At 31.9% G+C, this 52,472-nt stretch overlaps 1 protein-coding gene across 1 annotated transcript; it reads right to left on the reverse strand.

Annotated features, from left to right (window-relative positions):
- Nucleotides 1-5,901: 5,901 nt before the first annotated feature.
- LOC143071022 (von Willebrand factor D and EGF domain-containing protein-like) lies at nt 5,902-32,074 on the reverse strand. Its single transcript, XM_076245111.1, has 12 exons — nt 31,969-32,074; nt 29,671-29,945; nt 28,129-28,215; nt 22,191-22,562; nt 21,435-21,584; nt 20,393-20,611; nt 15,803-16,011; nt 12,926-13,274; nt 11,969-12,115; nt 9,566-9,734; nt 9,110-9,294; nt 5,902-6,168 (listed from the first exon to the last, which is right to left on the reverse strand). The coding sequence occupies exons 1-12, from the start codon at nt 32,051-32,053 to the stop codon at nt 5,902-5,904; spliced, it is 2,514 nt and encodes an 837-aa protein (XP_076101226.1). The 5' UTR covers nt 32,054-32,074.
- Between the last annotated feature and the right edge of the window lie 20,398 nt (nt 32,075-52,472).

Here is a 52,472-nt window from a genome sequence, read left to right on the forward strand (position 1 = left end):
GTTTAAAACCGGAAGTCTTATCTATGACTAAAAGTCAGTCTGATAACGGAAACAATATCCGGACACCTAATTTGTCGTTTTTCTCCCAAAATAACTCAATCTGAATAATTATAAGAATGGATGACAAATGAGACTATGCATGTTACCTAAAGAACACAGAGGCATGATGATTAATTTATTGTGGAAGGAAGAGAAGCGACACACAAAATGAGGTCCTCTCGTTTAATAGTATAGATACTAAGAATTGAAGGACAACTTAATTTGCAATAACTAATTTCATTATAACTCTTTAACATGAATTTGGATACCCTGTTAAGCCTGTACAGATCATAAGAATTTCAAATTCTCCCTTGATGATCCTTGCTGGCTGGACACAGAATCTATAATCTACAAAAATATGTTTTTAAAATATATTTTAAATAATTTAGGAGTTTGACTCATCTGCTTTAAGTACAAGTAGGGACTTCCCTTTAAGCACCGACTCTTGGTTCTTGGTTGTTTTTTTTGTTTGTATTTTTTATATTGAGATTTATCCGCACAAACTACTAATGCCTCTTGTTTGTCTTTTCAAAGTGAAAAAAAAACACTTACCGGGTGCCCTTGAGTCAATGTCAACATAGTATGCATTGGATAATAATACATTGCTACTATTTTGTTGAGTGTATTTTCTGTAGTATATTGTTTTGTTTTATTATTTTTATAACACTTGTTACAGATCTGTTATTGTGTGCGTATTGCATGTGTTGTTGTTTATAATAATATTGTCTGTATGCTATATGCCCTTCTAGGGCCCTAATTTGGTAAATATAAATATTCTATTCTAGTCTATTCTATATATTTGTTCAATATTTTGTCATAGAAATAATCATATTATTCGAGGATATATTATATATTGAAGCTTGCAAAACATTGACATTTTCTTGATCTTTATTAGTGTCTAAAGATTCTTTACATATTATTCCTATGTTGCATTAAACTCAACATAGATAATACTCGTTTTTATCTTCACTTGACTGGGCGGGGTCTAACCCGTTCGCTCTTCATAGACAAGTCCATCTTCAGACAGGTGTTTTGGGATAAACTTTTCAATGAAGTGTCAAGTTATGGTCATTGGTCCGCTTTAGACATGTGAACACTATGCGTATTCGCAAAATATATAATGAGACACATCAGTTGATTTTCTATGAGAACGCACGGAGATAAAAGAGGGACGAAAGATACAAAAGGGACAGTCAAACTCATAAATCTAAAACAAACTGACAACGCCATGGCTAAAAATGAAAAAGACAAACAGAAAAACAATAGTACACATGACACAACATAGAAAACTAAAGAATAAACAACACGAACCCCACCAAAAACTAGGGGTGATCTCAGGTGCTCCGGAAGGGTAAGCAGATCCTGCTCCACATGTGGCACCCGTCGTGTTGCTTATGTGATTACAAATCCGGTAAATAGACTAATTCGGTAGGTCACATTCATGAAAGGGAAGGGGATTGTAGTTACGACGTAAGGAACATATCCGATATCATTTGTGAAACGGTTATTCCATAACGGTCAACCAAATCGTGATGGCGTCCGTAAAATTTACGAAGGGATGATTTCAACTTCACCATTTGGAACTCTTGGTTTAATAGCTTCCTTGTGAGCAGTAACCCTCTATCAAGAAAATCATGATAGGAAATGCAAGCACGGGAATATCGTATCAATTGGGAGATATATAACCCGTATGCAGGTGCTGCTGGAATGTTGCTACTTAGAAATGGAAAGTTCACAATTGGAAAGCTGAAATCATCTCTTTTGTCGTAAAGTTTTGTTTTCAACCGACCCTCATTGTCAATTTCTAGATGTAAGTCAAGATATGAAGCCGACTTAACTGTATCTGTAGTATCCTTTATCTCCAATTCGATGGGAAAGATGCGTTCCACATAGTCACCAAATTCTGAATTGTTTAGTGAAAGAACGTCATCTATATAGCGGAAAGTAGAGTTAAAGGATATTGCTAACTTCTTATCTTTCTTCCTAAGAAGTTCCTGCATGAAGTCAGCCTCATAATAATAAAGAAACAAGTTGGCAAGTAGAGTGGCACAGTTAGTTCCCATTGGGATGCCGACAGTCTGTTGAAAAACACGTCCTCCGAACGTTACAAATATGTTGTCAATCAAGAAATCAAGCATCTTGATAATATCGGTTTCAGAGAACTTTTTGTTTGAATCAGACTGATTCTTTACAAAGTATGATTTATCCCTCCCTAAGACAAGATACTTGATTCTACGTTGGCCATTCTTTTTTATGAAGCAAAGTAATACCAACTCTTTCAATTTGTCTTTTAATTTGGAATGTGAAATACTTGTGTAAAGAGTAGAAAAGTCAAATGTTTTAATACTGTTACAAGATGAAAGAGAGTTAGATTGTATGTACTCTAAAAGATCTTTGGAATATTTAAGTATCCACATCTGATTCACGCCACCTCTAGAATAGGCAGTTTCACAATAACTTTGAAGCTCGTCTTTGATTGCTGATAAAATAGATGTTAATAATTTAGAAAGAGGTTTCGTGGAGCACTTGGAAGACCCAGCAATATACCGTTGTTTGTAAGGACACTTATGTAGTTTAGGTATCCAATACAGTGATGAACGATCCAGTTCTTCATCTTTGGTTGAAATACCAAAAAGAACAAAGAACAGACCTATGATTATCCAGGATTTCCTCTTTGGTAAGTGTCATGAAGGTATATGTTGAGTTTCCAAGTGAATTGTCTATACCTAATTCGTTTATCAAGCAATTAATGTAGTGACTTTTACAGACAAAAACGATGTTATTTGGGGCTTTGTCTGCGGGGACAACAACATATTTATCATGGAGGTCGGATAAGTGTTTCGCAACATTTGGGTCTTTAAAGATTGACGTAGCATGGGCATTGATGGACCCATTCAGTTTCTTGATAAGTTGCAAATATAATTGATCAAAATTACAGAAGAAAAATGGGGTCCTATTATTTATTAAAAAAAAGTTTAAAATAAAGCTCAAATTCAAAAAAGTTTCAAACAGAATAATATGATAGCCGATACTTCAAAATACTCTGTTTAGCACACATAAGAATGCTATAATTGTAAAACATTTTATTCATCCACATTTTACACCTCGTTCTATTGTATATCTGTTTAGTGAAACTGATAAGTGATTAAAGATCAGTAGTGATAATTATTACAGCAATCATCCTTATCACACACATCTTCGAATAGACTGTCCTTATGCAAATTGAAACATAACCTCCGCCTGATCAGTTGAAATAACATTGGTAATACCAGGGTTGACATTTTGTAATTGCGCCAGTGACGTTGTGAGTATGTGTTTTTTTTCCTTCCCCCTTAAGAAAATGCCTATAAGAAGAAAATGCGTATACTAACTCATCAATATGACAGTTGTTATCCATTCGTTTGTTGCGATTGGTGTTTTGATTTTGCCATTTAATAAGGGACGTTCAGTTTTGATTTTTACTCGGATTATTTTTTTGTTGTTGTTCTCATTTTTCTTTTTGCTATACTATAATCATGTCCATAGTGTCCCCTATTTTGTGTTTTTCCAAAATAAGTTTCTGTATCATTATATACAAAGATATGTTTTTTTTGGTTTTTTTTTATCTAATCACTTTTCTTTAAACCTCATGCATGTTGCAAAACGAGAAAAAATCAAATGGTTTAACTCTGACAAAAAGTTAGCGTAAGGAAAACAAATCAAATATTTATTTAACCGGGTTTTTTTTCCATCTATTTCAATTCGGCTAAATCATAATCCACAAAGAATGAAACTATGTAATCCATTAACGAGGTCTATATCAGTGAACATTATTTTACGGATGAAATTAAATGGAACGAAATTAGGGGTAAGTAGTGAATAATAATCGAAATTGTTGTTTATATGAAAGAAATATGAAACTTCAGGATTGGTTTCGAAGTAACCACGTTATTTCGTATGTTATAAAACATTGGTGGAGGCGTCGGAAAACGTCAAAATGCTTTATTTTGAAACGAAGCAAGTATTCGTTTACAACATACATCTTCATATCACATTCTTGAAAACTCGATGATGGATTTTAATATATTTTTGGGTTAGCTTTATGTGAAGACATAAAACATTTAATCACTTCGTAATTACAGTAAATCAAGGACACACATCCTATCATTTTAAATAGAAGAAAGAAACAATAAAGAAAGGTCACAATTTAATATGGTCATAATTATAAATTAGCTGTTTACAAAACATTGAATTTTTTAATTACTAATGCTTTACTACCTCAGGAATAGAAGTCCTTAGACGTATTTGGCAAAAACTTTTAGGACTTTTTTTATCATCAATGCTCCTCAACTTCGTACTTTTTTTTTGCCTATAACATTTTTTGAATCTAGTGTCGTTGATTGTTCTTTTGTAAAGGAAACGTGCATCTGACGCAAATATAAAATTACAATCCTGGTATCTATAATGAGTTTATTTTTCGTTAAAGGAGGACTTTCAACGATCTGACAGCATCACAAAAAAGATCAGTGACATGGTGAGAAAAAAAAATATTTCGATATATAGATGTCTCAAAGATTGCTGTCATTGTTATTTCACATTGCGATAAGACGTGTCACGGTACTTGTCTATCCCAAATTCATGTATTTGGTTTTGATGTTATATTTGTTATTCTCTTGGGATTTTGTCTGATGTTTGGTCTATTTCTGCGTGTGTTACATTTTAGTGTTGTGTCGTTGTTCTCTTCTTATGTTTAATGCGTTTCCCTCGGTTTTAGTTTGTTACCCGATTTTGTATTTTGTTCATAGATTTATGAGTTTTGAACAGCGGTATACTACTGTTGCCTTTATTGGGTTGTTTGTTTTGTAACATAAACAAATGTATCAACAGTAATATATTAATTCTCATCGTTTTGATCGTTTTTTAAAAGACATTTATTATAAACAGAAGATCATTAATTTAAATTTATAAACTGATTATTAGTGTAATCAATTATTCAAAATACATGCATTATGTTTATATACAGTATATGTACAGTCGAAGAAGCAATATTCTTAATAAATAATGTGCAATATTTGATACATTGTGTTGCAATGACATCTGTTGGACGGCTCAGTTTCATAACTTCATACTTATCAGCTATAGAGCAAAAGTTATTCACATAGGATATTACTTCATTACCCATTGTTATTTACCACATTTTCTCTGAAAGAAAAAAGTTAGAATAAGTTTGAAATCATATTTCCAAACATTCCTTTAATGCATTTACCGCCAGATTAAATGATATGTCTTTGAATGAGTAGTAATACAATAATAATTTAGTAAACAAGAACTTTAACAAGAGCCAGTGTAAAATAGGGATTGCACAAAACGACATCTACCGTTTTTCGGGTACATGTATTATGATAATACTTTGCAAAAAAGGCAACAGTAGTATACTGGTGTTCAATGGTCAAAACTTGATTGAGAGAAAAAATCCAAGTTACAAAATAAAACCAAGAGAAACACATAAATTAATAGATCGGATATCAAATTTTCAAACAGTATTAAATTATCTTTCTGACAAACAAAATTAAATAAGCGAGTAGTCATATATCGGAGATTGTAGTGTTTAGTTGTGCGCTTCGCGTACAGATATATTTTAAGTTTAGCTGTTTTCAACTGATTTTTACAGTGTTTGTTTAATTTTGTGCTATTACACCACTTTCAAATATGAAGAAATGTTGGTGCGCTCACAAACACGTTGAACCCCGCTTCATTGTCTTGAATTCTTAAACTCAAAGTCTTTTATAGTTAGCTTTACGGTATATTTTGTTTTGTTTTTGTTCGATATAAAACAGTTTGTCATTTTCTTAATATGTACTTCTTTACATCTGTTTTATCAAACTATCTATATATTACCTTCTTTTGACAGTACATTGGTCTTGAACTGCAACTCATACACTCTGAATCAAATATAACTAAAATAAGAGTTCTGCTGAAATGAATTCCATCATATGATAAGGATATATCGAAACCTTTCCCATGTGTGGCATTTTCACTTAAAACTTCATTTGTAGGCACTACCAAATCACAACTGACCATAAAGAAATTTCTGTATAGGGCTTTGGATGTCGAGTTTGACGCTTTATATTCTTTTCGGCCACTATTAATCTGAAATAAAACAAAAAAGTATCAGTGATATTTAGTAAATGTTTGTTATTATGGAATTTCAGTAAAACCTTTTTTCAACTCATAATTGCATGTAAAACACATAAGCTAATTTGTCGCATTTCTTATTAGGAAAATTCATACTAGCCCAACCTTGAGCTCTACCTAAGGAATAGATCAACTTAGCTGTATTTTCCAAATCTATAAGAAAATGTGGTCCTCAATGCTCTTCAACTACGTTCGTTATTTATCCTTTTTTTACTTATTTTTTGGGGCGTCACTATTAAGTTTGTCTGGTGCAAATACAAAATTCACATCCTGGTATCTTTGATGAGTTCGTTTGATGTGTTTGAGCTTTTAATTTTTGCATTCGATTAGGGACTTTTGGTTTTAAATTTTCCTTGGAGCTCAGTTTGTTTGCTTTTACATATTTTTCTTTTAATATTCTTGTCATGGTTAGGAAGTACATACAATTTCAGCATTACAAACTCAATTTCAATTTCATATTCGTGTACGTGTCTACAAGAAAACTAATCTATTTCATTTATAGCAATTTACAGGTGATAAAATAAACGTCACAGATATACTTTACTGTTTATGCTGGTGTTAAAAATGCGAGATGCACAATGTATAATTCGTTTGTAGTGTCCTGGTATGCTGTCGTAAATTAATATGAGTTGCCCGTTGGTATATTATGGTAAACATGTTGTATTTATTTGTTTATTTATTTGATGTCCTGAGTGATTTTTTGTTGTTGTATTACTGTCACGTAATGTTGTCATTTAGCGGTATGTTTGGTAAGCCATAAAACCAGGAACACCCATTTTTTGTCTCTCAAAATGTCTTTTACCAAGTCAGGAATATAGCAGTTGTTATCAAACTGTACATGTCTATGTAGGTAGGGATTTGTTTTTCTTGCAGTTTGATCAGTGTTTCTGTTGCGCAGTTGTTGTTCTCTTGAATGTGGTGTGTTTCCCTCAGTTTTGTGTTGCGACACGGATTTGTTTAAAAGTTTGCTTTTTCTATTGGCGACTAATGAATAGCGGTAAACTACTGATGCCTTTATTTATACAATGTGTCTGTGATTTTTACACCACGATCTTCAGAGTGTTAGCTATTATTCGTGTGTTTCTCTGGCCCATATGTTCTCCCATTTATTTATATTGTAGTTCTATTATGTAATGTTGTCATTGTAATGTTATATTTAATATTGCCATAAAAGCGGAAGGTTTGGCATGCCACAAAACGAGGTTCAACCCACCATTTGTTTTAATTAAAATGTCCTGTACCAAGTCAGGAAAATGGCCATTATTATATTATAGTTCGTTTCTGTATGTGTTACATTTTAATGTTGTGTTTCGGTTGATTCGTAGTTCTCCTCTTATATTTCATGTGTTTCCCTCAGTTTTAGTTTATAACCCGGATTTGTTTTTTTTTCTCAATCGATTTATGAATTTCGAACAGCGGTATACTACCTTTTTGTGTCATATTCAGATCATGTCATTGGCATCATTAATCGGTTCTACTCGGTATGATATAGTTCTGTTATAGATAATGCATATTTTAAGGTTTTTCTTGTCGTAGAACACACCGAGGGGTGTCAGGATTGATCAAATGAAAGACCGACCGGAGGGAGGTCTTTCTTTGAACAATCCTGACACCCCGAGGTGTGTTCTACGACAAGAAAAACCTTAAAATATGCATTATCTGACTTATATACCGTCAAAAAATATTAATTTTATAAAGATTTGTAAATAGTATCCTGTTTTACGGACAACACTAAAGTGGGGTATTCCTTTCTAATGCGTTCAGGTTTTAATACGCCCTGCGGCTCATTTAGAATGTGAAATACAACTCACTAAATAATTAAGATATAAACCTTTCAAAAATTATTATCCATACACAATAAAAATATTACTTTAACTGCATGAAGTAAGACACAAATGTATTGTTACCATCCGATAACGGTGTATGACAAATACAAGACACATTGTAAGTACTTTATTGTACCACTTAGCTTATGGAAAAGGGGGAGGGTGTATGTTTTTGTTTCTATTTGTTATGTTATTTCTTTCGCGGAAAAGTGGTTATTTTTTTTTTAACAATTTTACTTGAATCGAATGAAAAATTCAGAAAGATTGTCTTTTGAATAGCAATACATTTTATTAAAAGATAATCAGGACATTATTATATACCCTCCGACCCTTTCGTGAGATACGTTAATCATATTCAATAGAATATAAGATTATCTTAATATTAGTTTATCATTTGATAGAGTAAAAGGTATACATAAATTTCAAAAAGTTAAGAACTGACACGAGGACGAATAAAAAAAAATGTAGTTCACAGTATGATTTCCTATTCAGTGTGTATCGTTCTGAACATGCATGAAATATTTGCCACTGGACGTTAAGCAAGCAACCAAAAATCAATAAAACTATTCAGTTTGACTCAATAAGATTTTCAAAATCTTACACACAAATATGTTAAATCTGGATTTATTTTATGAAAGTCTACATTAAAATTCATCTGACATATATGATAATGTTTCTTTATTGTAGCGATAAATTATCAAAACTTCACGTTGTCTCTAAAATTAAAATGCGGGACTACAATGACGGTTTCTTTTACACCTATCATCGATTGAACTTTAAAAAATAAATTTCCAAATCGGCAACAAAAAACTATTAGACGAATAAAGTTTTGAAGTAAATCATAGATTGCATGTTTTTCAAGGAAAATAATGACCTCACACAGGTCATTATTGTATGCCTTTGAGCATATATCATTGAAATATGGTCTCGTCCGGGTTTATTCTGAAAAAGAATGACCTGTCGTTCTGAAAGAAAATAACTCCATATAGGTATATAAGCCTAAATAAAAAGTTTTAAAGGAGATTCACTTAAAATTAGATGTAATCATTTAATATAGGTAACCTACTCACAATAAAATATTCACTTTTACAGATGACTTCTTTTGAATAAAATTCTCCATGAATATTTGTTTTTTTGCAAGGTCTATTTACACTGTCGCATAAACCATCTTCGGGAAGAGAGAGAACATGAGGTGGTATGGATATGTGGGAAGAACAACTTATTCCAATATAACCATCATTACATAAACATTTGCCTGAAATAAAAAGTCACAATTTTCACATCGGTATAATATTAGTGATAAATTGGAGAAGACAGTTAAGGCAGCTGTTCTAAATTTTGGAATCTTGCTACGTCAAATAAAGTTCATGTTACCAAATTAAAATTTGGAATTATGAGAGAATCAAACTATATTTATTATGTTTACAAATTGATAAATATTGTCAAATACACAAAAGAGTTGTGAATATATAACTTGAAATTATAGAACAACCATACAAGATTATTTAAAGTTAAACATAACATACCTGAGATGCATTTCCCTTTACCATTACAATTGTCAACACACAGCACCGTGTGGACACGCTGAAACAACATACTTAAATCGTTCATTGAGTTATATCGATAAGCTTCTTTTTTGCTGAATAACTGAATGGCTGTTACTGTATCCTTCATGAAACGTGTATCGCCTGCTGACTGCAATAAATATCCTACATCTTTTTAAAGGAGAAACAAACGTATTTACTATAGATATATTATTATAGATATATTCTTATGAAACACTTTGCCAAAATGAGCAAGTTTCATAATTCAGGCAAACAAGGCAAATGAAAATTGGGATATAGTATAGTCAACTTCTGATGATGAGACACCAAAATTGAAAAAAATGTAAATTTAACGAATTTTTTTTTACTTTATATATACATAAAAATAGACTGATATATCACATGTAAGTGCGTCAAATTACTTCAAAACTAACATAAAACTTTTAATATGTTTATGTCAAGTTAGCTTCAATTAGATAATTCATATCTTGACTTACATTTAGAAATTGACAATGAGGGTCGATTGAAAACAAAACTTTACGACAAACGAGATGATTTTAGCTTTCCAATTGTGAACTTTCCATTTCGAAGTAGCAACATTCCAGCAGCACCTGCATATGGTGTATATATCTCCCAATTGATACGATATTCCCGTGCTTGCATTTCCTTTTGATTTTCTTGATAGAGGGTTGTTGCTCACAAGGAAGCTATTAAATCAAGAGTTCCAAATGGTGAAGTTGAAATCATCTCTTCGTAAAGTTTACGGACGCCATGACGAGTTGGTTGACCGTTCTGGAATAACCGTTTCACCAATGATATCGGATATGTTCCTTACGTCGTTACTACAGTCTCCTTCCCTTTCATAAATGTGACCTACCGAATTAGACTATTTACCGGATTTGTTATCTCATAAGCAACACGACGGGTGCCACATGTGGAGCAGGATCTGCTTACCCTGCCGGAGCACCTGAGATTATCCCTAGTTTGTGATGGGATTGGTGTTGTTTATTCTTTAGTTTTCTATGTTGTGTTATGTGTACTATTGTGTGTCTGCCTGTCCTTTTCATTTTTAGCCATGGCGTTGTCAGCTTATTGTCGATTTATGAGTTTGACTGTCCCTCTGGTATCCTTCGTCCCTATTTTATTAGACTATGTCTTAGTTTAAAGTGTGCAATTTGGTAATATTGATACGATTCTAATCGCTGGATGGTTTTTTTTCTCTCCTCATTTTGTTTGTCACACTTACATCTGGAAAACAGTTTTATCTTAACGATGTCCATGGCAACACTTTGCACTCGCGGTATAATAATAAGTCTTTGTGGAATAAGTCATCTTAAGTAGAATTTTGAACTGTTGCAAGTTTTGGCCCAATATGTTTACAGACTACACATTGTGTCATGTCAGAAGTATGACAATTGTTATCCATTCATTTGATGTGTTTGATCTTTTGATTTTGCCATTTGCATATGGATTTTCCGTTTAGAATGTTTTGGCGGAGTTCGGTATTTGCGTTTTTTTTACTTTATGCTGGCTGTTAATTTAGATTGTACACTTATTCATTAGTGAAACATTTTTATTATATTATTATTTTTATCAGCAGAATTATATTTTAACCACTCTAGTATGTTTATACATTTTTGGAAATGAAATATGTGGAAGTGGAACAGACAAAATGTGAAGTTATACTTTCATCATATGATGTAATAAGTGGCTTGACCTAACCAATGTCATTATTTAGCCTTGTATATTTGAAATAATATACTCGATCATTTTAGTACAAGTTCGTTTAATCCTATCATTTAGGAGTTTTTTTCATAATTTATTGATAGTTAGATTTAAAATATTGTCACAATTGAATATTGAGAAGATTGATATTTAATTTTCACAGTTCAATGTTTACAAATGTCAATACTACTATGGAGTGTCAAACGACCTTGACTACCTATTAAGATCTCGTAAGGTAGGAACACATTTAAACATCAATGGATTTATTTATTGTAACATATTTAAACATATTTTCTTTGCTATTGAGTTTTAGACACAAGTAATTCCGAATCAAAACATCCTCTTCTAAATATAGAATTTATAAAGTTCTTGTCCATTCGTTTTTGATACGTTTTGTTATTTGATTTTGCCATGTGATTATGGACTTTCCGAATTGATTTTCCTCTAAGTTCAGTATTTTTGTGATTTTACTTTTTACATATAAATACATTCAACAACAACATTGAACAGTAATAAATATAAAAATAAACACAATTTCCAACAAAAATAAACAAAACATCATATTCTACATAGTATTGTGTAAATTTATTTCCATATCATTTTCTAAATGCTTTATCTTTATTTGTTTTTAATTCTTTATGAAACGTATCACAAGTATACCTTAATATCTGTTATGCAGGACTCTATGTAATCTTTTATAGTTAACATCGGGACGAACGTAAATATATCAGGGGATATTCTAATTTTTAGTTGTTGTTCACATTCAGTTCGTGCTTTTTTCCAATTCCAACCATTTTTCCACATGGACTATACATGTAAAGATAAGAAAATTATGCGTAAAGAATACTGTTGTTAAAAAACTACAATGGAACATATTATATTTTTTGAATATTTTTACAATTAAAACTGAAATTACAATTTTAGTCATGTGATAAGACAATTACTGTTTCCAATGGTCAAGATAAAGAAGTTCATTTTGTAGGAAACAAAAGCGATCGAAAACTGGTTGTAATTGTTTTTGATGTTGAAGCATCGACACAGATTTGTTATCTTAGGAAAGCGAATAAAACGTTGACAGAAAGGGATTGAAATGAAATAGAAGCCGTCATTTAGATCCAGATCCAGTAAGTGCAAATGATGTAACAATTTTATATAATTATAAATCTAGTTCATACTATTTACAAATGACAAGAGTAATACAGTGTGGTCATTTATGAAGTCACTCTTACGAGTCTTTATTTTAGAAAAGTTATTTATGAAGTCACTCTTACGACAAAGGACTGTCATTATTGACTATTGAAATGTTTGGCCAAAATTGGCATTTTTGAACAAAATGTATATATGTATGCAACAACATTAAGCGAACAAAACATTTACTCATACCACTTCTTTGTAAAAAAAATATGTTAGCAAAATTTGGACATAGCTGCCTGTGTATGGTTGTAAATACATTTATTGAAACGTCTTGGAGACTAAACTACATTTTTATTATCTCAACTTTGAAGTAGACATGCTTGAAATTTTAACATGTCAGAACTAAAAGTGCAAAAATACAACAAAAAGCCTCTTTTGCTATCAGAGTTATAATCTGTGTTATTATTTTTTGAAGCACTATACCTGTGGTACAATCTGTAGATCAAAAGCATCGGTTATATTACTGGTCCAGTATATGTCCATGACATCATCAGGGTCACTTACTGGAAACTTAACGTATTGGTTGCCAGACGATCTTTTCTTTCTTATAGTATTGCTTGGTTCACATGTGTTTTCAAAAGATTTAAAATGTGAATGTTGAATTTCGAGGCATGGAACCATAGATTCAGATAAAAAACATTGCAATGAATTAAAATCGTCTAAATTGTCCACTGCACTGGCCTTTGCAGTACAGGAACAATACTGTTTCAAAAAAGGATATATAATTGGTAGATTCGGTTCAATTACAAAAAGTTCTTCTTCTGATGATGCCCTGAAATATAGTATTTAGGTTACTCTAAGTGGTATTTTTATGTCAACCCCTTTACACAAATGCAATTGTGAAAACTGTGGCAGTGTACTCAAGCTGTGACATTCCTGCATCATAGTCCTATTAATACTATTTTAGGGGTATATCCCATGCATAAAAGGTCACCGTCAGATTTGAGATTACTTTGTGCACTATTTTAGTTCAAGCTGCACTTAGTCTTATGAAAAACTAATCCTAATTGTGGTGTACTTAAAGGGGTACGGCATAGAGCATATCACTTGATTTTGCCTTAAAATTTTAATGTTATATTAAAATATGCAAAGAAGAATATGCACTTATGAAGAACATTTAAATATATTTTGATTTAATTTTTTCCTGTTATTAGGTTGAAACACACATTCTCAATTTCAATACTGTGTAAAACAATATTAAAAATTTAAAACAAAAGATATTTTTAACGGTAAAAGTGTTCCTTAATCAGTCGGATGAAGGCAGTTTCCAAATTGAAGACAAAATCACTGATGTGAAATCATGCGATTATCGGGGATCTAATGTTTAATATCACTTGTCAATACAAAAGAATGCAAATAAAAATCTACCGTTAATTATTTTCTTGAAATTATGACAAACGTTCTCGAAGCTGTACATAACTATTTTGGCGCAAAATAGCGTAACTGTATTGTAAATGTCATATCGTCGAGTGAGCATTCCGACCGCATACCAGAACGTTATTCGAATCTTTGCCTGTTATGAACTTGTTGGGTGACAAGAAAGTAACCAGTTGTATATTTAAATTGAACGCTATGTCCCACAAAAGATTTTTATGTGTTTCCATTAACACCCTCAGACTGCTTTCAAATTCACGCTATTAACTTAATGACGCGATTGCATTTTCACGAAAATTCGATTACGTACTATTAGCAACATCTCGAAACTAGCGCGTTACACTTGTATGTGCTATTATCAGCCGCTTTTCATGTATTGCATGCCCTCAATGTCAAGGCATAGAAAATTAGCTATTTCACAGATTTCGGTAAATTGCGCATACAACTCTGACTCGTTAAACTACAACTGAATTCAAATGAATAACGCATTGATCTCTCTCTTATTTTCTGAATTACCACTAATAGTAAATATATTCTTTCGATCTATGTGAGCGTTTGTATAGAAAAAGGTTGGTTCCCTCCGTAAAATATTCAGTATTGTGAAGAATTTCAATTACGACCGGGTACCAGTGAAGCATAAAAAACACATTAATATGTTGTATTGACATGATCAATCTGAAATAACTAATGCATAGACATTTCCTTTGAATTGATGTATTGTTGTCATGTTTTACAAAATTTCGACAAAATTACCAAAATTCCAATTTCAAATCGCATTTTCTTGAAAATAAGCGTAGTAACTTATTTACTATTATCTTAATCTACAAGCTATCTCAAATATGACAATACAACAGGTAAATGTATTGAATTCCTTTAACTGTAAGCCTGGCATATTGGATGAGTTTGTTTTCTATGTAACATTAGAAGATTAGATATGAGTGCCATTGAGACAACTCTCAATCTAAGTCACATTTTTAAAATGTAAACCTTTAAAGGTCAAAGTAATGAATTTAACACTGATCTTTGGATCAAACCGAACAGAAAGCTATAAGGACCGAAAAATGACAACTTAAAAATCATTCAAACAGAAAAAAACCACCGGTGTAATCTATATAAACACCAGACAAATATATGAACAACATAAACAAGCGAAAACCTCTGAACATCATGTTCCCGACTAAGATCACTCGAAAACAAATGCTGCGGGTTTAAACCTCCGATGTGCATGACAACTGTTTATAATTCCGTTATATTGACAAAATTTGCCGAAACAACATAATCAGACATAGGTTAATTTGACAATAATTACTATCTAACCGCCAAAAACTGTGTTAACATAGATCATAGACACCTAACACTTAAGAATTGAATGCTTCTTTTTGTAACTTTATTGGGGTGTAACAGCGTTGACCGAAGTACATTTGGTATGAAGCGCGAAAGCGCTTCATTCTAAAAATGTGCGCACGGTCAACGCTTTTACAACCCTATGAAGTTACAAAAAGAAGCATTCAATACCTATAATTACATTTTTAGCTAGGATCATGAAAACACGAATTTTATATTTTTTTTTATTTAATTCACCTGTGCACTTTATTGTGGGAACACGTGTTATCATGAATGATAAGTTTTATTGAGTGATGCAGTTGCTTTAGGAATAACACGTGATGTGCAGTTAGCCAATCAGAATAAAGTATTTTAATGAAACATACATCTAACGTAATTATAACTGTATATGACTGTAATGATAAAATTACTCTGTTGTAAAATATTATCTATTTTGTATCAAAATAGGTCTGTGCAATATATCATCATCTATATTTAGCGTCAGATTAGACAATTTGGTGAAATCTTACATTTTAAAACCTTAACATGATTCATTTTGGGATATTCCACACCTGTTTATTGTATAACTTGTATATATTTTACCTCCAAGAATTCACAAAAACTTGAACATCTGTTGTAATTAACCGGCTATCTCTCTGAATAAGATCATCATAAGTGTTTCCGTCAGAGCTAATGAAACCGCACAATCCGTCTGTATTTTCGACATCAAGTACTGATGGTTTAATGTTTATGACTGGAATGAAACCGTCCGAAATATAAAACTCAATTTCTGTACCAGTCGGAAGAGTTACCTAAAACAGACATTCTAAATGTGTCTTTAAGTTATATCTTTCAAACAAAAGAATGATAACGGAATATTTTTCATTATGTATACTAGTATATATAATCTAGTGTTTTGTTTCCTTATACACGTACATTTTTAATCAGAATGACCATTGCTATGAATATTTAATAAATAGAGTTTATACCACTGCAACGAGTGGAATTCGATATCAATCTACTCGATACAGTTACCACAGTGTAGATACTATTCTGTACACTAACCGGAAGTCGCGATTTTCGAAGCGAGAACTTTTTGGATCACATTTTAAATTTGATGGGTATACTAAATTAAACGGTAAGTTGATCATCTGTACATTGCTTAATGATTAATTCAGCCGACATCGATATTCTCAAATGGTTTAGAATTAAATCCCGCACATTCATTATTCGTATCTTTGCCTTAATCAAGAGATTTTCAAGTGCATCACTAAGAAAAAGCAGTCGGCGAACTTAAAAACAATCTTTTTACCCTCTTAGTGTACAAATTAAAGTAAAAACCAGACTTAATTAACTAAATGAAGTATATTTCAAGTGGTGGTAAAAGTGTCAACCAGATCTTTGAAGCCAGAAATAAGAAAATTACACTTGTTTGAATTTCTCACTGTACGATCAGTCTCGCTTGTATATTTTAAAACTGTATGATCAGTCTTTATGTCACTGTATTCTAGTGGTGATTTCAAAGTTATTTACGCTACATTAGAAGGTGGCATTTTTCTAAATATATATATAAATATATAAACACAAATATATTTCAATACATTCACATCCTGAAAACTTATGAAACATTTTTTAGCTTAATAGGGTGTACTCTACATTAAGTATAAGGATGTTTAAATGTTGCTAAAATAAGAGGAAGGTTTGATGTATACTAGTATATAAGTTTCAGAAATGTCCTCCGTTATACTTAAAATTGTACAAACACACAGATTTAGTTGTTATATAAAAATGCATGTATTTACACACATTCGAGGCCGTACTGTAGCCTATAATTGATCACAGTTCCTTCACTTTGTTTAAGATGTAGAGCTGTCTCTTTGACACTCAAGTGGTGGGTTATAGTGATAAAGAAGTCCGTCTTTCCGTTCGTCCGTTGGACCGGTACAATCAATCTCCGGCGCAGAGCTCACATCCGTTCCGTACTTACTACGTATCACTACACTAAATATTGTATTGTAGTGTACTAAGTATACGGAAAGGAAACGAGCGCTGTACGGAGATTGCGGTACAATATGTTTCGCCGGTTTTGTAAGCGCATCTCCTCATAAACCACTTTATATACATTGGGGGTTCCGGCCATTTTTAAATGGAGAGGGGGTCCAATCCAGGAGAAAAGGGGATTTCAAATATATGTTCCCATACAAATGCATTGATAGTTAAAAAAGGGTTTCAAACTTCCGGATCCCCTTTTTTTTGAATCCGTCACAGATATAACTATTAATTAATCTTATTCGGATTCCTTATCATAAATAATAATGACTGTATTGTGCACCGTCTATTTCGAATTTTAGTAAAAATCTTTTATGGGGTTACTTTATATAAGATACGGACTTGAACATTGCATTATATGGGGGCACCCATCAGGTATTTCCAACACCTCCTAAACCAATCATTAAAGTTTTCTGAAATTGCTCCATTTTTACTCGATTAATGCATTATGGACCTTCTATTTCGGTAAACTTACCAAAATTATATCACATGACTTAACCCCCTACGCAAAGCTGTATTTATCCATTTTTTATTATTTTAAAAGAGACAAGCTTGATTTATGTTATCATCAATTGGGCAACGGAGGACGGTGTAAATAATCTTTAAAAATGTAATAGCTATAAACAGATAACTGTAACGATACACTATTACAAAATCCACAAGCGAATCATGTATTACTTTTTAGGCATTTGATTTTAAATAAGACTGATGGAACAAAAATACAATTATTTTGCCATCTAAAAAATTCATCAGAAATATATTTGTATTGTCTGATGAAAGTAATTACACGTTATAGGTCCCTGGATATTTCATAATATCACATATACACGTATATACCTTCAAATTGCTGTTGTTTTTTCTTCAAAATCACGACTGGTCATACATTCAAAAAATCTGAAATCGCTTCTAGAATACAGTCAGTTCTAGACTGATCGTACAGTGATTTATTTTTAGGATCCTCAAGGAAAACATATTTTTTATGAGAAATACGAATATTCTACTTAAATACGAAAAGAATATTGAAACAGTATATATTTAACTGTGAACTGATGCAAATATTTGCAATAAAAGATTATTTGCTTTGTACTACGAGAGCAAAATTGTCTATCGATTTCACTTTTTTCTACCAAGTTGATGTGATGCACACGTATATTTTATATTCTAATGCATGTAATTGTTACAGTAACTCATATTTATGATGCTATATATACCTTGAAGATGTTCAAAGCACTTTGTAGATATAGGAGTAAACAAATGATGAGAAAAGTTACCGTAGGCAAAACCGTCCTGTTAGCCAGTTGGAAATCATCGCTTCGCAAATCGCGACTTCCGGATAGCGTACAGAATAGTATCTACACTGTGGGTACGTTTTCAAATTTAAAACGTGAAGCTCGCCGAACTATTCAAGTATTTAAAATTTAACTGCCGAGAGTTGTAAATATTGTATTACATGAGATTTGGTGTGGCATCTGTTTCTCTTATGATTTTTATACAAAATGCAGGCAAACATATTCCTTCTAAAATAATCTGCAAAACGATGTTTTCTTTCTATGTCATCAGGAATATGCACCTTTTTACCATGATGTCAAATTGGAAATTCAGAAGAAAGCACGAAAAAATGACGTCATAATCGAATTTGGACCAATGAGTAACTGATATCAAAGGAACAACACAGTGATTACATAAAAATAATCAAGTCTTAGAAACAGGAAAATGATAAATCGGGTAAGAATTAAGGAATATGTTTTAACATAGGATTAAACTTTCTCCAATTTCACAAAGTATTTCATTAGTTACTGCTACTATATATTTTCTTCAAATAAGTAAAAGATTATAAAAAAAAAGGATGTTTTATTATTACCAAAAGCATACAATGAGACAGTGTCACACATGGCTTTATTAAACTGACATATAGAGGTACAGATTCATTCCATCTGTTAACGTCAATGTCTATACCATATGTCAAGAAGTAAATCGAGTGTAGTGTAGATGAGTTATACAACTATTTATCTAAATTCAAACATTCTTTTCAGATGTTCACAACACATTAGTCTGACAGATATCAGTAAAAAAAATACAGTTTATTTTTTCTCTTGAATTTCCTGCATGGATATATTGCCTTTATTTAAGATATTTCCACTAAAAGAGCGGCCAAATATATTACCCTTGCAAAGGACCTGAGATCATCTCCAGTTCTTTGTTAGGTTCTTGTTATTTGTACTCGTGTCTGTATTTGCTGGGTCTTGTGTACTCTTGTTTGCCAGTTTTTTCTTCTTTTTTAGCAATGGTGTTGTAATTTTATTTTTGATCTGTGAGTTGGAATGTCTCTCTCGTGTTGCTCGTGTAAGTAAGCACCATAGGATAAGTCTCATTTGGTGATGACACATTCGCGGAAAAGAGGAGAGTACAACAATTGAAACACATCCGTCGTCATCTGTAAAACTGATATTCACAAACAGTCAACCAAAAAGTCATTTCGAGGCCTTTTATAGCTGACTATGCGGTACGGGCTTTGCTCATTGTTGAATGTCGTGTGGTGACCTATAGTTGTTAATTACTGTGTCCTTTTGTCATTTTTGATGAAAGTTGTCTCATTGGCAATTATACCACATCTTCTTTTTTATATCTTCTGTAACATTTTCTAAGGGAGGACTTTAACTTTACTTCTTGGGACCCTTTGTTCAATATCTTTCAAGAAAATCATGACCAGGAAATTAAGCTCTTGAATGTAGTATCAGCTGGAAGATATACATGTATATAACCTATATGTAGGTGCTGCTGGGTTTTTGTGTACATAATAATGGAAATTTTAAAATTTGGAAGCTGAAATCATCTCTTTAGTTGTACATTTTGTTCAATTTATAATTATATGTGGTCGGGATATGAAGCATTCTTAACGGTATATGGTTAACCCCTCAATAATTTTCGTAATTGTCGAAGTCAGCCTCTGGAATGTTTATTCATTTGAATACTTTATAAAAGTGATAAAAGTTAAAATAATAGAAACAATAATATATATATATAAATCAAAAAGGTCGAATTGCATGCTAGCATTTCGGCTCAATAAATGAAGAAAACAATTTCAACTTGAACCGTTTCCCAAATATACCGAAAGTGCAATTTTCATTTGTTCGTTTCACATACCTGATAGAAATTCCCATATTCTTCAATTATCATGGAAGATTGATCACAGTTTCTCCTTTCTATGTATGGACTGGAAGATCCAATATTAATTTTAGCAGTGCTTCCTGTGTCACATGCAGTACGAACTAGGAACAACGACTGGTTGTTTTTTATTGCAATACCACAGTTGCATGATGCAAGCGCTGTATCAGTACCACAGCTCCCAAAAAAGACATGTACCTGCATACAATTAATATATCAATTCTTGAATTCTTATACAACAATCTTATTTTAGGTGATGAATTCTCACTTGGTTAAACTTTTGTACATATGGGGCAATATGCGTAATTGTTTCTCCATAGGCGGTAATGGTAACGTTTTCTTCTGTTGCTCAGCCCATATCGTAAACGTGTATATGTTTGACGGCTTGTTTCGAAGTTGAGACATTTTTTCATATGTGGTTCAATTTTCGGGGTACGAAGTGTGATTCATTTTCCCGTAAATAAGCAAACCCCGAGTATCCTTTTGCGGTGCGGCTCCTCATGGTAAAACATCCCATTTTTAACACAAGAAGTGCTTTGAAAATTTAATACTTTGAACACATTTAATGGCTCCATAGTTTTCCCTACTTTCTAAATTAACACAAATGGTTTAGCTCAGTCATTTCTTTTATTATAGAAATGTGTCAAATATCACTACACAGAGATTTTTCGTTTACATGTGACTTTTGAGTTCCTCATTTAAAGGCGCATTAGGGATATTGTCCCATATACTTATAGATTAATACATAGAGGTTGTTAAATTGTTACTAGTGCTGCAGAAATTGGTGACATTTTACTCCCCGTTTTGTCAAATATATTGATCCTTTATTTCATTATGTTGTGCAAGTGCAGGTAACTTTCGAATTTGGTTAACTAAGAGTGAGAAGTTGGTGGCCAAGTCATATTTGTGTGACAGTTTTAATATAACGAGACAATAACAAATATTGCTAGAGCTTGGGGGGAAAGACATAAAAAAATGAATGATATGCCGATTCTACACTCATGAGTAAAAGGAATCTCACCGCATATGGTCCTCTTTTACTTCTGTACAATACGAACTCGCCTTGTTCAGTGGTATCAAACTGTGTACCGTCAGCTGTTCGTATGTGGGGGTCGTTGTATGAATGACACTGTCGGCCTGTCATGTTGTATTCACCGTCCGAAACAACAATCTTGAAAGATATATATATATAAAACTATATCTTTTAAACATTGTAAACCCATTATCAACCGTTTTTGTTTGTTTATGAAAACCGTAATACAGTCTCTTTAAAGTTTAGTATCTTTTAATTCCTTAACGGTTGTTATTAAAAACCAGGACATGTGGTATGCCAATGAGACAATTATGCGCACTTCTTTGTTTAGAATTTTCGTGAAAAACTGAAATATTAAAATATAGAAAATAGTCATAAAGGAAAAATACCGAACTCCAATGTAAATTCAAAACTGAAAGTCCTATATCAAATGAAAATATCAAAAGCCCAACACATCAAACTAATGAAAAACAACTGTCATATTTCCCACTTGGTAGAAAAAGATAATCATTGTGGCCTATAAAAGTTTTATTTAAAGTCAATTCAATTGGGTATATGACAAAAATGCAACTTAAACATTATAAACCTTTAAAATTACCGCTCAATGAACATGGAGGCGATTTCATTTGTATAATTCATATTCAGAAAAAAAACATTATCTTTATAATTTGGTTGATTGCAGGATAAAAGGATATCTTTTGTCCAGTTTATGAAATATGTACTAGTAAACGAAAAATAGCTTACCTTTACTTCAGGAATACTAGCATTATCCCAAATACTACTTGTCGTTGATGTAGCGCTTTTAATATGGATGAACATTGTTCGATCAGCGTGATCATAAAGTCCACTTGTTATGCCATGCACTACCAACTCAACCGGTTGTTTCCAGCTATCGAAGTTAATGGCGAAACCGCAATAATATTGATTGAAGTTCAGATAAGAAGTTGATGCGGTGCACTGATTTCTATTCTGATACTCTGGTAATGACAGGAAGAAATTTTGAAGACAGTTTGAGGAAATTACAGGTGAACTTCCTATACAGCCAATTGGAACTGTGACATTATATCTAACGGTTACTGTTTTCCCCTCTTGCACATTGTATTCAAATTTTTGAGGCTGGAAAAGAGATATATGTCTTATATGTAAAATTTGAAAAACACTTCACTGATTTAAAAAATAACTTGACGAATGGTTCTAAAAAAAAGATAGGATGTGTTTTTTTTATGATAAGTTTATCACACCGTAAAATCGCGACAAACTTACAGAATTGAATTTTAACTTAGATATTGCATATATGACCTGACAACAAGAAAAAAAAACTTCGTTTCTAAAAATATCGATCACCAAGATAACAATACGCAAAAAACAAAACAATGTTATGTTTCATGGTCATACAAAGGCAAATTATCTGTTTCATTCGGATAAATTAATTGCATAATAATTGATTACATAATGATTGCATAACAAAAAAAAATGCATTAATTTTAAAGATTAATCTTTTATCTATATATAGATATATGCCTCTTTTATGATTTTTAATAAAATTCTGAAGTACCAAATTTATTTGCAAAACACGAAAACATACAGCACATCAGCCGAGGGAACAGATAGAATTATAAAAGCCGCATTTTGACTTGGTACAAGCAGGTACAGAACTTAGAGATTAACAAATGCTTTCTTCGCTGTTAAGTACTATATATACCATGGTTTGTACGAGTTAACATATTTTTAAACAAACGAATATGTTAATGCGTAAGGCATATGGTATATAAAATTTGTAATATAAATAAAATGATTGACAACTTGAACCTTGAAGACTTGAACAGTTATTTGAAATTTATTACATATCATTATATACCTATATGGAATTATTTTCTTTCAGAACGACAGGTCATTCTTTTTCAGAATCAACCCGGACGATACCATGTTTTAATGAAATATGCTCAAAGGCATAAAATTATGACCTGTGTGAGGTCATTATTTTCCTTGATAAAAATGCAATCTATAAATACTTCAAAATTTTATTCGTCTGATAGTTTTTTGTTGCCGATTTGGAAATTTATTTTTTAAAGTTCAATCGATGATAGATGTAAAAGAAACCTTCATTGCCCGCATTTTAATTTTAGAAACAAATAACGTAAAGTTTTGTTAATTTATCGCTACAATAAAGAAACATTATCATATATGTGAGATGAATTTTGATATAGACTTTCATAAATAAAAAGCCAGATATAACATATTCGTGTGTTCTATTTTGAAAATCTTATTGAGTCACACTGAATAGGTTGATTGATTTTTGGTTGCTTGCTTAACGTTCAGTGGCAAATATTTCATGCATGTTCAGGACGATAAACGCTGAATAGGAAATCATACTGTGACCTACATGTATTTATATTCGTCTTCGTGTCAGTTCTTAACTTTTTTTAATTTATGTATACCTTTTACTCTATCAAATGATCAACTAATAAGATAATATTATATTTTATTGAATAACATTAACGTAACTCAGAAAAGGGTCGGTGCGGAGGGTATATAATTATATCCTGATTATCTGTTAAAAAAATGTATTGCTTTTCAAAAGAAAATCTTTCTGAATTTTTAAATTCGATGCAATTAAAATTTTTAAAAAAAATAACCACTTTTTCCGCGATAGAAATGACATTACAAATAGAAAAAAAACATACCCCTCCCCCTTTTCCATAAACTAAGTGGTACAATAAATTACTTACAATGTGTCTTGTATTGGTGGTCATAAACCGTTATCGGATGGAAACAATACATTTGTGTCTTACTTAATGCAGTTACAGTAATATTTTTATTGTGTATGGATAATATTTTTTAAAAGGTTTATATCTAGATTCATTAGTGAGTTTTATTTCACATTCTAAATGAGCCGCTATAGGGCGTACTAAAACCTGAACGCATTAGAAAGGAATATCCCACTTTAGTGTTGACGGTAAAATAGGATACTAAATTTTTCAAATCTTTATCAAAAATAATATTTTTTTGACGGTATATAAGTCAGATAATGCATATTTTAAGTTTTTTCTTTTCGTAGAACACACCTCGGGGTGTTAGGATTGCTCAAAGAAAGACCGACCGTACGACAAGAAAAACCTTAAAATATGCATTATCTATGACGTATAATCCAATAAAATTGAAGCTCGCGCAAGTCACTTTTGCGCCTCGTGTACTATGACTTTCTGTGAATTTCATTTAATAGAGCCAGAGAATTTTGCAAAAACTAAAGAAAAAGTCGGATATTCCTGATTTTTTAGTTTTGCACCCTGTGTATGATCGTATGCGCAAGTATCTACACTATGTCAACAAAAAGTAAACAAAAATGTTGGATTCCAGCGATAAGGTATAAATAATTATTCTAATGACGATAAGAATTGATTTTTTTTGTTGGTTTTCAAGGTATTATACAACTTAATCATATTTTACTTGTTGTTCATCTCATTGAAAATGCATATTTATATATTTATAGTTTTCGTACAAACTATAATTATTGTTCTTCCGTTGTTTTATTAAAGTGTATACGTTTATTTATTAAAGCACAAATTTAATGATAAAACACTAAACAGAGGCGGATTCAGGGATCGTAGATAATATACGTCCCCCTATTTGATCGCAAAAAGAATCGTGTTTTTCACAAATTTTTTGTAGCCGCTATTTTATCCTTTTATCAATAGTTATCAAATTTCAAATAATCTACCATCTCCTCCATTGCAAGTACAATCTCCAACCTTTAAAATGCTGTCACTTTCTTAAGAGTGCATATACATTAATAAAAGAGGTATATATATACGAGGAAAGGTAACTCACGGCCAGCGAAAGCTCTTTTCTTGAGAGCCCAGGTGGTCGTGTGGTCTAGCGGGACGGCTGCAGTGCAGGCGATTTGGTGTCACGATATCACAGTAGCATGGGTTCGAATCCCGGCGAGGGAAGAACCAAAAATTTGCGAAAGCAAATTTACAGATCTAACATTGTTGGGTTGATGTTTAGACGAGTTATATATATATACATTTTAGCTTTAACGGAAAGCACTTTTTACAAACCGAAGGAACAGCTATTGGTTCCCATCTAGGCATGAATTATGCTTGCACCTACCTAGGACAATGGGAAGACAATTTATTTCAAAACAGCAATTTACAACCATTTTCATATTGGAGTTATGTTGATGACATCTGGGGAATATGGGAACATGGTTTAGATGAATTAAAAAAATTTCACGAAATGTCAAACAGTTTACATCCGAGAATTAAAACAGAAATGCGTTACTCAACTGAAAAAATTGAATTCCTTGATGTGTTTGTACACATAGAAAACGGACAACTTAAAACAGATCTTTATACAAAATCAACAGATAAACACCAGTACTTGCATGTGTCGTCAAGCCATCCAAACTCTGTAAAAAATGCTATACCATATGGTCTTGGTATTCGTGTCAAAAGAATTTGCTCAACAGAGGAAGATTACAAAACAAGAAGAGAAGAAATAAAAACGCACCTAAGAAAACGTGGATACAATAACTCGTCCACTGAAGTTCAATTGAGAAAAGTCGACAATTTAAACCGAGAAGATCTATTACAGTACAAACAGAAGAAAGAAAACAACAGGGTACCTTTAGTAATTACTTTTTCTAAAGCGCTTCCAAATGTACATTCAATTCTTAGAAAAAATCTTAAAATTCTCCATCAATCTGAAAGACTAAAGAAAATATTCCCCGATCCGCCTATCGTGGCATTTAAACGCGATAACAACATAAAAGACATCTTAGTGCACAAAAAGCATAATTTACTATTTTATAAACAAACTAATGGATGTGGACCATGTGGTAAAAATTGTGCATTATGCTCACATATAAATGAAACCAAGGTATTTTGTGACAACACCGGCAAAGAATATACCATTCAGGGACAAATAAATTGTAAAACCGTAGGCGTGATATATGCGATTAATTGTACAAAATGTGAAAAAGTTATATATGTAGGACAAACGGGTGATACACTATATCAACGAATGCTATTGAACTTTTCAAAAATACGCACAAAAAAAACCCAGAAGATCCAGTAGCCAACCATTTCATTCAGAACAATCATTCAATGACAAATTTGAAAGTTACCGCCATAGAGAGAGTATTTGGGACAGAAATTTACAGAAAAACTAAAGAAGCCTTTTGGATGAAAAAATTAAAAACTTTAGAACCTGAAGGACTCAACACAATGTATGAACGATAATAAATATATTTATATTAAAAAAGAGAAAAAACGCGGCAAATGAACGTCATAGAAGTTATTATAACGTAATGTATCCAAGCGATGTAATTGTTGTTTCAATGTTGTAATTTATTCCAATGAAGAAGGCCGTAATGGCCGAAACGTATGGGAATTTGTGTTATAGTTTTTATTATACAATCATTCAGAGACTTTACATATATATATATATATATATAGAGATAGATAAAAGATTAATCTTTAATATTAATGCATTTTTTTTTGTTATGCAATCATTATGTTATCAATTATTATGCAATTAATGGCAAAATCTTGGCCAGTTCACTTGAATGAATTTAGCTCTATCATCTCTATAACTACACAAGAAATTTTAACATCATCGTAATCAACACAGCAGGAGCTACAAAAGAGTGTCTCAAAGTATCGCTATCGTATTCCATTTTCTCATAGATCTGTTATTAGTGTAATTTAAACATCCTTACCACATAAAAGAAGATACTGTTTGATTAGGTGTAAAATTTGATCTATACATTCTATCTGAAATCTGAGACACCCTTTTGTATAAAATGGCTGTAGGAACAACACAGAATAAAATCAACCCTCTCGGGGTATCCATAAAGAAGCTATTTTCATTTGAAAGTACAAATTTCTTGTAAAAGTTTGTTGACACAGTTGACATTATAATTGATTACATAGTTGTTATTTAACACTAACATTGCATTAATTTGAAAGAGTAATCTGTTAGCTATCCACACACAGCTACTTTTGCGTAGGCACGTGTGCGTAGGTACTATTTCTATATCAAATATCTGTAGTACTGGAAATCTACTTTTAATATTCAGTACTATTTTGTTACTTAAGAATTATTGTAATATTTAAGTACCTCTATTTTACAGTACTTGATCTGTACTTGAAATTTAAGTACTACAGATTTTTGGTTGCACGGTTACATTTTCAGCATTTTGAAAGTTTGTCTTTTTCAAATCTCATAAAGTTATAATGTTCAAACATGGAATACTGTGATCATCGTTGGTATTATTTGTGTACCAACATTTTAAGTACAAATCAAGTACTGGAAAATACAAGTACCTAAATATTACAATAATTCTAAAGTAACGAAATAGTACTAAATATTAAAAGTAAATTTCCAGTTCTACAGATTTTAAGTACAGAAATTGTACCTATGCAAAAGTAACTGTGTACATACCACTTTTATAAATTTGCTAGCATTATAAAGAAAGTTACAGCATTTTAAAGCTGGAGAATTGGAGGTATAAAATCTTTGTATTGTGCTACCTTAACAACACGTCACTTACCAAAAGTCTGGATCCAATTTTTTCGGAGTACACTACAGATCATGCTTTGAACTTTTACGTGTTTGTGTTGGACGGAATGATTTGAATGTTGTTTTTTTTTCGTAATTTTTCTTGGGATATACTCACTATCAACCCAGCTGTATATATTTCGCTTTTATGAGAAGGACCTGTTTGTATGAAGTATTCATTTCTTGCTCTAACTGAACATTTAACCTGCAAATAAAAGTGCAATTGTGTGTTGATGTATCTTTTAGTGACTGAGAATACGACTGAAAAGTTAAACCACTATACATAATAGCCCAGTGAACTTCATAACCAAGGAAATCGGCCTTGCTTGGAAGTTGATACATATGAATCAAATAATTTGAACACTGTACTGTTTATTTCTAATTTATAGACTTCATAAAAGTTAGGAACAAAACAATACTACCGTTCGTCATAATGAACATGAATGTAAATATAGAAACTCAACATAAATATGTGACCATCGTCTTAATAAGATTTGTTAAAGATTGTCAAGTGTTTCTGAAACAGCATTGCAGAACAAACAGTAACAACAACAACAAACGTTACAAGTTTTAGAAGTAACAAGAATGTGTCCAAAGTACACGGATGCCCCACTCGCATTATCATTTTCCATGTTCAATGGACCGTGAAATTGGGTAAAAAATCTAATTTGGTCTTAAAAGTAAAAAGATCAACCAAAAGGGAACATGTGTACTAAGTTTCAAGTTGATTGGACTTCAGCTTCATCAAAAACTACCTTGACCAAAAACTTTAACCTGAAACTCGCACTTTTAATTTCTATGTTCAGTGAACCATGAAAATGGGGTCAAAAGTTTAATTTTGTTTTAAAATAAGAAAGATCATATCATAAGGAACATGTGTACTAAGTTTCAAGTTGATTGGACTTCAGCTTCATCAAAAACTACCTTGACCAAAAACTTTAACCTTAAGACGGACGGACGGACGGACGAACGGAAGGACGCACAGACCAGAAAACATAATGCCCCTCTACTATCTTAGGTGGGGCATAAAAATAAGAAAATATTACATATTTTTGTAAATACACTAAAATTGATATGCAATTATATAGACATCCCAGAAATGAGATCTGCTAAAGTTTGTTGTGATTTGGTGCAGTATCATATCATCCTTCATGTGTTAACAGGAACGCAGTCTCACATATATCAGCATCTTCTGTATTTTTTATTTTGTCATACATTATACTTTAGAGCTTCAAACGTCTTCCATTTAGTTCAAAATTAAAACAAAAAGTGAGGGAAAAACTGCATACAACAATGAAGGAGACTTTGTCATTTATATTTATATGTTACATAAGACTACAATATTTTACTTTTGCATGTTTTGGTATAAAATATTTTTGTGCAAACTTTTGGCTGTTCATTTTCTATCAAAACATAGATGCAAATAATGAAAATTTCACAATTGCTATGTGACGTCATGTTATTTATTAACACTGATTTATGTCAGCTGACAACGGAAATTATGTTTTTAATCTTAAGTGTCCAGGAGACTACATTACGTTCAATTATCAGTAAAATGGAACCTTCCTATAAAAATATTGAAGAAATAAAATGTTTAGCCTTTTCAGGGGCAAGATAAAATACAATGCGTTTTAAAAACAGAATTTGAATACATCCTTACTAATATGTTCAGCCTGTAGATACTAGTCCAGTGAGAAGGTTTCAGTAGAGTCGTCTGAATGTTAGCATATGTTATATTTTTAAAATCAACTACTAGATCATCGTTTATAAACCATACGACATCATAAGAAAACATGTCAGGTAGTTCTACAAATTGACATCGAAACACAGGTTCCAAACTTGGACCAAGCATTGAGTTGATTGTTGGTCCTGTAGTAACGTCTGCTTCCACAACAGGAATTATCATTAATTGAGAGCTCACTGTCATTATAATTCCTAGATAAAAAGTAAGATAGAGTAATACTACGTATGCAACTCTTATTGCATAGTTTGAAGTTGTATGTTTGGTGCAAGGCGTATCTTTTGTGAACCGATATTTAAAATCTCGAATTGTAATATGAAAAGTAGTGTCATTGACTGAACATGCTAAAGAACATACTATCTAGATTGCAATGACAATATGTATATTTATAATTAAACTTATAGTTTAGATTTGTTTTAGTTTGGTAAGACTAACCTTACATAACAGACAGTAATGTTTAAGGTCCAGTGGAACATTAAAAACCTATTCAGGAAGAGAACATGTTAATGGGATACATTTGTACATGTATGAGTATCAAACCTATTTTGCACTTTACCGACATACTGAGGCTAAGTTACGCGTGCTTCTTAATACGGAAGGCATATCTACAAGATAATTTAGTTGTATCATTGCCAATCATACCACATCTACACATTTTTATACTTCACTTTATTAGGATATTCGGACTCGTACTTAACAGTCTGCTCGTATTCCTGAATGCTACATGCTTAGCAAAAAAAGCAGAAAATACCAATTTTCTAGTCAAGTCTTTGGTTTATCCCGATAAAAATTCAAACCAACGACCTCTCACACCATTGGCGAGAGCAAACCACCACAAGAAGATGTATATTTTCAACAGAGCGAATTTATCGTCATCGTATTGTATCAATCATTTTGCCGGCAGAAATTCTTTTATTTTGTTAAAAACAGTTTTGAAAGAGCTTAATATGATGATTTGACAACAGACGTAAAAAGAATTAGTAAAGAAAGCAAGCCAATCAAATGAACTAGTTATGTGAATTAAGAATTAGAACATATTTTCTACAAAACCCTCACTCATGGCTCATCAACAAAATGTATAACCGTATAATGAAAGATCGAAAAATTAAAATTAAAAATGATGTCACGAGAGGGCAGTTATAAAAAGTCTCAAATTCACATTATCACAGCTTCTTGTGTTTACTTATGGTTTTTAAAATTATCATTATTGATTTCTAACCTATGCTCAAACTAGAATACATAAAGATATATAAAAACTACAGCTCTGATATATTAGAGTATTTTTATAATTATAAGAAGAACATTACAAAAAACTGATACTCTGTTGAAAGGAAAGGTAAATATTGAGTTTCAGATAAGAGTTGATTCATTTTGAGATGAGATTTTGTTGAAGATACCGATACACTACATAGAAAACAAAAGAATGAGCAACATGAACCTCACCGAAAAAACGTACGGGGATGATCTCAAGTGCTCTGAGAGTGTAAGAATATCCTGCTCCATATGTTTCATCCGTTGTCTAGCTCATGGATACAAGTTTGGTGCTTACTCTTATTTAGTGACAATCGAGAAAGAGGACGGAATTGTGGCCACTGTCCTTAGTTTAATACATGTCTTATAAGTAGAAACTTGCATGCTTTGGATTACCGTATCACTTGGGAGCTAAATATTTTATAGACAGGACCTAATGTAATGTTGATAATTACATAGAAATTGAAAAGCCGAAATAATCTCTTTTGGCATAATCCTTGATGAAATTCATTTGTATTATAATGTGTTTTTTTTTTTAATTTAGTCGCCAAAAGTGAGGTTTGGAAATTAAAATATTAAACCTCTATTGATACTAAAAGTAGGGAGGTATATTTCAGTGAACTGATTTGTGATAAAGGATATCGCCTACACTGATGACGCATAGACCTTTGTTTTCAAATGACAGTTTAAGAAGGGGTCGTGTTTCTGTTGTATCTTTTCCCGTGTCAAACGCAGTCCGAATAGTATGTTAACTACAGGGCAATATTAAAGATTACATCTATTGGATAACTAGATTATAAATAGTTTTTATTTCAAACATTTGATTTGGTAAAGTTTTAAGCATCAATCGTAGTGATTAGTGTAATAGAATACATATTCGAAAACAAACTATGAAAAAAACTGCTTGATCTATATTTCATCAGTAATTTTATTTTATTCTCTAAATTAAATTAACTAATTTCTCACCCGATAAAATGAATAAAATCCTTACACTAAATGTAAATGACGATGCCATAGTTGTTATTAAAATACAAATAAACCAGACTAACATTTCTTTTTAACAAAAGACCACTTCCTTGTTGGATTTTAAACAGACTGTAATATTTACTCAATCCATGCCAACATTTCTAAATTTAGGTATAAAATTGTATGAAAAAATGATGGCATAGAATGAATAATTTGTTATATATCTAATAAAATATCTTTATTCTCATAAAGCCAATGTATTACATCAGTACAGAGATAACAACAACTAATTACTGTTTAAAAAACACAAATTGATTAGGGGCCAATCAATTTAACCAGTTTAAACCAAGCATCAATGTGTATTCAATATACCATTTGTTTTTCACGAACTCGTGACAATGTTATCAATTTTGGGTGTTGTTGAATTCTATTTTATCTTTGAATAAGTATAAAAATTTTACAATGACATAATGCAAAAAAACAGTGTAATTCTTATGACTAATATGAAAATATATGATGAAAATATTTTATTATATATAATTGCACATCAAACTGGTGTCATGTTGTTATCCTTGAGTCTCTTGTTCAGGTAAGGTAGCCTGTTGTAATTTTAATATACTTCCTTTGACGACGTTTACCACCAGCTGGTAAGCACTGGATTATTCTGAACTATGTAGATGCTTACTATTTTTTATTAGTTTTACCAAGTTGGTCGCTCCGTCGACAAAAAAATATCGAAGATTTATAGTCTTACAACCTTAGTGTTGACAGGCTAGTGATTCAGTAGTTCAACTTCTTAAAACACTGGACCACGAAAGCCCTATTGGTATCCATTGTAGACTAGACTTTAATCTTTTGGTGCCAAACTGAATAACTAATTGTATTTGCCATACTGACCTCTAAATGATGGAGTTCAAAATTAGTGGATGCAAAATGTAACCATAAATCTCACAACTCAATATAAAGAATAACAAGAATGTGTCCAAAGTACACGAATACCCCAATCGCACTATCATTTGCTATTTTCAGTGGACCGTGAAATTGGGGTCAAAACTCTATTTTGGCATTAAAATTGTAGGATCATAAAATAAAAAATTATCATAGAAAACATTTGTACTAAACAACTTGATTGGACTTCAACTTCATCAACAAATACCTTGACCAAAAACTTTAACCTGAAGCAGGACAGACGGACGAACAGACGAACGATACGACGATGAGATGGATCAACGGGCGAACGGACGCACAGACCAAAAACAATCATATTCATAAATGAAGCATAAAAACAAACACAGAGTACTTTTTCTAAACTAAACTAAAGTAAATTAAATGTGCACTGTCTCTCTAGAAGACCGAGGTCTAATAAATGAAGAATTTTTTTTAAAATTCATTTTGCAAAATTAATTGGATTTAACAAAAAAAGTTCTTGTTAAAGTATGGCATTTTTGTATACTTTGATGCTTGTTAAAGTCTGTTTCGAAATTAAGTACAACAAAATAATGAACAACATTTATCATATAAATTCACACAAATGAAAAAGCTTTCTAGATTTTTTTTCTCTCAAGTATTGTTTATATTTAAGTGTTATATTTTAGAAATGTAATCTAGTTTTATATCATTAATTAAAATATTTAATTCAACACAATTCTGCTAGTATCAAGGGTTTTATTTTACAATTTTTGTCTTATAAGAATTATTTTTGATATAATTCCATGTTTACTACAATACAATTTTAAAATTCAACCGGAGAATAATTAAAGTGACCCCACCAAAATTCAAACTTGATCTGTATTTTGTGGTAATAAGCATTGTGTGTAGGTTTCATAACATTTGGTTGAGGCAAACTTAAGTAAGAGAACGGAAACCAATTATGGGACATACGGACGGACAATGGTAAAACTTAATGCCCCTTCGACACGGCGGGGGCATAAAAGTAATGTGTATAAGTTTCATTACTTTTAGTTGAGGCAAACTTAAGTTAGAGAACGGAAACTAAACAAATTGTAATTTTTCCATTTGTAAAGGGATTATCTCTAGAACGTCTAAAGTGAGGCTAATACAATTCAAACTTGATCTGTATTTTGTAGTATTAAGCATTATGTATAAGTTTCATAACATTTGGTTCAGGCAAACTAAAGTTAGAGAACGGAAACTAAAAATTTAGCAGTTTTTCCCTTTATAAAAGGGCATAACTCTAGACTTGTTACAGTGACGCAACCAGTAGCATTGTGTATAAGTTTCATAACATTTGGTTGAGGCAAACTCAAGTTAAAGAACGGAAACTGATTATGGGATGTATGGACGAACGTACAGACGGACAGGGATAAACATTAAACTCCCCACTACGGCGGGGGCATAAAGAAATGTGTCAGATGACCCCTTTCTACCCCTTTACCAACCAACATGGCTGACAAAGCTAAATATAGAACATTGGGGTAAATGAAAGTTTTGCCTATTATTTATTGAACCGTTATAAATATATAATAGATAAAACTTTTTAAGGCTCAACATTATGAGCTCTACCGTCAAAACTGTAAGACAAATTCTTATAGGAGTTACGCCCCTAAAATGTCAAATTTTACAATACCTTTTTTTTTTCTCCTCCATTTTTGCCTATTATCATGAAAACTATGATGTTTAGAGCTAAACCTTTTTTTCTTTATGCATCATATGTCGATTTAAATTGTAAATGATAAATAAACACTTTAAATCATTTAAATGATCAGGAAGGCAATATATATTAATAAGTCAAAGAAACTAAACAGACTAAAAGATTAGAAATACAAGATCGATTAATAAGTCAAAGAAGCTAATTAAAACAGACTGAAAGATCAGTAATACAAGATCAACAACATATTGTTTTTGTCATGAAGTCATTATCGTCTACAATGTTGGGGAGTGTGCTTTATGTTTGATATGCCCATATACACGTACCAAGGTGAGCGACACAGGCTCTTTAGAACCTCTAGTTATTGTAGACAGAAGTTGAATATGTATTTATCAAATGTTTGCATAGTCTAATGACACCACAGAATATTCACATTATGATAGTTTGTTTTGACAAAAATATTATTTCACAAATAATTCAATCTATCCTAATATGGGATAGATTGCTTTAACTCTGTGAAGCTGCCGTTTCAGTTATTCGAGTTACCTTTCTTTATACAGTTTCTTTATAATGTAGGTTTGCAATTTTCTGAAAATCAAACTAAGTTTCTCGAAAAAGGGTCATGTGGCCTAGCGGACCAATATCGTCTGTGACGTCAATATATATCTTCTGTTCCCAGGGCCAGTATTTTTAAAGTCAATGTCAGTATTGGACAGTAATGATAAAGTGCTCTTTTTGTACAGATGGTTCTAATTGATCATTCTTGATCCATGCTAATGTTATAATTGATCAATCGTGATCCATGCTAAAGTTTTTAATTGATCAATCGTGATCCATTCTTATATTATAACTGATCAACAGTGATCCACGCTAATGTGTTAATTTTGATCATTTGTGACTCATGATCATGCTAATGTTTCATCTTTATTGATGATAAATTAATGTTTGATTAATTTGTGAGCCGTGGCTTTTATTTTGTCAATAAAAATAATAATTCATTTATATCTCTTTGGTATTTATTCAAGCATGAATCTTAAGTTAATCTTACGATCGTTAATATTCTGATTTGACCGTGACCTACGATGAACGATTTTGCCGTAAGATATTTTTTGTGAAACGGGGGTGATGTTTCGGGATTGTCCGCCTTTAAAAACCAGCAATATAAAAAATAAGATGTGGTATAATAATGATTTATGAGATTTCTAATCAGTCAGCTCCCCATCAGAAATGACGTAGGTTTTTAGCAACAATGGGTCACCATTCGGCCTTCAATTTCAATAAGAAAACCAACGACCTGATTTATGTACAAAACAAACCAACTAAACAGTCGAACATACTTACACGATTTGTTACTTTTTCTGTTATTGAATCAAAATGTATATTATAATAAGATGTTTACAAAGCAAAAAACTGAAAAGATAATTTTGTCTTTGTCAGACGCAAATGATTTCTGTAAACTCACACATACTAAAAAAATATGGCTTCGAAATAGATTATAATAATACATTCTGAAGTGACTCTCACTTTCTGACAAAAATTTATCAGTTCCGATCTATACGATCTTTAAGAATTAAAACCGATTGCCGAACAAGATATGTTTATGGGTCAAACAAATTAGTCAAAGGAATAGCTGGTCATTTGAAGTGAAGTCAATTTTGAACAAATGTAATCTATCACAAAACTATCAAGAAAGTAGTACACTCAGTCTAGGAGTGAAATTAATGATATTCTAGACAACTTGAATGTTAAGGAAAGACTAACTTGTATAGGGTCAGAGAAATAGAAAACCAATGTGAACGGGATGCCGAAACTTAGGACATCCATCAAAATTAAAGAAAGTTACTGTCAGGAACTAATCATTAACAAAACTATGTCATCAAAGCAACGATCTGTCATTTCGAAGCTCAGAAGTGGTACATTTCCTATAAAAAAAGAAATAGGTCGCTACCACCAAAATCTATATCAGAGAGACTCTTCAAAGCATGCACTAATCGAGCTATTGGGGACGAGATGCATTTTCTGATTCAATGTCCTGCCTATTCCGTCCAGATACAAACATTGTTATCTACATATGAAGGCAAGCTGAACATAAATAAACACGAACTTGACGATGATGAACTGTTGAAATTCCTGTTAATAACACCAGACACAAATCTATGCGGTGGCTAGCTTTCTACAGTAACTGGTAGCTTTTGACAAAAGATACTGCTTAACATAATCAGTACAGTACTATGAGGTGTTAGTTTTAAAAAAGTCACTATTGAAATTCACATTTATAAAATCATTTTGTGAAATTATGCTTATATCATGTTTATGAATATATAAGTTTTTAATGTAATTTTGGCCTTTAACTGCAATTTAGTAACTCTAAAGCATTTTTAACTAAATGTTTTCTTCAAATTTGAAAAATATTTATTTACATATGTACATCATTCTCCCAAATTTATTTTACCTTTTAGACTAACTCTGTAAGAGAATTGTTCTACACGATCATAATGATTTTAGCAAAAAAATCAAAGTTAATCAAAATATTAAAAGTTATGTTCAAAATCTGCTAAATCATAAGTTAAAAAAAGTATATCAGGCAGTGACATAAATTTCCTTAAATTTTATTCACACTGACTTGTACATTTCAGATAAACTGTATGCTTGGAACCATAAAAAGAAATTTTGAGAAAATTGTATATGGACGTTCTATTATGTGGTTATATGAATGCAATGTAGATTTTAATATAAATGTAAAAGTATGGAAGGTTACATATCAACATTTACAGTGCATACAATTCATATAATATATGTAATGCGAATCATTTTACTGTAGAAACAAGCTTCACTTATTACTATGCTTCAAACTAACTCAAGACAAAACACTTCGAGGAATATGCATGTATGATCATTGGAACAGGCGCACATACAAATTCACTTTCACATAATAGAACCAACTGTTATGCTGAAAAAGTTACCTATGAATAACAAATACATCCAAATAAGATGCAGATGCTAGATTTTCAATTGTGACAAGGGGAGATAACCTAAATTATCACTAAGACGAAAAGGCAAACTCCACATTGAAACCTATGTTTGTTTTGTACTTTTTGTGATAAATAGTATCAGATTTTTACATTTATACAAATGTATGCGTCAACATTTTCAATTATACTGTTTTCAAAAATTAACTATAGTGTTTACAATCTATTTTCAATCTACTATTTTGCTAGCTCAGTAAATAAGTTAAAGGATTTATATCTTAAATAGATCAACTGTTACAACTGTCAGAATTTAGTCAAATCTAGGTGATAAAATCAATAGTATCTTTTATTACAAGTTTCTTGGTTTTCACATACATAAATATATTGTGGATACGAACAAAGAGAGACAAATCTTATCTTCTTAATATTACATGCACAACCCTTACATTATCAAACCAATAATTGTTTAGATACTTTCATCTTTATTTTCTCAATTAATATTAAACACAACTGATATATTAAAATCATGTAATAATAATTAAGCCTCAAATATAATGATGATTAATATGATTTTGAACTTTATTCATACATGTATAATATTTCATACACAAATGACAATGCAGCCTCTGATGGCTAGTTTGTATAAAAATGCATGTTTATTGACTGCATATTGATAAACTTGTAATTTATTGTATTCCATATATATTAGTACAGTGACCAGATTCAATATTTTCAAAATTTAATCGTCAAACTGACTATATGGCTATATTATATATCATTGTATTCTTCAAAATAAGTACTTTCAAAATATCAATGTCGTCAAAAAGAAATGTGGTAACAGTTTTTGCATAAAATGAGCTCAAAGTTTAAATACTATGTTAATTTTTTTCTTCTGTACGTATCTAAAAGGAGAAGGTCCGGTAAGACCCAATTTTGGCCCCAAAATATAACAGTTTTACAAAATTGTTAAAATGTAAACTTTTAGTTATTTAATGGACAGTTGAATGCTTCTGCTACGTAAATATGGGCTGTTTTTGACAATACAATGCACATATATCGGGTTGTAGCACCATTAAGTCATGCTAAATTACTGAAATCTTCAAAATTCTAGCATTTTAGGTCAATTTTAGACGGTTTCCGTGTAAAACGAAAGTGGCCGCATTCGTGTTCATCCTTAATATTGAAATGTAAGTTGTATTTTATGATAATGCATAACATATATAAAGGTTGTGGATGAACACGGATGCGGCCACTTTCATTTTTGACAAAAACCATCTGTAAAGTGACATTTTTCAGCATATTTGGTAGATTTTTCATATTTGAGCTTGAATCGGATCGTTTTTAATGACTAAATCAGTTAGAATCTTTCACATTAACTAATTGAATCAAGTGAAATAGACACTTAAGTGTTTAAAAACTGGTCAAAATCCTTCGTCAGATGAAACTGAAATTTGAGGCCAAAATGAGTCCTTACCGGACCTACTCCTTTAAAGATAAATGTAGCAATTTTTGTTAAATTTCAGATATAGGCAAGTAACAATGAATTTTCTCGAAAATGCAAAAAAAAAAACATCTTTCAAAACGTCGATTTACATGAATATTTCAGACACTTGTTGTATTATACAAGATTAACACTTATTCTATAAATGTTACAATAGTCCCTTGCCATGTGACATTCAAAGTCTGAAAAAAATGACAACATTTTTTTTACTTGAAGCCTACTACCTTGAAAGCGTATTTGGCAAAAGGTCATGCATGTGATTCATAACAACCAAAATCCAAAAGAAAAACTCGCAAACGAATACACTTGAGCCAGCACCGTGCATGTAAGAATTTGCTGAGAACAAACAACTGATTATTTTACATGGCGATTTCCCCTTACATGAACACATAGGAATTCTGGTGACATATGCCTTTCAAAATGCACAGGGTGAAATGTATTTCTCCCTCGCCATTCGTATAATCTAACGGTGATGGAATAGGGTTTAAGCAATGTGTAATGCTGTCCAAATTTCAGTTTGAAAAAAAGCCGTAAACATGCTGTTTCACTGCCGCTTCACATCATATCATGGTGAAAATATTTTTATTGTTACTGATTATTAAGCTTTAAAACAAGGTCTTACACATACACGGGGTCCATCTTTGTCGTGAGTCCGGAAGGTCTGGCAAACCACTGAAATCATTGTGCGTATCCTTCAAAGTCCTTAGAACTGATTGCTTACCTACTCCAAACAGAAAATAAGTTTTGTCCCATCCAGTAAGAGCTTGTACATATGACAACTATTTACAAATAGTTGGAAAAAGGCAGCTACATAGGTGGTGAATAGGCAAACAAGTTATTCGCCGGTCCTTTACGTGTGTTACACTGCTAATTTTCCCCGTCTGCACCCACAACTCATTTGTATGAGTCATCTGTTGTGCTATGTTGTTTTAAGTGTTCGTTTTTATTCTGTGGATAGCATGTCGAAATGACTATTGTATTGTTAATTGGTGTATTGATCTGTCCTGAATGTTCTTGCATTTATTTGTTCTGTATTCCTGTCATGTAATGGTGTCATTTTAGTGCTAGTATATTTAACATAGCAAGTAAGGAAAATGGCTGTTGTTTTCTTGTAGTTCGTTTCTGTGAGTTTTGCATTGTCGTTTGATTTTTGCTCACTGCATTGTTTCCGTTGCTTCATTGTTTCCCTCTTATAGTTGATGTGTTTCCCTCGGTTTTTGTTTGTAACCCGGATTTGTTTTTGTATCAATCGATTTATGACTTTCGAACAGCGGTATACGACTGTTGCCTTTATTTGTAAAGTAGTGTACACACAGAACAGTCACATCCGTATCAGAGTCACTAACGACATCCAGTTATTAATAGTAGTTTCCGATATGACTCAAACGTTCTGTCTAAGTAAAGTAGAAAATCAGGTACACGTAGAATCAAAGAGAAGTTGTCGAAGTTTTGAAAAAAAAACACCAAAGAAATTAAGAAGAGTCTGTTTGTTTTCTTTATCAGAGAGGAATTTCTTTCAGTCCAAAATACTTCTGCCTTTTATAACCAGTCTTTGAGAGGCTTTTCCTTTCAGCAGATTTTACAATGAGTTGACTATGGGTGTTACCGTTTACCTGTAGCTATTGTTCAACCAGATTGAAACATTGACAATACAATAGGGACATTTAAATTGACCAGTTGGTTTTGTAAGATTTAAATCTACCTTGATGCTATCTGTAAAATAATTTATTCACCTAACCATAAATTTCAGCATGTTTCAATCTGGTTGAACAATAGCTACAGGTAAACGGTAAGACCCATAGTCAACTCACTTTAAAGATGTTTTTGTTTATGTCGTAGCGGTCAAAAACGTCTGCTGCTGTGTACACTAGAGTAAAGCACTGAGACAATGTTCTATAATGGTCAGCTGGAAGGTCACCGAACGGTATATTTTCTAAGCATCAATACATTGACTCAAAGGAAGTTATAAAAGTGTAGTAAAAGACTTTATATTCGAGTTGTTTCACCAAATCAGACTTACGTGTCTTTATCATGGTGCCTTCATCGCAAATGGAAAAAAACTGGAAATAGGACCGCCAGGTGGAGACAGCACATTACCTACTGTAACTTCATTTCTGCAGTTTGCCGAAACCAATGCACGCTTGAATACAAAGCTCTAGATTTTTATAATCTGAGATTGTTTCCCCCCCCCCCCCCCGATTTAAATTTCAATAATGCTTGTTTTTCAGGTCATATTTTCAAACGTCCATACTTTTGACTTGGATAATTAAACGTTAAAAACTCCTTGATTGAGCTTCATTAAGCCTACTAGTTACGGAATGTCACGATATGTTAAAGCATTCCTCGACTACTTGAACATGCATTTTAAATGAGATATTGATAAGACAAGGAGGAAGGGTTTCGACGTCAAAGGAATAAGTCATGATTTGATTCAGATGGTTCATAATGGCAATACAATGTTGTTTGCCTCTTGTCATTTCTGTTGGTTGTGTTTCCTCATGTTAATTTTCATTATTTGCTACCTCTTATCATAGCATCACTATGGGATGCTAGAAAATATCAAGTAAATGTCAGTCTAACTGGTACCCCCGGTGTAGACTTTTGATTTTTTATTCATACAGTGCCACCTGATCTCTTTGAATCTTTTAAAATGTTTTTCCTGTTGTCATGTCGGTCCATAGCGTTGAAATGTCCCGAAGTCTGTATAAAGGCAAAATTGCCTCCTGTTAAAACTGATTGAATTGTCTCTGGAAGTTGAAGCATTTCGAGTATGCAATTGGCATCACCTTAGATTAAAAAAAAAAAAACAACAAAAAAGGCAACGTAACACTTGTGATAACAATCTCAAATGAAGTGACCAATACCCTCTCGGTCTGTTCAAACAGTTGATAGCAAAAGTTCTACTCCTTCAGGAAAAATATATCAGTATTTGATTGTTGTTATTGCAGCACATCCCACTTTCTTATATGTTTCTTTAAGAGTAAATTTATAATCGTTAATTAACTCCATCAGATAAGGTGTAAGGCCATGTATTTGGCCTGCATTATTGGCAATGTCAATGTGAAACTCCAAAAAAAGCATTCAAAGTCGAAATTATGGTTCTGAGAATAATGAATTGATATTGTTGTTTAAATCAAGTAAAAAATAGTATATGAATGTCGAATTTTATATTTTGCGTAATTTTTTTTATTATGAAATCGAATAGAAACGTATTCTAACAAAATAATGTAAAATATTCGTCGTGTCAAAATTATACATAAAAGTTTCAAAAACGTATAAATTTTGTCAAATCTTATGTTAAATCGTAAAAATTAGATGGAACAACAATGAATATAATATTAACAGAAAGTATTTATTCTATGTTATTTAGTAATGATGACCTAAAATCTTTTCAATTTCAATTTTCTTTAAAAAAAACTACCAATATCATGATTTATAGCCATATTATCCGAATGATAATTAAACTCAGTAAATATGAGACTTTTCCTCACTTGGTCCCCGTACTACATGTATATACCAAGTTGTACTTTAAATAAAAATATATATCTGTACACGAATACTATTTATATATATGGATGTGTAGTTATGTCTTTGCATCCATTCCATCCTAAAGAAGTTGGACAGGTAATTGGATTATATTATTTCAATGTGTATATGTTTTTTCGTGGATAAGGGTCAAACCGAAAAGAAAAGATAAATGGAGTAAATATACATGTATACAAGATTTGCTTCCCTTATACTGCATATTTGTCTTGTGTATGTGTATACCATTTATTCTTTACCGTTTTAAAATATGTATGAGGTATAAAATAAAATTGATTTGGTAAAGAAGAAAAAGTTTCACATGATTAGAATACTATAAAACTGTAAGAAAACTTAAATTTAAAACAGAAAATTGCAGGCACTTCACCCATGATCATTTTCTGGAAAATAGTGTAAAACTATTAATTTAAAATGTTTCTATTTTAGATTTGAATTGCTTCGTCCCCTCATTTTAAGAGGTAAAAGTCAAGAAAATGAAAAAATAAAGTTAAAAAAACCCGATGCCTTTCTGAATTGAATGTGAACGCATCGAACGCAAACACAAAAATGTATGTGAAATGGCAGGGGAGTAAAATCATGCAAAAGAAATAAGTTACAGCCTAGATACTTCGGAATTCTTACGAAATTCTCATGTTTGGCATATTTATATATTCATGTACATGTAGTATGGAGAGAATAATAAGGTAAGATTTTTTTTTATCATAATCTGTATAATAGGAGGTATCTTTTTGTTGTATATATTTCATGTATTTAGGGATTTTACTACACATTCGACGAAAGAAAACCAAATAATTTGTGTATCTTGATGTATCATGCTTTGCTTTATAACAGCAACATGGGACATGACAATAAAATATGTTCAAGTGGCTATAATTATTCTCTAATTCTTACTTACTCGAATAGAATTAAAACTGACACTACGAAAGAACTGATGCCATCAACATCGATATCAAATTCTTTAAAATGTTAATGTTAAACAAGAATATGATATATAATGACAATTCCTGATTAACAGGTTGAGGTTAAAACAGTTTTTATATACCCCCGGCCCCGACTCCCTTTTAGTTATCTCATTTGGTGAATCAGAAAAAAAATTAATTCATTATCATGAAATTGAGAATGGAAATGGGGAATGTGTCAGATAGACAACAACCCGACCATGCATGCAACAGACACCCGCGGAAGTTCACCAACAGGTCTTCAATGCAGCGAGAAACACCCGCACCCGAAAGCGTCCTTCAGCTGGCCCCTAAACAAATATATAAACAGTTCAGGAAAGGTCTTTATCTTTGTTTAATTTCAAAGTTACACAAAAAGATAAATACAAGAAAAATTAAATAATACAGTATTAAAGATTATTTTTGGTAACAAAGCAAGCTGAGAGAAATTAATATACTGATATGGTCGTTTAGATTTGAACAGTGCAGTTAAACCTGATCTTTTACAATGCCAAACGCCTATATAGTATTTATATATTTTAATAAATAATATGGAGGGGGAAAAAACTGAAAATATTATTATATAATGTTTTAAATGGCAAAACGTGAATGACAACAATGCAAGATTGAGGTTGTTTATAATTGGAGGCGTCTTTGGCGACAACACTCATTGATTTTAGAATAAAAGTGCAACGATTTTACCAAATATTTTTTTATGAAATAATGAACTGATCACATATACCTTATACGAATGATTTTAACAGTCTTTAATCTCAATCTAATTAAAAACCGATCTCTCATCGCTCCTGTTTCTGATATGTCGCGTGGGAGATCTAACGAAACCCGCTTTGAGGTCACATGTGAGTGACCTCGTAGGTGTGTCTTTTTCGACCAATGAAATTGAGTCTTCCACGATCTTGGAAGTTTAACGTAAGGCAAAGGGATGTAACTCATTTTATTTACGACGAAATCGTCAGTCAAAATAATTCATAAACTTTTTTGATTGGCTAATTAATAGGTCGTCAACTCATTTGCATATCTTTATAAATTCATAACTTTTAGTTCACTCACATGTGACCTCAAAGCCGGTTTCGTTAGATCTCCCACGCGACATATCAGAAACAGGAGCGATGAGAGATCGGTTTTTAATTAGATTGCTTTAATCTATGCCGTGGATTTTCTTATCCCAGGCATAGATTTCCTTAGCCGTATTTGGCACAACTTTTTTGGAAATTTGAATTCTCAATGCTCTTCAACTGTGTATTTTTTTGACTTTATAAATATTTTGATATGAGCGTCACAGCTGATGAGTCTTATGTAGACGAAACGCGCGTCTGACGTACTATATTATAATACTGGTACCTTTGATAACTTTTTAATGTTCCTTGCAATTAGTAGCGCGCTCGTCTTGAACGCAGGTAATATATAGCCGAAAAATATCATTATGCCCTCTGTACCTTACGAGTTAGCGGAAATTTGTAACGTGTCAGTATAATACAAAGCGAGGATATTTTCAAAATTATATAATAAAAAGAACGACGGGATAAATTTCACACTTTTTATCATTTATTATTGAGAATGATATTTTTTTATTTTATTTTTCTTACAACACATTTGATTTCTTTCGAATGTATTTGATGTATGGAGTATAATGAAAGGACATATGGAAAGTGTTTTTATGTTGAATCTATTCTACGAATACAATCATGACATTTTCGTTTGAAAACTATTGAAACCATTTACTAATAAACGCGTGGTTTACTTATAGTTTAAAAGTCTTTAAGTTTTGTGAATTGAATTCCATTATTAATTTTCATATGATATATAATTCAAGGTCAGACTTTTTTTCAAAGTTTGAACTTCCTTAATCAAATTTGTGGATTTCAATGGACCTGTCCATTTAATGAAATATATATTCGATAACCATTTGTCCAATCTAAATTAAGAAGGAAGATACATTTTTTTTCACACTGATCAATTAACCTTTTTTTAGTTATTGGCAGCGGGGATTTTTAATAAAATATATATTCGGATAAACATTAAATGTTGTCCTATCTGATTTAAGAAGGAAGATGTATGTTCTTTTTGCACTAACCAATTAACCTTGTTATAGTTATTGACATCGGGCCATATATATAATTACCGCATATTCAACTACATCAAGATATAATATAGGCGTTCAAATAATTTGACTTATAATCTATGACATATAATATAGGATTTGTTGCTGCCACAGTACTGTCCTTTCTCTATCGATTGTGGCATCATCGAATGTGAGTGGTTGAGTCACATGACCAGTTCTTCTAGTACAGCAAAAACTGCATATCCTTCTGGAGCATCAGAGATTACCCAAGGTACAAAATGTATTTGGCGGGGTATCTGTATCCATTTTGACTCAGAAGGAAGTTCGTTATATATGCTGTCACGACATTGGGGATCGTCTAACTTTGCAAACCTTTCTACATCGAATGTCAAATACTAACTTTACTGCAATGTCGACATTGTTGCACACATAAAATTGATATAATATTATGAAGGTGGATTTCATCTTACTCTCCTTTTCTATTCCTTATTAATGTCAACATATTTTGTGTTATTAAAGACGGGCGATATCTTTTTGCGCCAAAAACGAACTCACTTGCGCCATAACTTATTTGCACCAATGCTTCTTCTGCGCCACTTCATTTTAAAAACTCTAAGTATCAATTGCGCCAATAAAAATATTATCTAATTGCGCCAACTTTATGAATTTATTTATGGTTACTTATATATATATATCCCCAAGTTCATGTAGTTGTAGCTACAAACATATTTTATGCAACATCCATCAATATGTTACACTTTTCCTCAACTCTTGTATAGATTAAGCTACAAAAATATTTTTTTGTCATGCATCCGATTTCACCTTGAGAGATGCACACGCCTGATGAAGCTAATTTGTTTAGCGAAATATTGCGTATTTCTATTTAACATCTAATAGAACTTTTTAATGTATTAATGAGTGTGTTTAAGTCTTTTTCTTAGACATTTATATAATTTTAATTCAGTAACTGTATCAGTTTATTTTCACAAACTGATCCACGCTTAAATAGATTGAATGTTGATTGTTGCTATTTTTAGACATTATATATATATATATAAATAAGCAGTTCTTTCATCAGCTCCGTTACTAAACAAAATTATACCATCGACTCTAATTCCAACTGTAAAACGGAGAACTCAATTTATATATTAACATGTGACACTTGTGGCATTCAGTATGTGGGAGAAACAATGGACAAATTTAATATTCGGCTCAATAACCATCGTTCATCGTACAAAACCAACAAAAACTGTCCTCTCACAAGACATCTTCGTTCAACGAAACATCCTTTTGATAATGTCACTTTCCAAATTATAGAAGTCAACACCGAATGGGACACCACGGCGAGAAGGAGAAGAGAAAACTTTTGGATCCACCAACTCCACACTTTAGAACCTGATGGTCTTAACGAAAAAGACGAAAAAAGATACAGGAAAGATAAAGAATAATTTAAAACAAAGCATCGTCCTTTTTATCCCGTAATATTGGCCAATGGACGTTGCTAACTTCAACTACCAATTATGTATTTTTAAGGTAGCTAAATCCAAGTGCAACATGTACATTGAGCTGCAAAATTTTCTTATTTTCAAAGCAGCTAAATGCAAGAGGTCATAGATATTGAGCTGCAAAATTTTCTTATTTAAAAGGCAGTTCAGTGCAACATAGACGTTGAGCTGCAAAAGTTTCTTATCATCTACATCCGATTTCACCTGGATAGATGCACGCTTGATAAAGCTAGTTGGTCTAGCGAAATATTGCGTTTATTTTCATCATTTTGTAAATATTTTAAACATTCTTATATTTACATACTAAATAGTGTGTTAAAATTACATTGTTAGGCAATCTATAATTTTATTTGTGTAATTGAATTAATCTCTGTACTGATTAATCCACACTCCCATAGATTTGTATGTCATGTGCTGCTATTTATATACAACTCGTCTAAACATCAACCCAACAATGTTAGATCTGTAAATTCGCTTTCGCAAATTTTTGGTTCTTCCCTCGCCGGGATTCGAACCCATGCTACTGTGATATCGTGACACCAAATCGCCTGCACTGCAGCCGTCCCGCTAGACCACACGACCACATGGGCTCTTAAAAATAGAGCTTTCGCTGGCCGTGTGTTACCTTTCCACGTCAGTTTTATTCTAGCGGCGTACTGCAGTACATGATATATAAGGCATGAAGATGTTATTGTTACAGATCAGCTAAATTATCCTACAAATTAATGTAAGATACAGTCACAGAAAATAATTATATTTATAAGTACGTCTGAGTCAGTGACAACCCTACAACAGATGTATCCATCGGATCGCCATCAATGATGGTGATACATGGCTGTGTACATAATGTATATACAACTCGTCTAAACATCAATCCAACAATGTTATTTTTGGTTCTTTCCTCGCCGGGATTCGAACCCATGCTACTGTGATATCGTGACACCAAATCGCCTGTATATATATATATATCTAAATACGAATCTAAATTGAAAACTACGTTCAAACCTATGATTGCGTTGGATAAAAACCGCAATTTTTATACGTGTGCATGTAAAACAAATTTCGTTGTAGAAGGGTCTAAATACAGCACAAACAACATTTCCCAAAAGACCAAAAAAGTGAAGAAGTATATTTAAACTAAACGTATTTGACTAACAGGTCGAACAATTGATGTTCTTTAACCTTGCTGACTGCCATTGGCAATTGCCAAATAAAATTGATTACAAGATGTAACAAAATGGATCTTAATATAAATTTAATACTAAACAGAAAACAAGTAACTTGTAGCCATGATGTTATGCCACAAACATAAGGTGTTAATATTTTTTTTTGTACACCAGATCCGGATTTCGACAATAAATGTCTATTCAGTGATGTTAGGGATCGAAACGGTATTTGGAAGACCATATAAAATGTACCCTCATTGTTAGATAGACTCTTGAATTTTAAGAGTCAATATAGGATGAATGGATCATATAAACCGGAGGGAAAATATGATATAAGCCCAAACGAAAAAATATAAACGAGTCTAAATTAAAAACTACGTTCAAACCTATGATTGCGTTGGATAAAAACCGCAATTTTTATACGTGTGCATGTAAAACAAATTTCGTTGTAGAAGGGTCTAAATACAGCACAAACAACATTTCCCAAAAGACCAAAAAAGTGAAGAAGTATATAATATATATGACACAATTGACATTGCTGAATTTAATTGTAATGATTCTATTGTCTTATTCACGTATAAGTAAAATTAATATATTTTAGGCATGAATGTACATTTGTAGTAAGTCCCCCCCCCCCCCCCCCACCATATTTATGTTTGCATGTATCTGGTCAACAAACAGCATGTAAGTATGTTGCATTAAAATACCCAAAAAAAAGTTGGTATGTTATATTATGAACAAAATGCAAAACGAAAGACCAATGTACTAAGTGATTTAAATATTTTCATTGCTTTATTATTACGGCATTTAGGAATTGTATCAGAGATGTGATACATGTATGTTTTTTTGTAACTTCAAATTACACTAGTTGTAATCCAGCTGGGGCCTGGTTTTCGAAAGTATCATAATATATGTCATAAGATATATCCCAGGACATCTTTTATGATCATCTTATGTCCTTTAACTCTACTTTCCGCTATATAGATGATGTTCTTTCACTTAATAATTCAAAATTTGGTGTCTATGTGGAACGCATCTATCCCATCGAACTAGAGATAAAGGATACTATTGATATAGTTAGGTCGGCCTCATATCTTGACTTACAAAATGTACATCTAGAAATTGACAATGAGGGTCGGTTGAAAACAAAACTTTACGACAAAAGAGATGATTTCAGCTTTCCAATTGTGAACTTTACATTTCTAAGTAGCAACATTCCAGCAGCAGCTGCATACGGGGTATATATCTCCCAATTGATACGATATTCCCGTGCTTGCATTTCCTATCATGATTTTCTTGATAGAGGATTGCTGCTCACAAGGAAGCTATTAAACCAAGAGTTCCAAATGGTGAAAATGAAATCATCCCTTCGTAAATTTTACGGACGCCATCACGAGTTGGTTGACCGTTATGGAATAACCGTTTCGCAAATGATATCGGATATGTTCCTTATGTCGTAACTACAATCCCCTTCCCTTTCATGAATGTGACCTACCGAATTAGACTATTTACCGGATTATTTTATCACATAAGCAACACAACGGGTGCCACATGTTGAGCAGGATCTGCTTACCCTTCAGGAGCACCTGCGATCATCCCTAGTTTTTAGTGGGGTTCGTGTTGTTTATTCTTTAGTTTTCTATGTTGTGTCATGTGTACTATTGTTTGTCTGTTTATCTTTTTCATTTTTAACCATGGCGTTGTCAGTTTATTTTCTATTTATAAGTTTGACTGTCCCTTTGTTATCCTTCATCTCTCTTTTATGACTATCATATGATATGTCATAAGATGTAAATCAAAGCTGTCTTAACAGAGTCATAGCTATGATGTTCGTATGACTGTCATAAGTGAACATTATTTTCTGTTATTTTAAATAATGTTTAAAAAGTATTAATTATAAGAATGAAAATGAAAAGTATGAACATATGAATTATTACTATTCTTAATACTTACGAATATGTTTTTCCCCATTATAATGAACATGAAATTCTATACAAAAAGGAATTGAAATATGAGTTGATAATTATCTTAATATAGTTTGCAGTATATGATTTATCTTGATCTTCGCTTTCGTGTATCATCATAAATGCATTGTTATTTAACTGTGAATACTTTTTTGATTCGGTACATCGAGTACCCGCTTAACGAAATGCCCGTGCACATACGTAAATATAGTACTATTAAATATATTTGGAACGAAATAATATGTATATCTTTTGTACAAAACCATAAGTTAGAAAAGAATTCCAAATTGTAGGTCACAGGAGATTCAAATTTAATTCACGTAGTAATAAAATATTTACTATTTAGCTAACCGAGAAACACAACAAATATTTTTATTGCAATTAATATGAAATTATGCAAAAAAGTCATGAAAAGTAATTAAAATTTTAGTTGACAATCATAAGACCATCATAAGTCATGTCGCGAGGGGACTTAAGTTTACGACAAAAGTTATGACAAACGGTAACTTAGGACACTTTCGAAAACAAATCATACGACTATGACATGTCCTAATACCATCATAAGACATGTCTTAGTCATTAGATACTTTCGAAAACCAGGCCCCTGGTATCTGTGATGAGTTTGTTTATTGATAAGAACTTTATATGTATCGAAATTATACATGACCATATTGCGAATTGTATTTAATGTAAACTTAGCAGCAGCTAATGCGATTTAACTGAAGACGTTCGAATATATTAAGATCCTACAGTTTTTGCTGAGGCTCGTGTTGCGCCTTAGTCTTCAGGTCTCCATGTAGATTTTAGTTTTTCGCCACGGCGTTATCAGTTTTCTCGACTTAAAAAAATCATAATATCCCCACTGGTATTAAGGCCAATACAAAACTTGGACAGTAACAATATGGAACTGCCCCTGTAGTCTTTTCATTTCCACGAAGAAGCTAGAAAATTTTGAAAAAGTATTTTTTTGGAAAGAAAACATCGTTTGCTTGTTCTACTTGGCATGTTGACAACAATTTGTTATACAATGAAAATAAATATAATTCCGTAAGGTAAATAACCATATTTGAAATTATAGGTTTTTTTTAGTGCATGCCTATGTAATTAGATTCGGTTTTAAAGCAAAACGCCTATTTATTTAAAAGAGACTATAAATATTTATATCTATATTTATATCTTATTCTTCTATCTTTATGAGTTAATTGATCTTTTCAGTATTGCTTATTTTTTTTATAATGTGTATCTAATACTGTAGTATGTAATTTCACATGTGTCATCGTGAAAAATAAAAAGAATGATCACAAAAAAAATATATAAAAGAGACTATAAACGAAGAATAAAGATGATAGATGTGTTCTAAATGATCTCAATTAAAAATAATCTGAATGTGTCATAAAGTCGTTTTAAAAGAAAAAAATCTACTGGAACAGTTATGGTATAATCAACACTTAATAGCTTTGATTTTTCTTTGTACGCATAGCTAGTATCTACTTAAATCTAACAAATTTACCCATGACTTGTATAATACTAACATTTTGTAATAAAAGCTTGGCTTGTGTTAATATGGTATATAAATCTAAAGATCTGATATGATCAAAAAAAATTTCTTGTCAAGTATTGTGTGGGACCAGTCTCCATTTATTCTGCTTCTAATTGAAAATGAACAACAATAGAAGTGGTGTAGTTTAAAACGACACAGTCATTGTAATCAAGTACAAAATACATGTTTTTTTTAAATGTAAATGTAAAGCGTTTAAACTTATTGTTTATAAAACTATAGTGAGCTATTCAATTTTTTATATAACAAAATATAATGATAGCGAAGACAGGAAGCAAAAAATATGCAAATGTCAGTTTATTCATTTTTTTTTTTGAATTTCAACATTGTTACAATCAGCAAAAATATAATTTTAGTATTGGCTAATCACTAAAGTATTGGGGTAATAGGTTCAATCCAGTACTAAGTAGTTGAAATTGACTTTGAACTAGCTATCAATATATCAATGCCGACATTATTGTCCTTTGTGTCTTATGTGTTTTGTCGTTTTGTTGATTGTTTTAACCTCATGCTAATGATTTAAGTCTTTATGTTGCGCTGGTTCAACACATATTTGAGTTAAGGGGATGTTGATTGCTCGCTTACATGTTTATCCCCCCTTCCCACATCCATATACTTGACTTGTCTATCCGAAGTCAGGGGTCTGTAATGCAGAGATTTGTTTTGTTT

The sequence above is a fragment of the Mytilus galloprovincialis genome, chromosome 4, assembly GCF_965363235.1.
Source record: "Mytilus galloprovincialis chromosome 4, xbMytGall1.hap1.1, whole genome shotgun sequence".
In the NCBI taxonomy this organism is placed as follows: Eukaryota; Metazoa; Mollusca; class Bivalvia; order Mytilida; family Mytilidae; genus Mytilus; species Mytilus galloprovincialis.

Bases quoted from the DNA above. Each gene is read 5' to 3' on its own strand.
- LOC143071022 (XM_076245111.1), bottom strand. From the start codon at position 32,053: ATGTTAGTCTGGTTTATTTGTATTTTAATAACAACTATGGCATCGTCA. The intron at 22,563-28,128 runs GTGAGTATATCC...TCTCTTTTCCAG, and splicing joins TATATACAGCTGGGTTGATA to CCTCAAAAATTTGAATACAA. The intron at 13,275-15,802 runs GTAAAATATATA...ACTATATTTCAG, and splicing joins GTTTTTGTGAATTCTTGGAG to GGCATCATCAGAAGAAGAAC.